Below are 60948 nucleotides of genomic sequence, written 5' to 3' on the forward strand. Positions count from 1 at the left end.
ACTCATTCATGCATGTATCTGGTGAACATATATTATGCACCGACTCCATGCTGGCAACACACCCCAGGTTTCAGAAGAAGAGGAGAAGAACTCATGGAGTTCAGTCTGGTCAGGGAAACATCCCGCAATAAGTAAAAACATAAACACATCATATATCAGGTGATGAGGAGCACAAAGGGTAGACAGACGTGTATGAATGCCATTCTGTTGATTTTTGTGGATTTCATAGCTATTTCTTCTATTATGAATTGGGTGTTTGTTCTCCTTTGTCCATTTTATAATGGAATATTTTGTCTTTTCTGTATTGATTCTTAGGGCCCTTACTGATTTATGATGGATTTCAATCTTCCAACAGTTGACTGTGTTGCAGTGGTTTTATTTCAGCCTGTTGCTTGGCTTTTATCTTTGCCCAGCATGTTTCACAAAGTTCTTCTCATGAGGAACCACAAGGATATTTATTTCAGACTTTCATCCCAGGAAAACTGGGGGTTCTTCTCAAGGACTGTTTTTGTTGTTGTCACTCCCACCCCCCTTAAATCCATTTAACCGTGTTCCCTTGATCTTGCTCTGGATATGAGGAGTCTCAGAACAAATATCTCCACATACCTCTAGCAACAGTGCAGAAGTTCACAGAAGACATTCACTAACCCAACCTCATCTTGAGCTCACCTGTTGTGTTTCCTGTTCATGATTTCATTTTCCCTTTCTTTCCTGGCCTCTTGTTTTATTACATCTGTTATAAACACGTCCCTAAAGTTTGCCTAAAATCATCTTTGCAACAAGGTGTGGGAGTAAAAAACTGTTCCCTGCTCACAACACCAATTACACAAATGGTGCAACTCAGGCCCAGAGAGGGACAGCACCTGAGCCAGGGCTGCAGGGGGTCAACAAAGTAGACTCTCTCAGCCTTTCCAAGCCTGGTTATTTCTTCCCTACCTCTTCTCTGTCTGAAGAGGCGCTCTGTTTCTCATGTGACAACTGCATGAATTAGAGTACTTTCAGTTGCCACGTGTTGGAAATCTTGTTAAATAATCCAGGGGTAACTGTTTATTCACAAAAGGGGCAAATCAGATGGGCTGCAGGCATGGTGTAATCTAAGCACACAGGCAATCTCAACCAGCAGGCTTCCCTGCACACTCAGTTTTACTCCTCTCCCTCTCTCTTTGCTGGTGATAACCATCCATTCCTGCTTCAAACAGTTTCATTCCATGTGGTATAAATATGACAGGAACATGGAAAAGGAAACCCTCTCCTACAGCCTCAACAGAGGAGAGGATTCTGTTTTCTTTTTTCTTTTCTTTTTTTTTGGTACTGGGGATTGAACTCGGGACCTTGCACTTGCGAGGCAGGCGGCAGCACCACTCAGCTAAATCCCCAGCCCAAGGAGAGGATTCTGATTGGCCCACCTGGAAAGCACTTTGCTGCAGGCAGAATGACAGGCAGAGTGACAGACATTTGATTAATACTGATCATGGGATTAGGGAAGACAAGAAGGGTGGGGTATGATGGGCAAACACTGTAGAGACCAATGCCTAGGGCCCCAGCGAAGAAGAGGACGCTCCCAGGGGAGGAATCGATGTCTGCCCCAAGCACAAATCAGCAAGGGGCTGACTTTGCTCCTTCTTTAATGGAAACGTTTTCTTTCCTCCTGCTCCAGGGCCTTCTGTGGCTTTGGGGACTAATCCACATGTTCAGTGCTGCCTCTCCATGCTGGCTTTCACCAGCTCCTACCCCTTCCCATCCCCAGCCCAGGATATCTTTCCCTTCTCCACTTCCCGCCCCATCCAGAGACATGTTTTATAGCAGTGATTTTGTTCTCCACTCTGCTGGAAGAGACAAAGCTATGCCACTGTTAGAAGGTACATCGGGCTTGATATGAAATACCATTTCAGAGAGGTAGTGAGTAGTTTTTAAGAGGTTAGAGTTCATGGTGGAGAAAGCAAACGCTATCTACCTTTATTCCAGCGAGACTAAAGAAGCAGTGAATATTGGTTAAACACCTACTGTGTGCCAGCACTGGCAAATATATGCATACAATTGATTTCAGGGGTCCAATCCCTGCCAGGTAAATATTAATTTACAGACAAGGTGTTCAGAGAGGGAAAGCGGCCCACCCAAGATCACACAGCCAGTGATTCAAAGAACTGGGCTTGGAATTGTCCAACTGTTCTGTCCTCTTTCTACCCATTTCCTAATAAACACCCCCCCATTATTATTATGATGATGACTCACACTATAGAAACATCTCCTAATTAAATGTGAAAATAGGAAAAGCCTTTGGAATGTACTCTGAGGAGGTTAGCCTTAGCAGAATTACTTCCATACCAAAAATTTGTTCCCTAGCTATGGTGCAGCTGGGATTCTTTTTTCTTGATGTTCCCAATGAGTGGAAAGTAAGAGGCACAGAAGATGACCAGCTCCCACCTTCCACTTCCTGCCCCAGCTGCCTCAAACTGTACAACATGGGCACAAGAATCAACCAATCAGTCAGTGAAGTAACCTATTGATGAATGAGTCAATTCACTTTCACCAGACGTGCCTGTTGGGGGCAGTTGGTGCCCACAGTGGACACAGTGGAATCCTAAGCTCCATCCCCCAGAACACAGTGACAATCTATGGGGAAAGTTGCTTTGCTTTGCAGCCAACAGTTCCAGAAGACATCTTCTGTCAAACTACAAGTTAAGCCTCTGGGCTCCTCTCCCTTTCTTATCAAGTACAGTTGTACTAATAAAAGCTGAGCTAGAATGTCCTGGCTTCCTCTTCTTTAAGCTGTATGGCCTGAAGGATGTACTGCCTCTGAGGCTGTTTCCCCACCGGTGGCTGGTGGGCCAGGCTGTGGCTGCGAGCCCTCCTCCTGGACTGGCTGAGAGTGAGTCTGTGAGCGCCACTCCTGAGTCTGGCACCTCACAGGCATTTTAATGAACAGCGCTTTTAACCCTTTTCATAGAGGACTGCTTTAGTCAGTTTTCCATCACTATAACAAAATACCTGATCTGGTGATGCCACCTTTATCGGGTGGCAAAGACGAACTGGGCTGAGGTATGCCAGGTTTGGTCACTGGCCTGCTGTAGAAGGTGATGCCCAAGTCTCAGCTTCCTAAATCTCCATCCTGGCACCTGTTGTGGTTGCAGGTATGAAAACCTTGCAACTAGCTGTTTAAAAAAGGAGAGACGTAGAAGCACCCATGTCCAGGCCTCTGTGGCCCCTCTTCTGGCAGATGAGAAATCCTTCCACCACTGGGAGTCACTGTAGGCCAACCCCAAATAAAATTCCATCACCCACAGTGACTGGGGAAGCCTGCCGGGGCCCAGTCCTCACCAGCCTCTTCCCATCCTTTCTCTGCTCCCTTGTGGTGCTCCCTCCACACTAACCTATCGAGCTTGTTCCCACCTCTGGGCCTTTGCGCAGCTGTTTCCTCTGCCTGGAATGCCTGTTTTCCAAGTTGTCACAGGGCTCAGTCCCAAAAGGTCAAAAAAGTCAGAAAGGACTTTCCAGATGATCATTTTGCCTTAGTTACTCCTGGCTTCACTTCCTCCTTCATTTTTCTTTGCAGCCCTTATGCCTCAGGTACAATGTGTATTTGGCTGTTGTCTGCTTTCCAAAACCAAATTGTGAGCTCCATGGGGCAGGACCTTGTCTAGCTCAAAGTCATATTTCAGTTCCTGGAATGAGGATTGGTAGGAGGATGGAAAGATGGGCAGTCATGAATGAAAGGATGAGAAGATGGGTGACTGTAGGTGGGTGATTACAGGGGATTATCGAGGGCAGATGGGAAATCAGATAGCTACAGATGCAGGGATGAGGTGATGGGTGGTTATAAATCAGAGGAGGGCTCAATGAGTAGAATGGAAAGAGGGCTGGGTTTTGAATCAGATAGACTCTGGCTTTTCTCTGTGTGACCTTAGCTGAGTTACTCCTATTCTCTGACCCACGGTTCATACCTCTGCAAAACATACAAAATGGATTCTTCTGTCGGGCTTCCGTGAAGACAAAATGACAGGATTGCCTTGGTTGTTCCTGGGCTGTTCACTAGTTGATTAGAATACAATCTTTCTATGTAATGATCTTGAGGACATGTTAGGCACAAAGTCCAATAATTCTCAACATTGTTGGTTCCCTTATAAGCAAATGAACGCTCTGCATCAAGGGTCTGGCAGTTATGATGCACCAGGCTGATGCTGAGCACTTCATGGAACAATGATCTCTAACTCCCTCATGGTTTCCTAAGATGAAGAAGCTGAGGCTAAAGGGAAGATCGTGACCTGCTCATGGACACACATTAGAAAACTGAGCAGGAACTCAAACCGCCTCACCTGATACTGATTTATTAACAATAAGCCTTGACCAGAAGTGCTATTTGCAGTATTTTAGGGGTGTGTCTAGGGCATTCCTGTGGCTCGGGGATCATTTTTGTATCCGCATCTTCCAAGAAGATGGGCAGAGGAGAGCTGAGGGCACACCCTGGGCATAAAATCCAGAAGCAATGGCAGAAAACAGCCTCCTCTGATTTTTTCCTCAGGTGGAAGACCAGCTGGCTGAGGTAAGGCTCAAGTAGAGGAGCTGGATGACAAAGACATTGGGAAGGAAGGCTGGGCAAGTCTCATGTGATAGAGGATCTGAGAGGCAGTGGAGCCGCACGTGGAGCTGGTCACTGGGAGAGAGTGGCACCATGTACCCAGTAAGGGGAGGTCTGGTTTGAACCCAAATGATTCACAGTCCCCAGGCACAGAACCTTCGCTGGTTCTCTATGATGGTTCAGAAAGACAACCCTGTGGTGCAGGGCAAGGTTTTGGAGTAAGAGTGACCTGAGGCTTTTTCTTAGCTCTGTCCTTGACATGGGCAAGCTCTTTCCCCTCTCTGAACTCTTGCTTCCTCTCCTGGGAAAGCAGAGAATAGTCATATCTGTGAAGATTAAATGGTCTATTTGTAAACTGACCAGCATGAAGATGCTTCCTGGAAACACCAGCTGCCATGTTGTAAGGAGAATCAGACTGTCCCTCAGAAAGGTCCCCATGGAGAGGTTCCTGCAAAGAAGCCCCTGTGGAGAGGGGCCACACGAGCTCACAGTCACAATGGCCTGCTGACCATGGAGTGGGCCACAATGGAGGCAGATTGTCCAGTCCTCCCAAACCTTTGTGTATGTGCAGTCCCAGCTGACACCCAGACTAAACCTCCCCAGGAACCTCAAGCTAGACCCACCAGGCTAAGCCACTCCCAAATTCCTGAAGGGTAGGTACAACCCAGAAGAGTATTAAGCAAAGGGAAGCATATTTCAAGCTAGATACTGCACTTGATCTTAGCCAAAAGGCTGAGAAGTGATAGCACATTTCAAGCTAGAGGGAAAAGCATGACCCTGGTGTGGAAGGATGGACACATGGTAGTGGGGTCATTGTGTTGACAGCCTTGAAAACCAGGCAGGGGTCTTGGATGTCATGCTGGAAGCCAGTGCTTCTCTAGCAGAGTTAGAGGTTTTATGGATGGGCTCTGGGGAGAGCTCCATGGCTTTCATAAAACTTTGTGGCCCAGAGATAATGAATCACTGCAGTGAGCCATTGAAGCCACTGATGTGTAATCAAGCAAGTTGCTTCTGTGAGTGACAGTAGGGCAGGCCCACTGGGGACTCAGGAGGCAGTGAAAAGCACACCTCAGAGGTGCCCCAGCCAAGGGTGGGGCTGGGTTCACCTACCACCTCCCATCAGTCACTGGCCAGGCTGCTGTTGGACTTGGACTCTCCAATACCCCCAACCTTAGGCGGAGTTTCAAGGGTTGGCATAAGCCTTACCGGGCATGGGAAAGTGAGTGCTGAGGGGACAAGGGCAGGTCAATGACAGTGTGCACTACATGTGCTACAGGCATAGTCTGTTAGGAACTATAATTGGGCAGCTGTGCATGTTCTGGGGTGGAGTGGGCAAGTGGGGTGGGGCCCAAGAGGCCCCTGGATGAGAGATCCATCCCATAGGACTTCACATGAAGCTGTCCAGCCAGGACCACAAGATGTGGCAACATGTCAGAACATGGTCGTGGTGTTGGCTGAGTCCTCAGCTTAGGACCAGGGCTCAGTAAAGATTTGTTAAATGAACGAATGCCTCTTCTGCAAACTGTTTACAACTTAGCTCAGATACCAGCTCCTCTATACCTCTCTCACCCCTGGGTGCCTACCACCATTCACAGACCTGGATTTTAGAACTCACCTGCTCCATTTCTCTGTCTCCTCACCAGACCATGAGGACTTTGACAGCAGCTACTGTGTCTTCCACTCTTACTTACTGCTCTCTGGCCCCGAGTGGGTGTTTGGTAGTGAATGAGTAAATCACTCAATCAATCAATTTCTAATGGCAGGAGCTGAAGTAAGGGATATGAGGCAGGAGAACTTGGGGGCCCAGTGTTCTTACTGCAGCTCATGTGAATTAATCTTTCTATAACTGCCACCTTCACATCACAGGTATGCATGACACATTTTGGAACAGATAAGCGCTAACACCTCATGGGCATCTGTACCTGGAACATTTCTAAATGCTTTATATTTGTTAATTTCTTTAATCATAAGTTTCTATCCCTGTGTTACAGATGATGAAACTGAGGCACACAGTGCTTCAGCAACTTGCCCAAGATCACATAAGTAGTAAGTGGCAAAACCAGAACTTGAATCCAGGAGGTCTCACTCCGGCTTCCACCAATCTCTTCTGCCTCTCAGCTGACAGAGAGTGGATACAAATAATAACAATGGCAGCAGCTACTATTACTTGCACCTGCTTTATAGCCACCTAGTCATCTTTGGACAGATGTTCTGAGTCCATATGATAGATGAAAAAGTGAGACTGTGTGATGGGCATATGAAAATAACCAGCCTTGGGTCTCAGCTCCTTCTTGAGTGGGAACATTCAGTGGCTTGATCTTGGCTCCTCTCCACCTTCTCAGCCCCAGCTTCACATTTCTGTCTCCTTCAACCCATCATCACCATTGCACAGACTGAGAACCAAGGCTAGACCCTATGCTGCTGTCCCCAGCCTGGCAGGGACCTACTGTCCTTTCCTTCTCTTTGTCTTTTCCTTCTCTCCCAGCCAATTACCAAGGGATCAACTTGATTGTGAACATATTTTGGAGATATTTTCACTGCTGTTTTAAACATGTTTTCCTTTGTTTGAAAGAGTGCTACAACTTCAACCACAGAGAGAAGAAAAACTCTATTCTGGGCTGACCAAGATTGTGAATATAAAACCAGAAATGACTGTATTAAATAATGAAAACTGAAAATCACCCAAACAATGAGATTTCTCAGAGTTCTAGAGTTGGGAGGACTTAGTTCTTTGAGGTCAATCCTCCTGGGTAAAGTCAGGAAGGTTGTAAACAGATGAATAGGGATCTTGCTTCCTGCAATGGGTTGTAAATCTTACTCTGATGCCAGATGTTCTTCAAAGAATGCTGAGTTTTCTTTTCCAATGTTTCCTGGGTAAATGGACTGAAGCATGGAAAGACAGCTGATTGCATTCATACCGTAGATCCAGCATGGTGCTAGAGTGAAGTTCTAAGTTAGAGGTTTCTATTGGAAAGTCAGGCTGGGGCCAGAGTTGAGGCTCAGTATGGAACCAGGATCATGAGTCACTATGGAACCAGAATTAAGATTCAGTCTACAACAAAGATCAAGTATCAGACTGCCACTAAGGTCAGGGCTCTGTCTGAGGCTGGAGTCAGGGCCTGGTGTGAAACAAGATTCATGGTTCTGTAGATGCAAAAATCCTCAACAAGGTACTGGCAAAAAGAATACAAAGGGTCATCAAGAAGATCATACACCCTGACCAAGTCAGATTTATCCCAGGGATGCAAGGATCGTTCAACATTCACAAATCAATAAATGTAATACACCGTATTAACAGAGTGAAGGACAAAAACCATTTGATCATCTCAATAGATGCAGAAAAAGCATTCGACAAAATCCAGCACCCATTCATGATAACAACCCTACAGAAAATTGGAATAGAAGGCCTCTATTTTAACCTGATTAAGGCTATCTATGAAAAACCAACAGCCAACATCATACTAAATGGTCAAAAACTGAAAACTTTCATGCTAAAATCAGGAACAAGTCAAGGATGCCCACAATCACCACTCCTGTTCAATATACTTCTGGATACTAGAACTCAATCGAACTCTTGAACAAAAGAACTTAACAGATGTTTACAGAGTCTTCCACCCCACAAAATCAGAATACACATTCTTCTCAGCTGCACATGGGTCATTCTCCAAAATACACCACATACTCGCACATAGAACATGTTTAAGTAAGTGCAAAGGAATTGAAGTTATCCCCTGTATATTATCAGACCATAGTGTGATGAAATTGGAGAACCATAGCAAAAGAAACTCAAAAAATTTCATAAACACGTGGAAATTGAACAACATTCTTCTGAATAACCAGTGGGTCACAGAGGAAATTAAAGAAGAAATCAGACAGTCCCTTCAATTAAATTGCAATGACCGTACAACATATCGGAATCTATGGGACACAATGAAAGCAGTCTTATGAGGGAAATTCATAGCAGTGAATACACATATTAGGAAAACAGAGTGAGGCCAATTAAACAACCTGATGCTGAACCTCAAGCTTCTAGAAAAAGAAGAGCAGGACAACCCCAAAGCTCATACAAGGGAGGAAATTATAAAGATCAGAAGAGAAATCAATGCAATGGAGACTAAGAGAATGATACAAAAAAATAATGAAGCCAAGAGTTGGTTCTTCAAAAGAATCAACAAAATTTACAAACCCTTAGCCAACCTTGTCAGAGAAAGGAAAGAAAAGGCCCAAATCCATGCAGTTAGGAATGAAAAGGGTGAAATTACAACAGACCCAGCAGAAATCCAGAGGATCATCAATACCTACTTCCAGAACCTATACGCCAATAAGATGGACAACACAGAAGAAATGGACAGATTCCTAGATACATATGAAGTACCAAAGTTGAACGAAGAAGACCTAAAAATTCTGAACAACCCAATATCAACCAATGAAATTGAAAAGGTAATTAAAAACTTATTAACTAAGAAAAGCCCGGGCCATGATGGCTTCACTGCTGAATTCTACAAGACGTTTAGAGAGGAAATGCTGCCACTACTGTTGAAACTCTTCAATGAAATTGAAAGGCAAGCAATACTCCCAAATTCATTCCTAGAAGCAAGAATCACCTTCATCCCCACAGCAGAGAAAGACCCAACCGAAAAGGAGAACTATAGGCCAATCTCACTAATGAACATAGATGCAAAAATCCTTAATAAGATACTGGCAAACAGAATGCAGAACATCATCAAGAAGATCATACACCCTGATCAAGTGGGATTCATCCCAGGGATGCAGGGATGGTTCAATATACACAAATCAATCAAAATCAATGTAATACACTATATCAATAGAGCCAAGGACAAAAACCATATGATTATCTCCATAGATGCAGAAAAAGCATTTGACAAAATCCAACATGCATTTATGATAGAAACCCTACAAAAAATTGGAATAGATGGTCTCTACCTCAAACTGATAAAAGTCATCTATGAAAAACCAACAGCCAATATCATACTAAATGGTCAAAAACTGAAATCCTTCACACTCAAATCAGGAACAAGACAAGGATGTCCACTATCACCACTCTTGTTCAATATAGTTCTGGAAACATTAGCCACAGCAATTAGACAAGAGAAAGAAATAAAAGGAATAAAGATAGGAAATGAAGAAGTCAAATTGTCATTATTTGCAGATGACATGATACTCTATATAGAAGACCCCAAGAACTCCACCAAAAGTCTTCTAGACTTAATAACCAAATTCAGTCAAGTAGCTAGTTACAAGGTCAACACACAAAAATCAATAGCTTTCCTCTACACCAATGACAGACTCACTGAGAGAGAAATAGGGCAAATAATTCCTTTCACAATAGTATCCAAAAAACTAAAATACCTAGGAATCATTCTAATGAAAGAAATCAAAGACCTCTTCTCTGAAAACTATGGCACTCTGAAAAGAGAGATTGAAGATGATATCAGAAAATGGACAGACATCCCCGGCTCCTGGGTAGGAAGGATTAATATAGTGAAAATGGCCATACTTCCAAAACTGCTATATAGATTTAATGCAATTCCAATTGAGATCCCAGCAGCATACTTCATAGACCTCGAGAAAACAATCCAAAACTTCATTTGGAACAAGAAGAGACCCAGAATAACAAAAGCAATTCTAGGTAACAGAGACATGGCAAGAGGTATCACAATCCCCAACCTGCAACTCTACTGCAAAGCTACTGTGATCAAAACAGCATGGTACTGGCAAGGAAACAGACTTGAGGACCAGTGGAACAGATTAGAAGATGCAGAAACAATGCCAGACACATTCAGCCATCTCATCTTCGATAAAGGAGCCAAACACCCTCACTGGAGGAAAGATAGCCTCTTGAATAAATGGTGCTGGAAAAATTGGGCTTCAACTTGCCAAAGATTAAAACTAGACCTGTATCTCTCACCATGCACTAAACTAAAATCAAAATGGATTAAAGATCTAAATATTAAAATAGAAACTCTGAACCAGTTGGAACAGAGGTTAGGTAGAACCCTTGAAGACATCAGCGTAGGAAAAGATTTTATGAACAAAACCTCAGTTGCCTGTGAACTAGCACAAACAATCAACAAGTGGGATCTCTTCTTATTAAAAGGCTTCTGCACAGCAAGAGAAACCACCAGCAGTGTGAAGAGACAACCCACAATGTGGGAAAAATTCTTCACCTGCTCTTCCTCAGACAAAGGTCTTCTATCTCGAATCTATAAAGAACTTAAAAAGATCAGACCTCCCAAACTTAAAGACCCAATCCAAAAATGGGCATCTGAAATGAACAGACATTTCTCAGACAAAGAAGTAGAAATAGCAAATAAATACATGAAAAAATGTTCAACATCACTGGTCATTCGAGAGATGCAAATGAAAACAACGCTGAGATTCCACTTCACTCCAGAAAGAATGGCGGCAATCATGAAATCAACCAATAACAAATGCTGGTGGGCTGTGGGGAAAGAGGAACCATGTTCCACTGCTGATTGGAGTGTAGACTGGTGCAAGAACTGTGGAAATCAGTATGGAGATACTCAAAGAACTAGGACTGGAAGTCCCATTTGACCCTGCTATTCCACTGCTGGGGATCTTCCCCAAAGAATTCAAAGAATCATACCACAGTGATATATGTGCACCCATGTCCATAGCAGCGCAGTTTGTAATAGCTAAAACTTGGAAACAGCCCAAATGCCCATCAACTGGAGACTGGATAAAGAAAATGTGTTTTTTTAATAAAATGGAGTACTACTCAGTCATAAAAAATGAGAAATTAGAGATATTTATAACGAAGTGGATGCACATGGAGGTGATACTCTTAAGTGAAATAAATAGGACACACATGTGTAAATACCAAATAGTTTCTCTGGTGTGAGAAACTGAAAGTGTAAATAAGGACTAAATGTATAATAGGTAATGTGAAGTAGGAAGAAAAGGGGCAAAGGGGAAGGCAGGGGGAGGGCTAGGGGAAAGGATAGAAGGGAATGGGATTAATATGAGAAAAAGGAAAAATAGGAACAAAATCTTTGTAAATAGGGAGGACTGGAGGGGTTGAAGGGAGGGCTGGGCAAGGGTGAAAAATAAGAACCAAGAGAGACTATGTAACGGTGCAAATTTCCAAAGATGAATGTCATTATATTGTATACCTAAAATGTACCAATGATTAGAATGAATAATGGATAATGCAAAATAGGAAGAAAAGGTCCAAAGGGGTAGGGGTAGTGGGAGGGGCAGGGGCAGGGGAAAGGAAAGAAGGGAAAGGAAAAATGCTGAGAAATGGAAAAAATGGAAATAAAGTCTTTGTAAATAGGGAAGGGTGGAGGGGGTGAAGGGAGGGCTAGGAATGGGAAAAAAATAAGAACCAAGATACATTATGTAAAGATATGATTCCCAATGAGAAATGTAAGTGTGTTGTATACCTACAATGTACCAATAAAAGAATTTAATCCAACCCCCCCCAAAATCATAACACAGTGATTTATGTGCACCCATGTTCATAGCAACACAGTTTGTAATAGCTAAAACTTGGAAACAGCCCAAATGCCCATCAACTGGAGACTGAATAAAGAAAATGTGGTTTTTTAATAAAATGGAGTACTACTCAGCCATAAAGAATGAGAAATTGGAGATATTTATAGCTAAGTGGATGCACATGGAGGCGATACTCTTAAGTGAAATAAATAGGACACATGTATAAATACCAAATAGTTTCTCTGCTGTGAGAAACTGAAAGTGTAAATAAGGACTAAATGTATAATAGGTCATGTGAAATAGGAAGAAAAGGGGCAAAGGGGAAGGAAGTGGGAGGGCTAGGGGAAAGAATAGAAGGGAATGGGATTAATATGAGAAAAAGGAAAAATAGGAACAAAATCTTTGTAAATAGGGAGGACTGGAGGGGTTGAAGGGAGGGCTGGGCAAGGGTGAAAAATAAGAACCAAGAGAGACTATGTAAAGGTGCAAATTTCCAAAGATGAATGTCATTATATTGTATACCTAAAATGTACCAATGATTAGAATGAATAATGGATAATGTAAAATAGGAAGAAAAGGTCCAAAGGGGTAGGGGTAGTGGGAGGGGCAGGGGAAAGGAAAGAAGGGAAAGGAAAAATGCTGAGAAATGGAAAAAATGGAAATAAAGTCTTTGTAAATAGGGAAGGATGGAGGGCATGAAGGGAGGGCTAGGAATGGCGAAAAAATAAGAACAAAGATGCATTATGTAAAGGTACAACTCCCAATGAGAAATGTAATTGTGTTGTATACCTACAATGTACAAATAAAATAATTGAATAAAAAAGTATAGTTCTGGAAACATTAGCTACAACAATTAGAATAGAGAAAGAAATAAAAGGAATAAAGATAGGAAAAGAAGTGAAACTGTCGTTATTTGCTGATGATATGATACTTTACATAGAAGACCCAAAAAACTCCACCAGAAGACTTCCAGACTTAATCGACATATTCAGTAGAGTAGTTGGATACAAAGCCAACACTCTAAAAACAATAGCCTTCTTGTACACAAATAACAGACTCACTGAGAGAGAAATTAGGGAAATAATTCCTTTTACAATAGCATCCAAAAAATGAAATATCTAGAAATCAACCTAACAAAGGAAGGAAAAGACCTCTACACTGAAAACTATAGCCCTCTGAAAAAGGAGATGGAGGAGTATATAAGAAAATGGAAAGACATCCCTTGTTCCTGGGTAGGAAGAACCGATATAATGAAAATGACCATACTTCCAGAACTACTATATAGATTTAATGCAATGCCAATTAAAATTCCAACAATATACTTCACAGAACTAGAGAAAACAAACCAAAAATTCATTTGGAACCAGAATAGACCTAAAATAGCAAAAGTAATTCTAGGCAACAGAGACATGGCTGGGGGTATCACAATCCCCAACTTGAAACAATACTATAAAGCTACTGTGATAAAAACAGCATTGTACCAGCAAAGAAACAGACCAGAGGATCAGTGGAATAGATTAAAAGATGCAGAAACAGCTTCAGACATACTCAGCCACCTCATCTTTGACAAAGGAGCCAACCACCCTCATTGGAGGAAAGACAGCCTCTTTAATAAATGGTGCTGGAAAAACTGGATTTCAACCTGCCAAAGATTAAAACTAGACCCATACCTATCACCATGAACTAAACTAAGATCAAAGTTGATCAAAGATCTAAATATTAAGACAGAAACACTAAACTTGCTGGAAGGTAAGTTAGGAAGAACTCTTGAAGACATTGGCATAGGAAAAGACTTTATGAACAAAACCTCAGTAGCATGGGAACTAGCAGAAAGAATCAACAACTGGGATTTCATCTTATTAAAAAGTTTCTGCACTGCAAGAGAAACCACCAACAGAGCTAAGAGACAACCTACAATGTGGGAAAAAATTTTTAGCTACTGTACCTCAGACAAAGGTCTACTATCTCGAATATATAAAGAATTGAAAAAAATCAGACCCCCCAAATTCAAAAACCCAATTCAAAAGTGGGCATCTGAAATGAACAGACATTTCTCACACAAGGAAGTAAAAGCAGCAAATAAATATTTGAAAAAATGTTCAACATCACTGGTCATTCAAGAGATGCAGATGAAACCAATACTGAGATTCCACCTCACCCCAGAAAGAATGGCTGCTATCAAGAAATCAACCAATAACAAATGCTGGCGGGAGTGTGGGGAGAAAGGAACCTTTCTCCATTGTTGGTGGGAGTGCAGACTGGTGCAACCACTGTGGAAATCAATATGGAGATACCTCAAAGAACTAGGGCTAGAGTTCCCATTTGACCCAGCTATTCCCCTGCTGGGTATCTTCCCAAAAGAATTAAAAGAATCATACCACAGCAATATATGTGCATCTATGTTTATAGAGGCACAGTTTGCAATGCTGAAGCTTGGAAACAGCCCAAATGCCCATCAACTGGAAACTGGATAAAGAAGATGTGGTTTTTAAATAAAATGGAGTACTACTCAGCCATAAAGAATGAGAAACTAGAGACACTTATAGCTAAATGGGTGCACATTGAGGCCATACTCTTAAGTGAAATAAATAGGACACACATGTGTAAATACCGAATAGTTTCTCTAGTGTGAGAAACTGAAAGTGTAAATAGGGATTAAAATGATTAAAAGGAATAATTGATAATTTGAAATAGGAAAAGGTCCAAAGGTGTAGGGGTGGTGGGAGGGGCAGGGGAAAGGAAAGAAGGGAAAGGAAAAATGCTGAGAAATGGAAAAAATGGAAATAAAGTCTTTGTAAATAGGGAAGGGTGGAGAGAGTGAAGGAAGCACAGGTAATGGGGAAAAAATAAAAACCAAGATACATCATGTACAGGTACAAGCACCTAATGATAAATGTAAACGTATTGTATACCTAAAATGGACCAATAAAAGAATTTTTAAAAAAAGTTTCAGGGTTCTGACTAAAACCAAAATCATGGCTTAACCAGGACTTCAGTCTGTGATCAATAACGAGATGAGAGTCCCATCAGGAACCTGGTTTATGATCTGATCTAGGGTCAGGTTCAAGTTTCAGTGTGTGATGTAGGATCAAGTCTCAGTCTGTGACCAGATCCAGACTCAGGGTATGACCAGGATCAGGATTCATCCCGGGTCTTCAAAATGCCAAAATGGAGACTTGGCTCCCCCACTTCCTAAGACCATGAGTCAGTTTGCCTAGTAGACCTCAGTTTCCTCTTCTGTAAACTGGGGTAATTACAAACCCTGTCCTAAATCTTTCCATAGTTGAATGTTAGGCAAAATAGGATAGCTGATGTCAGCAAACTTTGCAAACTGCAAAGTGTTGGGTAAACATTCATGTAAACATGCAGGGGAACACTCCAAAGAAGTTAATTGTGGGAAAGTCAAAATTTCACTGTGTCTCCTGCCAAATCTTCTATCCCAGTTTCTCTTCTTCCTGTAAAACTAATAGCTAACAGTTCTGCAGCATGTCCTAGTACCATGTTCTAAGAACGGCATGTATATTTAACTAATTTAATTTTCAAACAACTAAATGAGGAAGATATTAATGCAACTTCTGTTTTCATGATGAAACTGAGGCAGAGATAAGTAACTTGCTTGAAATCACACTGAATAATTGGGAAATCTCTGATTCATATTGAGGGAATTTAGTCTGAAGTCTATGCTGAGTGCAGGAACTGGGGAAAGGTTTGGGGGTCAGTCTTGGGAATTCTTCAAGGAGAGACAGACAGCAGTAAAGGTATAGGTCACTCCAGAGGCCTAGGGGTGACTCATGGCCCCCAGAAACCTTCCTTTGCCCAGTAGGCTGAGTCTCCCAGCAGACTCCACTCCCACATGAGAACATAAAAGTTTGGAGAAGAATTGGTGGGTTGCATTAGGCATCTCTTTATACTTATTTGTTTATGGAAAGAAGTTTCAGGCCAGATGCTGAAAACCTGTATTTTATGGGTAATTTTTCAATTTATTTCATGCTGGTATTAAAGCAACAGTAACCCAACACACCACGGAGGCTGTGCCTCCCTGGGCCAGGAGGGAGGGTACTGACTTGAAGCAGCTGCTTTGTGCTCCTGAGCATCCCACAGGAACAGGAGTATTTGCCTTCCTTTGGGAAAGGGCAGCCCAAGTGAGGAATGAAGGTGGGAGTTACAGAGTTCTAACTGAAGAAGAGAAAGAGATGAAGTCCAGAGGAGAATGGTGAGGATCCAATGCTTCTATTTTATAGATGGCGAGACTGAGCCACAGATAACAAAAGTCATTAGAAAGAACTTATCTGGGTTGAATGTGGTTCTAAGTTTTCCCCGTACTACCTTATTGGTTGTCATGAGAATTCATAAGAAACTGTTTTGGTTTGAGGTTGCCAAAAGGAGACCCTGAGGTCAAGATTTGAGTTCAAATTTATTTGAGAATTGACACCAAGAAACAGGGTATAAGGCATGAAAGAGGAAGGGAAGATGGCCACTAAGGTTGAGTTGTCCAGACAGTTAGCACCAGAGACACCTGGAGCCTAGTTCTAGGAATTCTGGGAGGTAGCACAGAACACACTTCAAGCCATCCTGCCCCTCAGATGAAGGAGTTGGGGTATTGGTCCATCATTTCTCACCTCTATCAAGTCCATTAGCAAATTATTTTTCCCAATTATTGTACTTTTCAGTTCTAAAATTTCTATTTGATTCTTTTTAATAACTTCTGTTTCTTTGCTAAAATTCTCTATGTTTTAATTTGCTTCAAGAGAATTCATAATTTCTTGCCAAAGCACTTTTGTGATGGCTGCTTTAAAAATCATTTTCAGATAGTTTCAATACCTTAATCATCTGGATATTAACATCACTTGACTGTAGTTTGTCATTAAAATTGTGGTTACCCTGATTCTTGTTAGGGCAGGCAGCTCTCTGTTTTGGCTTTGATGTTAGGAAAATTTGGGTCATATTACATCTGCTTATTTTAGCAGCAATCTTATTGTTCAGATGTAGTATATAAGTTCTCATCTACTTTTGTGGACTGTAGTTGTCAGAGCCTGTGCAATTCTATTCTCATATGCCTTGTTTTTTTGGTGCTGCTGGGATTATACTATCCTAATACCAAAATCAGAAAAAGACTGACCAAAAAAGGGGAAATATAAGCCAGTGTCTTTCAGGAATATATTTCCAAAAGTGGTTAGCAAAATTTTAGCAAGTAGAACTAAGAAATATATAAAAAGTATGACCAATTGGGGTTTATTCCATTAAGGAATATGATATTTGAAAATCAATCAATATAATCCATAATATCAATGGATAATAAAAATTAAATGTCTCTTAATATATAGTACAAAATAAGACAAAATTTAACATTCACTCATGATTTTAAAAATCTGTCAGAAAAATAGTAACAAAGATGAACTTCCTCAACTTAATAGAAAATCTACAAAAACCCTACAGGTAACATCATACTTAATGCTGAAGACTGAATGCTTTCCCATGAAGACTGAGAACAAGACGGATGTCTCTCTTTCTTTCAGCATAGCTCTAGCCAGTTCAAAAAGGCAGGGAAAAAAAAACCAATAAAAGCCACAAAGATCAGGAAGAAAGAAATAGAATTGTCCATATTTGCAAATAACATCATTGTCTATGCAGAATTTGGCCCGCAAAATTTGCAAAAATACTCCTAGAAGTAATAAGTGAGTTCAGAAAGATGACAGGATACAAGATAAACACATAACAATCACTGAGTTTCTATGCACTAGCAATTACAGTGAAATAAAAAATTACAATGTCATTTACAATTGCTGAGAGAAGAAAAAGAAAGGAGATGCTTTGGCCCAAATTTAAGAAAACTTGAAAGATTTGTATGCTGAAAAAAATGAAACACTGATTTTAAAAAATCAAAGAAGATGCACATAAATGAGGAGACATGCCATGTTTATGGATTGGAAGACTCAATGTAGTAAAAGATGTCAACTCTCTCCAGATTCCTATACATGCTTAATGCAATTCTGATCAAACTCCCAGCAATATTTTTTGTAGATATAAACAAAATAAACATAAAATTTATATGTAAAGTCAAAGGAATTAGAATAGCTAAAATAGTTTCAAAAAATAAAAATAAAACGAGAGGGCTTGGTCTAATCAATTTCAAGATATATAACTGTAATAATCAGGAAAGTATGGTATTGGCAAAAACGAAGCTACAAAGTCCACAGAAAAGATTAGATAATCCCAAAATAGATCCACACAAATATGCCCAATTAATTTCTGACAAAGAAGTAAAAGCAACTCAGTGGAGCTCACACCGGAGCAACTGAACACTCACAGGCCAAAAATGAATCTTAACTTAAAACTCACACCTTACACAAAAATGAATTCAAAATGGAACACTAACTTAAATGTGAAATTATATAACTTTTAGAAAAAATAATCAAAAGCCTTTGAGATTTGTGACTCGAACTTGAACACCAAAATCATGATCCATAAAAGGAAAATTTGATAAAGTAGACTTCATCAAAATTATACAACTCTGCTCTGCAAAAAACTCTGGTAAGAGGATGAAAAGACAAATTACAGACCAAGAGAAAGTACTGTATTTGAAAAATCACGTATTCAACAAAAGGCAACTAAGATATATAAACAACTCTCAAAATACAACAGTAAAATTTAAAAATCTAATTTAAAATGGGCAAAAGATGCACATATATCACCAAAGAGGACATACAAAAATGTATACACATGTAGATGTGGTAGCTGTATTCTTAGTAACCAATAATTGAAAATTACCTAAATACTCTTCAATGGGTGAATGGCTAAGCAGACTATGATGCATCTATACCATAGAAGACTACTCAGCAGTAAGAAGCAACTAACTACAAATGCATGCAAAACATGGAATGACTCTGAAGGAAATTATTCTGAGTTAAGAAAATCGATCTCAAAGGAATATATACTACACGATTCCACTCCATAATATTTGTATAACAACAAAATTATAGAGATGGAGAACAGATGAGCAGTTGCTAGGGGTTGGGGTTAGAAAGAGAGAGGGAGAGTGGAGCCATAAAGGGCACCATGTGTGTACCATGTGCAAGTCTTGTGGTGGTGGCACTTTTAAGTAGTTTCTATCAAGCTATGTGAGATAATATTGCACCATGGGAGACCATTCCATCCTTGCAAACCTAGAGAGTTAGTCATCCTAGTAAGGCCATTGTGCAGTTCTGAGAGGAGGAGTTTAGGCTTCACCTGATGGAAAATCCAGGTCCCCTGGCTGCTTAGGAAGAAGAACTTGTGTAGGAGCCAGAGCAGATACAGACAGAGGCTACTGCATCACTAGGACAAGAAGTGAGGGTGACCCAGTGTGGCTGATGGACAATATGTTCACCAGACTTTGGCTTCTTGTATAGTCTAGAATATAACTAGACTACAATTTCCAGTCACCCTTGCAGGTAGGTGTGGTTATATGACTGAATTCTGGCCAATAAGATATAGGTGGACAAGTGGCTACCTTTCTTAAGTCCTACCCCTTCTCTGCTGTAAGACCATTAATATATAATGGGTTTTTCCTATATATACATACCTAGGATAAAGTTTAATTTATAAATTAGGCATAATAACTGATAAACAATAACAGTTACAACAATACACTGTAATAAAAGTTATGTGAAAATGGTCTCTCTCTCTTTTTACTTAAAGGAAGCACTTTATGGCTTCTCTTTGGCATATCCAAATTTCCAGCATCACTACTCTTGCACTTTGGGGCCATGATTACATAAAACAATGGTAACTTAAACACAATTGCTGCAATACAGCCACAGTGGATGTAATAACCCAGTCAACTAAGTAACTAGAGGCCAGGTGGTATATACAGTGTGGATATGCTAGGAAAAGGGATGATTCATGTTCAGGGCAGGATGGAGTGGGTAGTGTGAGATTTCATCACAGTACTAAGAATGGTGCACAATTTAAAACTTATGAATTGCTTGTTTCTGGAATTTTCCATTTAATATTTTCAGGCTGTTGTCAACTGTGGCAGGCTGCAACCATGGAAAGTGAAATCATTGATGAGTCAGGGCTCCTGCCTCACACAGAAGAGGATTTTCTCATTAGGAGCATAGTCTACAGTGTGGTCCAGCCACTATACTTGTCTTTGTCTATCTGTGACAATGTCCAGTGGTTTTTCACTCAGTGGCCCTGGGCTACAGAGCTCCTGGCATGCCATCAGCATCAGTAGCTTCAGTGACTTCTTTAGGTACCTGTATTGGAGATGGGGCCTGGGAGGCAGGCTGAGATGCCCACACAGCCCCCCATAGTTACAGAGAACCCAAGACCCTCTGAGCACCCCAGAGAGGGAAAGTTCCCTGAGGTCTAGGCCATAGAACCCTAGAAATCAGATTTTAGAAGGAATAGAAGAAATCTCACAGAACACAAACTCCCATCTGTGCCACTGAACAAAAGGAGAAACTGAGCCCACAAGAGGAAGAGCTTAAGGAGTGCTCATTAATTAATTCATTCATTCTTTTGTTCATTCCACAGATATTTTGTAATCACTATATGTGTCAGATGCCCAGGGATAAAACAGAAGATCACTACCCCATGGAACTCGCAGGCCAATATGTTACAAGGCAAGCCAGAAGTGCTTGGCACTTTGGAGGCTGACAGGTCCAGGCGGTTAGAAGAACAAATCCTGTGGACAACTGAGGAAGAACTTTCCAGGCAGTGGGAACTACCAAATCCCTGGGGAAGACAAGGAACCGGAGTTTAGGAAACAAGAGGAGGCCCAGGTAGACAGAGCAGAGGGAGAGGGGAGTAGAGAAGGGGAGAATGCAGAAGGGATGCAGGTTGCACCCTGCTGAGCTGCCATGGCCTCAGCTTGACTTATGCTGACAGGGTTCCCCCTGGTCTGACTCACATGAAAGCTTCCCGCTCTGGATTTGGAGGCTCCAGGGCTAGGGGTGGTGAGGTAGGACTTGATGTTCTGGGGTCATCTCATTTCTCCAAGGACCTGCATTTCAAGTCCAGACAGGGAATGAATGGAGAATTCATTCACTCACATGCTCATTGATTCATTCATTAAGTCTATAAAACATTCTGAGCATGAGTTCTGTGTTCGGTACATGCTGGGCTCCAGAAACCCAGATATGAACAAGTCTCTGTCTTGAAAATGTTGAGAGTTTAGAGAGGACAGAGACATCCATAGTTACCACCCTGCATGATCAGAGGCCTGGCAAAAGATTGCCCATGCCCAGAGGAAATACTGGGCCTGGCCTGATAATCAGGAAAGGAGGAGGACATGTTAGGGCTCTGGAGAAGGGGAGTGGGTCTTAGGTCATTACCCCATGGAGAGGGCACACACGAAAGGCTCAAGAGGCCCGAGAAGTCTGTCAAATACTGCAAGGAGCTGGAGGTTCCTGGGGTGCACAGGGGAAGGATGAGGCAGGGGAATGCCTAGGATCAGGGATGTCAGAACAGGAGGGCTGGACAAAGCATGGAGAAGAGTACGCTGGGACACCTCGATTCCCACCTCAGTTCTGTCCTAGACTCGGTGGACTGCCTAGCCTAGGACCCACAGTTCTGAAGCCTTGGTGGCCCCATCTGTGAAAGGGGACTGGTTTAGGTGGGGTGGTTATGACATTCCAACAAGATCTCTGTTGTCTGCCCCTTGCTGTGTCTCCTTGCCCCCTGACACGACACCCCTCAAGTGTCCCTTACTGCACAGGGAGAGGACCGGGACAAGATACCAGCAGACATCGTCTTTCTCTTTTGGATCAAACCTCACATGGAGGAAAAAGTTTCCTGAGGACAATTGTTCAACAAAGGTAAGCTCCTCAGGGCCCCCAAGGCTCTACTCTTCCCATGAGACTGTGTCCTGAGTAGTGTGGGACTCAATAGACTGGTGACCAGCTGTGTGCCCTTAAGCAGGTTGCTTGGTCTCTGAACTCCTCTCTTCTCCTCCTGAAAAGTATGGTTAATCAGACTAGAAACTCCTTGAGTCGTTCTGAAGATTAAAGTGTAAAGTGCCCAGCATAATGCTAAGCACAGGCCTTCAAACCCATGGGTACCATCATGATTGTCATGGGTGGCAGAGCTGAGTTGGGTTGCCTTGGAGGAGTGATTTGACTCTGAAAGGGTTAAAATGGAACCAGATGCTCCTAGTTTTGGTGATAAGATCGGAGGAAACACAGTCCAGGTCCCCACTCCTGTCACAAGTGAATTTATGAGGTGCTGGACACTTTGAATCAAAGAGTAGGGGCTTCCCTCCAGGCTTCAGCAGGAAGCATCAGGCTCAGTGGCCAGCATGGACTCAGGACCTTCTGGAAAGAATGAGAAAACACAGAGATACAAGGAGGAGGGAGGTCCTGCAGGAGAGGAGAGGGATGGGGCAAAGGGAACCCCGGAGGGGAGGGAGAGCAGGGTGGAGACAGAGGCCCTGAGCTGGGAGAGGGGAGAAGGCTGCCAGGCGTCAGGTAATAAAGGCACCGGCCACAGAGAATGGATAGGGAAGGAGACAGCAAAGGCACACGCGAGGCAGACCGGACCAGAGTAGCTAGGAGCTGCACTTAGAAGTCCAGAGGAAGAAACGGAGGAAGCGGGGTTGGAGAAGAGACAGAAAACCACAGTACTGGGAGACTGTCTCCGAGCGCCCACCCGCCTGAACTTGGGTGCGCGCGCGCCTGTACTTGGAGCCTCAGCCCTCTGTGCACTTGGGCGGTGTGGGGGCGGGACCGTCACGAGCCAGCTGAGAAGGTCGGGCAGAGCTGGGACCCGGCCAGGCGACCCCTCTCTGCGCCAGCTCCGCTCGGGTTAACGCGCCGCCCCGCGCGTCGGCTCCTCCCCTAGGCCGTGCCCAGCGCCTCTGCTGCCCTCACTCGACCTGGCCGAGGGCCCGGGGCGGAAGACGGCTCCCGGTGGCCGCTTCGACCCCGCGCCTCGCGGATGAGCCTGGCGCACCCTGAGCAGCCCCTGCGCCGCCCTGGAGTACCCTCGCGGGCACCCTCCAGGACAGCGCTTCCCAGATGCGGGTGCCACTGTGTCTGCTGCTGCTTGTCGCCCACGCGGTGGACATGCTTGCCCTGCACCGAAGGAAGAAGCAAGGTATGAGGCTCGAAAGCAGGGTGGCCAGGTGGGCACCATGGGGCGTGACCGGGTTTGACTCTTGGGACATGGGCTTGGTGCTTTAAGTGTGGCTCATTGGCTTGTCCCGGTAAGCATAGATCCTACCTTACAGATGAGGAGACAGAGGCTCCAGGGCACCCAGTAAGAGAGCAATTGAGCAAGCACGGCCAAGGAGGCTCTCCAAGCAGGGAAGGAGCTAGCAGGACTTTCTCGGTGCCCCCAGGGCCCATAGTAGCAGCAATGTGGGGAGGGCGCCTCTGTTCAGACACAGAAGTTTCAAGAGCCAGCCTGGGGGCCCCAGGGATAAGGAGATGGAGTTGGTGGCTTAGAAGCCATCCCAACCATCGTTGCTGAGCCAGGAGGCAACATCAAGAGCCCTGATCTAGAAGCCCAGATATCCCACTCCCAGCCAGTCACGGCCCTGACTCATAGTGTTGTCTCCCAGAAGTTAAGGTGAATCCCTCTCTGGTGAGCTCAGCCAATCCTAAGACCTGAGTTCAAGTTCACTTATTCTTGGGCCAACTTGGAAGAAGTCTGACCCCTCCAAGAGCCCCATTTTTTCCAGAGACCAAGGGCCACTAGAAAGGTGGAGCAAAGTTCAGGCTCATTATGTACCAGGGACCTTGCGCACTCTCCTTCAGGGTCCTGTGCCACTGTTCCTTGCTATGGTGGTCAGTCAGAAGAGGCTCTGGCAGTGGATTTGAAGCTGCCCTGCAGGGTGAGATTTGGCAGAGCCTGTGCCACTGAGAAAGACAAGCAGACGTCTCAGTGAGCCCTTTGCCTTGGGCTGCCTGTCTGAGAATCAACTGCCAAAGGCCAGTCACTGTGCTAGGCACTGTCTCATCTTATCCCTACTACATTCTCATCAGGGACTTATTTTATAAAGCAGGGGACCTGAGGTCTAGACAGGTAGATAGTTAAGTTATCCAGCAGGTGGGTGGAAGATGCAGAGATTTCTATCTTTCCAGCTGTCATGTGGGTCTGAGCGAGGCTGCATGGGTGAGAGTGAGAGAGCACAGCCTGGCCTCTGGGGGCTTCTGGTCCCTTTGTGCACAACGCCCTAGGTGGACGTGATCACTCCTGAGAAAAAGAAGGAGGCAGAGGGGGCTGGGAAGGTGGGGTGGAGTAGGGCAGCAATATGGCTTGAGGGATTGCAGCTCTGTGGGGCTAGGCTGAGAGGTCTAGGTGGCTTCAGGTATCCTCGGGTCTTGGGAGCCTCTGTGGACACTCTTCTCTGAATGGCCTTTGTTCCTCTGAACATGGTGTTCAGTGTTCAGAGCACTGCCTCTCGAGCCAGCCTTCCTGAATTCAAATCCCCACTTCCTGAGTTATTAGCTAAGTGACCACGGGCCAGTCACTTTGCTGCCCCTGTCCCATCTGAAAGTCTTTAGAAAAATCTCTAAGGTATTTCTCAATTCTGAAACAGATTTTTTTAAAAAAAATTCTCTTGGGCTGGGGATTTAGCTCAGTGGTTTCGTCGCCTGCTGTGCAAGTGCAAGTACCTGAGTTTGATCCCCGGTACCAAAAAAAAAAAATTCTCTTAATTGACTCATCTTTAAAATGGGAATAATAATCTTAAATCTCCACCTCATCAGGAAGACACTGAGTAAGGCTAAATGAGTTAGTGTGTGTGTTAAATGAGTTCCTCAGTATTAATCCACCCCGTTTCTTGTCCATTGTGTCATTGGCTACTTATAAGAGCCAAGCAGAGGGAAAGGGAGACACACTTTCCAAATGAGGAAACAGGTTCAGAGAGAGGAACTAATTTGTCTAAGATTGCACAGCAGATGAATAGCAAAGCAGCCTAGAATCTGTCTTTCTGATATGATGCAGAGATATTTCCTGAGCTGTTCTTCCCTTCTCAGAGTTTCAGTTTTCCATTGATTCAAAATGTGCAGTGGAGAGAGCCTCGAATATCTGTCCCACTCTGCCCCAGTGGTGCTGTGTGATCTTGGGTGAGTGGATCTCTCCCCTGCCCCTCCCCAAGCCTCAGTTTCCCCATTGGTACTGGAGGTGTGTGGAGGGTAGACGACACTTTCCTATAGCATGTTCTGCAAGGAAGTCCATAGTCTTAGCAAAACAGATTTAGCATGTGTTGGATTTAGCAGTGCTTGCCTGTAGGACTTATCAGAGCACGTGAAGTGGAGTAGAATACAGTGCTCCTCAGACTTGTCATAGATCAGAGGCTGTTTCTAGAAAGGCATCTGCTTAGAAACTCCTGCACACAATTCCCAAGGGTTCTACCAGCTTTGACCTCATCTAACTTTGGCAGGAGAATGTGTCCTGAACACACTTGGGGTTGGCAGTGCCCCATTTGTTCATTCATTCCTTCACTTGCTCACTCAAGTGTTATCAGACAGCTTTCATGCCAGGCTCTGCTTGAGGATTTGGGGGTGCCAAGGGAGCAGACCTGGCCTGCCCTTGAGTTGCAGCAGTGTGGAGGGATGACCCCCAGCACCCTGTCTGTGACTAAGCCTTTGGCTAAGTCTGCAGGGTCAGGAGGAAGCCACCTGGGCTGAGCCAGTGGCCTGGGGCTTGGCTGCCATAGACCTGCACTTCCTAGGGCTCCAGCATCACAGTAGTCTTTTTCCTGTTTTTTGGACGAAACTCATTTTTTTTGTTGTTTCTAAGACAAGAATGAAAGAAAAGGCTTGAGAAAGGTTCTTGGATCTCAAGTGTCTCTTACAAAACAACATTTTGATTAATTAAGTATAAATGAATAAGAACCAGATGGGACATTTCTCCTTAAATCTGCTGGAGTATCCAGGCAGTGGGACCTTGGGGAGAAGTACAGGCCTCTGGCTCAAGTCCTCCACCCCTGGATCTAGGCCTTCATCTGGGTGATGAGGCAAAGCTTCATTTAGGAGATAGGACTCTGCCCTGCTGGGGAGGAGCCCCAGCTTTAGATCCTCCTGGACTCAGTGAGGCAAGGGCAGAAAGAGGCTCCTGGACTTTCTGGCCCAGATTCAAATCTGGAGTCCTCTCCTGGCCCAAGTATGGGATTTCAGGGAGGTGGCTGCCTCTCTGACCCATGGTTTCCTTGTCTGTGAGATGGAAGCCATTGTGCTACATCTTTGGGCAGCTGGGAAGATTTGCCTCAGTCCCATAGAGAAGCTGCCAAGAAGGGCTGCATAAGGATCCGGCTGCTTCCTTCTTGGGCCAGGCAAGGCTGTGCTGGGGCTGGGCAGTGGGGTTTCACCTCTGTCTCTTGCTTGCTCTGTGACCCCCAAGCCTCATCCCTTCTGAGCTTCTGTTTCTTTGTCATGAAACAGCAGCGACAGCTCACAGTCCAGCGCACAGGTAATAGTGCTATGTGAAGTGTGCAGCTGCATTAGAGGCCAGCTGCCAGCACCAACTGTGTCTGTGCATGGATAGGAGCTGATATCAGGCAGCAGATGCCTGAAGGCAGGGGAAGGGACAAGTGAAGACCTGGCTTTCTTGGCCCTGGCTTTGACCCTGGCTTGGCCCAGAACAGCTGTGTTCTTGAATGATGGCACCCAAGTAGAGCCAGGTCTTGCCCATTGAAGCAGTGCTGAAAGGGATCTCAGATTTCCACAAGGTGGAGTCGGACATGAGGGGGTGATCACTCTGCTCTTCTTGTAAAATAGGGGCTGGCTGAGAAGTAGAAAGGAGAATATTCAGCACAGAGTATGTGACCAATCAGTCCCCTGAGCCTCGCTTGCCTTCCCTGACTATGTTCTGAAGCCAAGCCAGGGATGAAGCAGGTGCTGCTATCACTTCAGAAAGCCTGCCTCCCTCTCCTGTGGGTGGAAGCCATTCCTCCCCTAGGTGTGCCCATCCTCCAGAGATTCTGGAGGCTATAGAGAGAGGGGGCCTGGCCATGGGTCAGGAACACTGCATATGGGATGTGAGTCTTCACTGTCATTGCCGTAGGTCATCCTCATTTTCCAGACAGGGAACCCACCCTCAGAAAGGGGCAGTGATCTTCCTAGGAACTCACAGTAGCTAAGATGGGATGGGATGCAGAGCTCTGGAGGCTCCATAGCCTGTGCCTAGAACTAGGAATGAATCCTGCTGGGGACTTGGGGGTCACAGCCTGGCTGCAAGGTGGAGGTTATGTGAAAAGAGCCCATTTGGGGGCAGGATCAGTATTTTGTCAGTCAAAAGTGGCAGTAAGGTGGGGCCCACAGTGGGGAGGGGGAATCTGGCCAGGTGGGAAGGGCTGAGGGACTGTGTGGCCAGAGGAAGCAGAGGTCCTGTTACAGACAGCTGGGATCCAGTCATGGTGGCCTTGGGTGCCATTTACTTACCGCCACCATAATGAAGAAATATTTCTTGAGCCTGCGCTGTGGGCTAGGCCCTGCGCCAGGAGTTGAAAAGGACCACAGGTACGGGTGCCATGTTGCCACTGCTAGAGGGCACAGTATCTCCTTGAGGCCCATCAGTGAGAAAGCCACAGGTAGGAACCACCACTCCTTGGCACAGCCTTGTGGAGCTTTATGAAGGGCACTTCTGGCCCAAGTGTCTCATGGGTAGGGTCTGTTCATCCATGCATTTATCTGGTGAGTACAATGAAGTTCACATTAATACAAGCTGAGATTTGCAATGTGCCAGCCAGTCAGGGAATTGTATTTAGTAAGTTGCAGCCAGCATTTTGGAATGGAATGGAATGGAATAGCACAGCACAGCACAGCACAGAACAAGAAATAGAAGGGTGGAACAGGAAGAAGTCTTTTGCACTGAGCTACATATCGAGCTCTTCTTTTGAGTCGAGGTCTCACTGAGTCAGTAGGTGGCCCAGGCTGGGCTCAAACTTGTCATTTGCCTGCCTGAGACTTCCAGTGTGCTAGGATTACAAGTGCGTGCCACCACACCCACGCAGCAAACTTCTTTTTTTTTGGTAAAAGGTCAGAGAGTAAATATTTCAGGCTTGGTGCACTACATAGGATCTGTGGCATGTCCTGCTCTTCTTAGAGGCCTGCAAAAATAGTCACAGGCTAGAAGACATCAAAGTGCATTGCAAATGTTAAGAATATTATTTTGAGACATTTGAGTTTGCATACATACATGACTGTGTACAAGGGTGAATGTGCATGCAAATATGTGTGAGGATGTGTATACAATAAATATGTGAATGTTTGTGAATGAACATGTGCATATGGGTGTGGATATGTTTGTGTGCTGTGTGTGCACTGTTACAAAAATGTATTTCTCACCATTGCTTTTGAGTGTGGCTGCCACTCTGTCAGCTGTGCCTATTTTCTGTGCTTAGCTCAGGTCCTCATTCATGTAAGATGCAGGTCCCCATAAAGGTGGGGGGTTCTCTATGTTCCAGATGAGGAGACTAAGGCCCAGTGAGTCACACAGTGCTAGGGAGGGAGCCAGGAGGTGAGATCAGGCGGTTTGGCACGTGCCACAGGAAGCTGCCTCAGGGAGCAGCCTGGACATGTTCTGCAGGCCTGTCCTCATCACCTTGACTCTGGTGGCCATTTCCTCCCCAAAATTCATGGATTTTAGCCCCTGAAAGGTGGAATGCTCCATCAGGGCCTAAATGTCCTCTTGTATCAGACACCTTGAGCAGCCCATGTGTGCCAGACATTTCATATCCATTTGACCTTGATCTTCACCCAAGCCCCATCTGGTGGCCATGTTTGCCCTCCCTGACTTACAGGAGAGGAAAGCTGATTCAGACGAAACTTGGTCAAATAGCAAGTATGCATGTGACCTGGGTTTTCCTGATTCTACAACCCACAGGAGCAAATCCCGCCTACTGTAGATTTTTCCAGAAAACCCATCCAACACTGCTGCTAGACAGGCTGTCATTTGTACAACACTACACAGTTCTTGAAGCAATTCTACTTGAACTTTTTCTCAGGAATTCTTGAGCAGGGTCATAGAAGAATAGAGTATTAGGGACCCAAAAGCCAATTAAAACCTTTGTGACCAGTTCTAGTATGGAACACTCCACTCAAGGTCACCCACCTGTGGGCAGGAGTGAAGGTGAAAACAGATCCAGGGTGAAGACAACTTTGAGAAGTTCAGGACAGCATCCTGGGCCAGGGTCTGGCAGGTCTGGATGGGGCTCTGAGAGTCTCAGTTTCCTCCATGTGGCTCTGCCTTGTCTTCCAAGTGTAAATGTCAGATGAGAGGATGGCATGAAGACAACCTTCTCATATTGAAGGCTGTCTGCAGAGGGGGCTGGAGACCAGAGGCCGCCTAGTGTTGCTGCATACTCCTCAGGACCCCTTGAGTTTACCTGAGTAACATGGGGGTGCCACAGGGGGCCCATGAGGGGACTGGGCTGAGGCCTACACCAGACATAAAGCCATCATGGCTCTGGGGCCAGTCTTTTCACAGGACTGTGGATGACTAGGAACCTGGGCCTCACCTGGTTTCCACATATGCATGTATGTTCCTTGAACACAGATTTTTCTTTAAAATATAGGTATCCCTCAGTATGCTGAGGGAGCTACCCAATTATTCAACCTACAAAAATAGCAATTTCATATACTTCAGCTAAAACTTGTCAGTTCTCCTCTGTAAAATGTGGGTAATAACAATCCCCTTGTCGGGGTACTGTGAGCACTGCATAAGGCTGGGAGGCTGTCTTACTTTCTTGTTGCTGAGGCACAACCCACAACTCTAAAGAAGGAGGGTTTATTCTGGCTCAGATTTTAGAGGTTTCAGTCCATAGCCAGCTGGGTCCAAGGCAGGGCAACATGGCAGAGGGACCTGGCAGAAGAGGCTTGCTTACAGCATGGCAGGCAGGAAGCAGAGAGAGAGAGAAAGGGAGAAGCAGGAAGAGCTAGATCCAGGCCACACCCACAGTGAGCCACCTCTTCAGGCCAGATCCCCCCTCCTGACCACATAGCTGTAAGTCCCCACAATCCAGTAACCTCCCTAAAGCCCCATCTGTGAGCACAGGAGGCTTTGAGGGGTATTTGAGATGTAAACCGTAACAGAGGCCTTTTGGATTGCCACAAATTGGGGGATTTCCCAGTGTGGTATTTTAGTGAATACCAAAATCCTAGGATGTCTTGTATAAAATGGTATCATATTTGCATACAACCTACACACATCCTCTATGTACTTTAAAGCATCTCTGGATGTCTTATAATACCTTGCACAAAATAAATGCTGTGTAAATGGTTGTTGTGCTGTATTGTTGAGGAAATAATAAGAAAAAAGGGTCTGTACATGTTCAGGACAGATGCATCTTTATTTTTTGAATATTTTCCATCCAGTTCTCAAATTTAGAACCCAAAGACATGAAGACCCCAATATACTTAACTTTCACTGACATCAGAGGTATTAAAAAAATTCTCTTTGTGACTTGGTTTTATGGTTTTATGGTCTATATTGCTCTTACCTGCAGTATTACCTTATTTAACAATATTAAGCACTGTTCTAAGGATGTTTATGTATTAATTATCTCTTAATAAACCTGTTATGTGACTACTGTTATTATTCCCATCTTATAGATGAGGAAACTGGGGCACAGGGAAGCTAAGTAACTTTCCCAAGGCCACACAGCCAAGGTTCAAATCCTGCCTGGTCCCAGAGCCCAAGCTTTAGCTACTGAGTTTAATTTCCTCTCAGCCTTATTTAGACCTCGTGGCAACCCCACATGGGACTGTTATTAGCCATATTTTGCAGAGAAGGAAACAATTAAGAGAGAAGCATTAGTTGAAGTATATGAAATTGCCATATTTGTAGGTCAAAAACAGCCAAATATTAGCCATTTCATATTTTAACCTTAACAGAATAAGTTTGATAAAACCAGGATTTAAATCCAGACATTTGATTCCAAAGCCTGAGAACACAACCACCATGTCATATCAGGTCTCCTCCTAGTTCATTTACATTATATCCCAGAGGTGGCTTTATCCTGTTCTCCTCCCTATTTTCCACAGAGGAGACCCACTGTGCTCAGTGAGGGGACTCAACTTGCCACACAGCCAGGCCAGGGAGACGGTGGGATGTGCCTCCAGATCTTCCTCAGCCCTGAGCAAGTCATCCTTGTCCAGGGCACACCTGTCCCCCCGACCCCTTGAGTCCTCTAGATGCCACAGGGGACAGTCTGGCTCCTGGCTGTCGATAGCTGAGTTGGCCTCCTGGGTGCTGCTCCCTCCAATAGTTGCTACCCTGCCATGGGATGGTTACGGTCACATGATGCATAGGCCCCTCTCTGTGGCCCTGCGTAGGGATGCTGTTGACCTACTTCAGCCTAGGGACTCTCCTTTCCCAGCTCAAAATAAAGGCATTTCCACACTTGCCTGGGACCCAGACCACATGCAGACACCACGCCCTTTCTGCAGAAGCCTTCACTTTCCCCAGAGCCCTGCAGCAGAGCCACATCCACAGGGGTGGAGACTCCATGAGGAGAAATGTCACAGCTACCGCTCAGAGATGGCTGTAGTGCTGGGGAGTGGGCACAGCTGTGTTTGTGGAGTCTAGATGAGCACTGGGTGGCCAGCAGCCCATGGTGAACACTGTGAGACCTTGGGAAGGTCCCTTCTGAGTCTCTTTTGGTTCCTGCAGGATGGACTGTGCAGCACAGACAGCACGATGTTCCTAGCACACAGGAAGCCTTCAAAGAGTGACTGTGATGGTGTCTGGTGCCAGGCAGGGAGGGTGGGATCAGGGCTGTGACAGGCTTGGGCTCAGCTCCCAGCTCTGCGACTGCTGTGCTTGGGTGACAGTATTTCCGTCCTGAATGTCAAGGTTGTGTGTCAGGATAAAAAGACCAGTAATAGCATCTGCACCATACAGATGTTCTGAAGGTCAAGAGGACTATGCATGTGAAACCACTCCAGGAGACACTAAGGTGCTCAATTAATGATGATAACTCTCCTTCACCATAGGAGATTAGCTTCTCTAGTTTACAAAATTCAAATCTGATATCTCACGTGGCCCTGACTCTCTGTGAATGTCCTCACTGACTTGACTTGTCAAAGAAGGTCATTTTGAGGAGCCCAGATTCCAAGGATAGTGTCCTATGTGGTGTGTGACTGTGGCATAGTGACCCAGCCTCTCTGAGCCTCTGTTCACTCCTTTATGAAAATGAATCTCAAAGGATGACAGTGAGAATGGATGGTGTGTGTGTGTGTGTGTGTGTGTGTGTGTGGTATTTGGTGTGGGTACATTGCAGATGTATAAATGATCTGTCAGCTGTTTGTGGGTAAAGCTCTGTGGGGCTGACGTCCTGCCTGCTCTGCACAGCAGGCTGCAAACACCCAGGTGGGTGGACATGTTTGGGATATGTCTGGTGTTGGGGATGCACTTTGCTGTCCTCCTCACCCCTACTTCAGGCTTTGAAGCGAATCAGGATCCTTAATCCACAGCATGATGTCAGCATCAGTCTGGCCAGATCTCTCTTATGCATTGATTTGATTTGACTTTTTGGTCTTTATTTTTTAAATAGTTACAAATAGCTGATTTTTCATATTTTACCCTTAAACATCTATTTCACTTCTTTTAAAATTTCAAATTCTTACTTTATTTAAACATATTAATGTTATTTTTTAAGTTTTTATTTTAATTAATTTAAATGCAGCTAAATGTAATTTACAAAAATGTTTTAATTTTATTTTTATGTTTATTTTCAGATTTTGATTAATTGTTCTTAAATATTTTATTTTAGAATTGTTAATTATTTTTATTTAGTTTGTAACTTATTTTTACATGCTATAAAATTTTAACTTTTTTTTAGTTTGCTCACTTTTTAATTGAATTTTCTAAATTTTCTTTGTCAATTTATAGGGTTTTCTCATACACATCAATCCAGTGCCTTTGGCATTGAAAGTATTTTTTTTCAGGCTGACAACACCCACTAGCTTTGCATGTCCTTCGGAGAGTAGAAATCACACATGACATTGTTGATGGGCTCAAGCCCATTGGTTTTACTGGGGAGAGAAGAGATCATTGTCCCTTTTGGTCTGGGTTTTGATCTTATCAAAGTCCTGAAAAAAGCTGCATGTGGTGGTGCACACACCTGTAATCCCAGCACTTTGGGAGGCTAAGGCCGGAGGATTGAAAGATCTAGTCCAATCTGGGCAACTTAGCTACTTAGTGAGACCCTAGATCAAAATTAAAAAAAGAAAATTTATAAGAGGACTGGAGTTGCAAAGGCCCTGGGTTCAATTCCCAGTCCACACACATAAAAAAGACCTTATAAGAAGAGACCTCAATTCTCCTTCCCTGGCAAAGGCCACCTTTACTGTGAGGGATTTGTCCCCTTTACTGTGAGAGATTTGTCCTTCTTGGAGGCTCAAATGCAGATAACACGTCTGTCCCCCTCCTTCCTGCTGTCAGTGCACTCTGCTGACCAACACTGTGCGTCAGAGCCTGTCCTGCGGCCCCAGACTCTGTTGGAGGTGGAGGCCCCAGGGCAGTGAGTTTTAGAACAGAGGGCAGCTGGGGGCTCCCTGCCCAAGACAGGTGACCCTGGCTTGAGTGAAGTCCTCCCAAGGGTCTCGGGCATCCCCAGCCAGGGCTCAGGCTCCCTGCTCCCCTCAGCAGAGGCTGCCTGGCTGAGTCACCGCAGCTGTGGATCATCTCATTCTCCTACACCCACAACCCCATAGCAAAACACACACTGAGGAAGTTTCTGTGCAAAGCAGAGCGTGTGGAAGGTCTGGGGACTGCTGCCCAGGGCATGGCACCTGTGCACAAATGTCCCAGTCCCCAACTTACATGATTGTGGAGGGTCCCAGTTGCCTCCTCTCGCCCTCCTGCTTCACATGGCTGCTGTGACCTCCTGTCCCATCTGCCTTTGCAGACCATTTGGGGTCCATCCCTAGGGATCCTTGGGCTCTGAGCCAGGTGTAGCTTTAAACGGCACCTGTGAACTTTTGACGGCCACCAGGCAGGAGTCAGCAGGGAGAGGCCACAGAGCACCAGAGAGGCTCAGGCCTAGCAGTAGGAGCTGAGATCCTGGTTTGCATCCCACATTGCTGTTTGCTGTGCCTGCTTGGGCTGTCACTTCTGACACTGTCACTTCCCTGAACCTCAGCTTTCTCATCCATGAAAGCAGAGTAAGTGTAGCCCCAGCCCTTTAGATCTGTGGTGGGTTTTAAACAACTTAATACAAGGACCTGGGTACCACAGGTCCTCATTTCCTGGGGCTGGGCAGTTTGTCTGGGGATCTGGCCTGGAAAGTGGGATTGACTCACAACCTATTCTCATCTTTGTTGTCATTCTTTTTCTTTTTTTTTGGTACCAGGGATTGAACTCGGGACCTTGTGTTTTCAAGGCAGGCGATGGAACCACTGAGCTAAATCCCCCACCCTTATTCTCATTTTTGGAAGTGACTTAGGGAGCCACCTGAACAGGGCCTCAGAGTCACACCAGTTTGGGGCAGCAGGTATGTGAGCTGCTTAAAAACCGCCACCATAGGGAACCAGTACCCCGTCTGGGAGGTGTATGAAGATCATAAGGCAGGAACAGGTCAGGGAGACAAGACTCAGACCCGTGACAGAAAGCAGTGGAAATGGCTGGGCCTGGGTGGAGGAGGCTGTGGGGAAATGTCCATGGGAGTCTAGGATGAGGTCCCTTTAAAGCTGAGGACAAGTAACAGTGCTTCCTGTCACCTGCTCCATCCTGATCAGTGTCGGGGGCATTTGCCCATTAATTCTCATAATACCCATGAGTAAACTCAACAGTCTACCTTCCCCTGCTCTCAAAGCCACCGGCCTGGCTTTAAATGATCATGGCCCTCTGTGAAGACTCCCAGACCCTACTCCTATTACTGTAGTCCATTCCCCTGTCCACTTCCCAGGGTGGCACGTGGGTAGCTCCTAGCAGCCTCTCAGGAGCTCCCAGGAATCATCTGTACTATCTGAACCTCTGCTGGGCCTCCTTGGCCTGGTGGTGGGACCCCTTCACCCTGCCGAGCTCGTCATCTGCCTCTCTGCCCAGTCACTGCTCTCTGGCCTCTCTGCCATCTTTCATGCCAAGCTCTTTCGAGCCTCTGATCAACCTTTGTCCTTGCTGGGCTCTCTGCCAATTGTGCATCTCAGACAGGCCCTTCTACATGTCCCAGGCCTCCCTCCTAACACTCTGCACACTCTGATAATTCCCTATCACTGTCTGTGATGGTTCCTTGCCTCTTTAGGATGGAAGCCTTCCGAGGGTGTGGGCTGTCTTGTTTGCTGACATCTCCCAGGTGCCTGACACAGAACAGTTCTCATGGACATTCTCAGGAATCTGGTTCCAGGACCCCCATGAATACCAAAATCTGCAGATGCTCAAGTCCCTTGTAGGAAATGGTAGATATTACCCACACCCTCTGCTACTTTAAAGCACCTCAAACTGCTTATAATATCCAATACAAATAAATGCTATGTACATGGTTATACTATATTGTTGACAGACTGGTGATAAGAAAACTGTCTGCACATGTTCCATCCAGACACATTCTTTCACATATTTTCAGTGTGAAAACTACAGATAGGAGGGCAGACAACAGTCAGCCCTCAATTAACATTTGTAAAAGGACAGCTTTCCAGTGCCTCATTTTCCATATGGGCAAACAGAGGTAAGGTAACTGTGCCAGGGAATGAAGTGTGGAGCTGGCATTTGAGAGAAAAGGTTTCTCTGATCCCAGACCTTGGTTTATCCTATAGGTAACAGGAGTATTTAATTCTGTTTTAATCTTCAGTTTGAAAATTGTTAGTGACATGGAGCAGGGTTTCATGTGTTGACTGGTTCATTTGTCTTTCTTCTTTGAATTACTTGTGGCATCTTCACTCATCCCCCCTTTTTATTGGTTTATAGGAGCTCTTTGTACATTAAGGTGGTTATCCATGGCCTGCTTTGTGTACAACAGGCTTAACAATCAGACAGAACTCTAACAGAAAGCCAGAAAGTTTTGTTCTTTTCCCCCCTCCACTTCTGTTTTATCTCTAAAGCCCAACCTTTGAGAATGTGGGGAAATCTCAGGTCTTTCTGGTAACTTTCAGGTGCCAAAAAGTTAAAAGGTTAAATAATAGATTTGACCCAAAGCTCTTTCCTTTCTGATCACTGACTTGGGTCCTAACTCCATGATCTGCCCCACTGAGGACATGTCACACTCTCCCTTCTTTTCTCCCTTGTGATTTTTATCATGTGTATTATTCATCAATTTGTCACTATAAAAAATACCTGACATAATAAACTTATAAGTGAAAGTTGTGTTTGGGTCATAGTTCTGTAGGTTATGGTCCACACTGGGTGGACACATTGCTTTGTGGCCCTGATTAGGGTGCCAGAGGGCAATGACAGGGAGCTCTTGGGCTGCCCCAAATCCCTCACCTCATGGTCAGGAACCAAAAGGAGGAGAAAAGGATCAGTATCTCAGTGTCCTTCAGGGCACAGCCCAGTGACCTAGGCCCCATTTCCTCAAGCTTCTACCTCCCAGGACCAAGCCTTTGACAGGGGAGCCCTTGGGGGACGCTTGTCCGAACTGTAGCATCCCTGAGTGTTGAGAAAGAAGAGATGAGGACAAAGCTGACATTCATTTTCCTGGTGCTGCTGTGACCTCCAAAACTCCCAGTGTTGGCAAACCCAAGCCCATCACTGGCCCACAGAAGGGGCTGGGGTCCAAGTGTTCCCATGTCTCCATCTGTGCCCTCTAGGTTTGAGGTGCCCTCAAATTCCTCTTTGAGTTGAGAATCTTTAGTATTCACTGGTCTGAGACAGGACATTGATCAATAGGTGACAGTGCCAGCCACCCAGGGAGGCTCACTGATTTGCTCCTCATCCTCAGCAGACATGGGGCTGAGAACAAGTGTCAATTGGAGAATGATGTGTCTCTTTCCTTGTCCTTCAGGTCCCTTCCACACACTGAGCACCTTGGAGAGGGAGTTGGAGATATGCCCTGCCCTACCCTAGACCCTGCAGGACCATCTGCCTTAACTGTGCTTCAGACTGAGTTCATATGGGCTGAGAGACAGAGTAAGGAGCTGAGCCCCTCCCAGTAAGTCCAGGATAGGCATCTGGCTCCAGTTTTAGACTCATGAGGTAGCTTTCTTTAGAACATGATTTGGTGGAAGGAGAGGACTCAGAGACTTTATTTCCATCCTTAGGTACATGACTTGGAGCAGTAAAATAAGTCCTGTTGATTTGTTCATTCAGCAAGCATTTGCAGGGCACAACCAATATGTAGTAGGTACATTATGGGTCCTGAAGAGTCATTGTTAAATTCCCAGGGAATTTGACCTCTCCATGTGTCTTTCTAAAATGTTCCTGCAGGGCTGTGATTTGTCTCTTAACTTTCATTAAGTCAAAAGCAAGTGAAAGGTTTTTTTCCCCTTATTTTACCTTTATATACCTGGAGTCCTAAAAAGATCCTGGCACATAGCGGGTACTCATGAGATATTGAGGGAGAGAGGGATGGATGGGTGAACATTGGGCACTTAAATAATGAGTTCAGCCATCTATTTGACAAATGGAGAAACTGATGCTCAGGAGGCAGGAAGGACTTGCCTGAGGATACACAAAACTGGATAATAGTCCACATCGAGAGTCCTTGCCCTGTTACTAGTATTTGAGGTCAGAGAGTCTGTGTGGACAGGCAGAGCCAGAATAGGGCCCTGGAGATGCTTCCCCTCTTCCGGGGATGGCAGGAGGCCCCTCTGCATTCCCAACTCTCTGTCACCCCTGAGAACCTGCATGCCCCCAAGTGTCTTAGTTACTTTTCTCATTTCTGAGACAAAATACCTGACACCCAAAGTTAAGGGAGGAAAGGTTTATTTAGCACAGTTTGTAGAGCTTTCAGTCTATAATTGGCTGGCTCCAAGGCAGATTGTGTGGCAAACAGGCATCACAGAAGAGAAACAGTTCATGGCAGACAGAAGGTAGCAAAACAAGCAAGGACAACCACAGCTCTTTCTATCCCTTATATCTTATTCATCACTCACATTCATCGCTTAATCCTAGTGCCCTTGATCTTGCACCATCAGGATCACTGCACTATGAATCAATTCTAGCACCACACACTCTAGTTCCACTCAGCTCTGAAAAAGCCCCACCTATGACTGCATGAGGCTTTGGGGGGACATCTAGGCTTGAGCTATAACACCAGTGGTGCTAGCTGGGAGGGTCTGATGTGGTCCTGAGCACTGCCCTGGCCAGTTGACATGTAGCCAGCCCCTTCCAAGTGCTCACAGGCCAGTTTTTCAGGCCTCCTCAGTGCTGAGAGCCCATCCTGCTCCAAAACTTCCTTTCATTTCATGAAGCAAGGAAGGTGCTTGGCTCGAACCTATTGAAGGATGTCGGTTCTCACAAGGACTTAATAATAATAACTACCAGTTACTGAGACTGCCTGGCTTTGTGCCCCAGCTTGCCACATGGAGCTACACGAACCTGGACAACTTATTTCCCTTCTCTATGCTTCAGGTTCCTCGTTGGCAAGATGAGTTAGTATCACCTACCTCCAGGGTTGCTGTGATAATGTGACCCATGTGGAAGGTCCACAGCTGCTTACAGTTGTCCCATTGCAGTGGACCTGCCACTGCCTGACTGTTCTAGAGCCTGTCACACACAACAGTGCTCTGAACCTTCACAACAATGTCTGAAGACATTATCAGGCCCATTTGGCAGAAAGGGAAACTGAGGCTCAGAGAGGTTAGGTTGGATCTGAATCCAGGCTGCCTCCTCCAGAGCCAGTACTCCTGACTGCTCCAAATCCTGCACCTTCTCTCCTCCTGCCTTCAGCTCTGGAGCACCTTGGAGGGTGCCCAGGCCCTATGGGGCAAAGAGGCCAAAGGAACTGAGCATGAGGGTCATCCTGGCCTCAGCCACAGCTGCTCAGCTCTTCACTGCTACATTAGTTGATCTCCTGGCCTATATCACTTTTCATCTTGGAAAAAATGGAGCTCAGTGACTGAGAAGAAGCTCTAAAGCCACATTATCAAAGTCAAGCCTTTCAGATGAGGAAACAGACATGAGGGTGACAGGTGTTCTACAGAGGTCATGCATGAGGCTAAGCAGTAACAGGATTTGGGTCCTAATTTCTGGTGCTGAGCTCTGCTCATAGCAGCAAAGTAGGACTTTAATAATGGAGCAGACAGACCTGGAAAGTTGGGACCTTTCTTGGGAGCTTAGTGTTAGGGATCATGGGCTTTTGGCTTCCTGTGGACAGTTCTCCTACCTACCCTGGGATCCTGGAGTTCATTGCCTCACCAGGGCTCTCAGGACCTCCTGGGTTTGGATCACTGGCATCGCCTTTCCTCCCTTTGGACACTGAGCATCGTCATTGGCTGGAGGTGCCCTGCTAGGCCTCCCCTGCTGCCAACTTTCTGTTCAGGCAAATCAGAAGGCTTTTTTTGTGTGTGCCTGTGATACTAGAGCTCGAATCAGAGAGCTGTGAGCTGCAGTGTCCTCAGTCCTTTATTGTTATTTAGAGACAAGATCTCACTAAGTTGCCCAGGCTGGCCCTGAAACTGTGATCCTCCTGTGTCAGTCTCTTGAGCAGCTGGGATTACATGTATGCACACTGCATCTGACCAAAGCAAAAGCTTTTACAACACCCAAAAGGGCCAGAAGAGGCCTCTGGGACCAGATAAAGCCCTGAGGAATCCTGTTTCTCAGGAGGAGAAAGGCAGATGTAGCTACCGCATCTTGCCCCTTGTATTGCCAGCACTTTGTGTATAGGTCTCATGGCACTTTGTGACAACAAGGTAGCCTCAGAGATGATCCCAGTGGGAGAGACTAACCCAGTCACCTACCCACACCACCCTGTTGTGGGAGAGACACAAGCAGAAAGAGCCAGATCCTGTCTGAGTCACTCCAAGCCCTAAAAAGTCATTTAACAAGTACTTATTGAACACCTACTGTGCACTAAGCATTGTCATTACAGAAGAAGAAACTGGTACACAGAGCATTTTACAACTTGTTCAAGGCCACACTCACAGCAAACCCATCCCTAGGACAGGAAAAGGGACTGACTTCTCAGCATTTTTTTTAACTAAAGTCAACCACATGCACCTGACATTTCATGACAATAGTTTTACCTCTAAAGCAATTGCAAGACAATTTCATATACAGCTTCACATACTTGACAGCATTATAACATTGGTACACACATGACAAGTTTCTGACATTTCTGAAGACATTGATTTGGTGGCAGTTTCATACTCAGGACAGACTGATGTTCATAGGTAACAGGGTGCTGAGCTCTGGGAAGAGGAGATGTGAGAAGCCAGCTAGAGGCTGACTGACCCGTCCCCCTGTGTCCTGGTCTCAAGGTCTCAGCTGGCTGCTCCTAACCCCAAGATCACCCAGATCTGGCCAAGTGATGAGGAATCCCAGAACAATCCTATTTCCCCCCAAGTGCAGTGTTTCTGAAGGTCACGGGGTAAGGGGCTGCTCTGGGCTGCTCGGCACCTCCGAGGCTCCACTCAGCACCTCCAGGGCTCCCTGCTGCCTAGCACAGATGCAGCTTCTAGTGAGCAGCTAGTGGAGGCAGAAGGCATCTGGAAGGCGCAGGGTGGACCTTAGAGAATGAGACAGCAGAGATGGGGCTTGGCGTGGGGAGGGAGGCTGGCTCTGCCTTGTGTCCATCTGCTACCACTGAGGGCCCTAAAAGACCAGGCAACGGTGGTCCTACGGGGGCTGAGGACTTCTCTATGCTTCAACACCAGGACACTCAAGTCCTTTAGAGATGGGTTTCATCTGTCACCACAAACCTTCCCCTGTTTTGAGGCATACATAGGCCCAACCAGCATTCCTGTCAGCAGGACTATCCTCAACTCAGGCCACTGTGGAAATGCCCATCCTACGAGTGGTGTGAGAAGTCAGGTTGCTCCTTCCAGATATAACCCATACCGTCCCTCCCCACCCACTATCATCAGCCCACAAGGGTGAGACCTGTGACAATGTAGACAGAGTTGGGGGGGCACTGGCCATGGGTTCTAGTCAAGCTTCACCACTCACACTTGGTCTTGAGCTTGGCTACCTCAGCCCTGAAGCAAAGGTAACAAAGGCATCCCTGTCCTTGCTTCTCACATGGGCTGTGAGGTCCTGCCAGCCTCCCCAGATCTTGCTAGAAAGACTCTTGGCTCCCTCAGAACTTTTCCATCAAGATCTACCTTTAAACCCAGGCCTGTGGTATGCTCATTAGAGTTTGGGAAATCCTGGTGACCTCCCCAGGAGTTCTGAAGACCTCATGCGTCTGCACAGGTGGAACACTTGGGATTCTCTTGGTCCCCTGCACACCCTGGCTTGGGGAAGTAGGGGAGGGCCTGCTGAGTTCAAGATGCCACTCGGCAGTCTGGCAGGGATCCTTTTTAGAACCTGGCAGGGTGAATATAGTGGTATAGCCAGGGTGCACACCCACATTTGTCCATCTCCTGGCCAGCACTGAACTTCAGATTAACAGCCTACCAGGATTACCCAAGGCTGGTTATAAAAAACAAGAAGGACCCAATACCTCTCTCGACAAGATGTTGGCCTTAGTGGTGCTTCATCTCTTCATTGAACACAGCTTTACTGATGTACTGAGTGTCTAACCAAGGATGGACACATGGATGGAAATGCAGAAGGGCCAGCCCATGCTGGGCAGTCTGAATGGCCCATGTGGCCAATTTCTTGCCTTGGTTAAGGTCAAGTGAACACAACTGGAGGCAGTAGCCTAGCATAGCACAGAGTGGGGAGAGTGCTCGGCCAGGCGCCAGGGGGCCCTGTGCCCTGTGTGGAGGATAAAGGGAAACCCTGGAGGCACTGGCAGCAGGGTGTATCGCCTTGAGTTTACTTCTTCAGGTTCTGCTGAACTCGGGCCTCCTAGGTCCCCACCCTAGTAATGAGAAGGGGCCAGTGGGCTGAACACCTCTGGTCATACAGTCTTGGAAGCCTCTAAGCCAGGAGCCACCCCCAGGACCACCCCTTGCTGGGGATAGTGCAATCTGCCCCCAAGGCAGGAATGTGCAGAGCTACTCTATGCCAGCCCCCAGCAGTGGTGACTGCCTCCCAGATGTGACAGTTTGGTAGGCAAGCGGTCCAGATGTTGTTTATTTCCTTTGGTCATCAGTGATATTTATCCCTACAGCCAGGAGGGGATTGCAGGATGCACTGCCCAGGGCTCTGTGGGGGCTCCTCAGGCGAAGTTCTGGCTCTCTTCCAGGGACAGAGCAGGTACTAGGCCAGGGCCTGGCTCAACTCAGGCTCACTGCTATGGCGAAGGGGATAGCGATCACTTTCTTTCCTCCCATCTCTCTCACTCCCAGGGAGTCCTCACACCAGCTGTGTGAAATTCTCAGTCCACCATGACCAGCAATGTTCCCATGCTAGCACACTTCCCTGGACACAGCCCCATTACAAAGAAACCTGACCCCCAAAACTGTGGATATCAAAATAAATAGCCCTACCCTGATTGTCAAAAGAATCCCAGAGTCACAGACATCAGTGGAGGCCAGGCAGGTGGTGAGAGTGACAGTGATGTCACTGAGACCCCTTAACTGTTATCTTCCCAGCTCCTCATAACCTGCTTGTGAGGCTGGCCAGTAGTATTCCTGTTTTACAGATGGGGAAATGGAGGCACAGAGACATCAACCGGTTCAGAGTCACATAGGGAAGGGTAAGGAGCAGAGCTTGGATGTGAAACTAAGCAGTCTGGCTTTTCACTGTGCTCCCCACCAGTGTTTCTCAAAGTGTGGGCCCAAGAGTAGTACCAGGACCTCCTGGGGACCCATTAGCAATGCAGATTCCCAGGCCCATCCAAATCCACCGAGTCAGCAACGCTGGGCCAGGCTCAACAGTCTGCTACACAAGCCCTCCAGGTGACTGTGGTGCACGCTCAACGTTGAGCACTGCTGCTCTCCTGGCACAGCAGCACACACCTCTAGTCCCAGCTGCTCAGAAGACTGAGACAGGAAGATCACTTGAGTACATGAGTTTGAGGCCAGCATGGGCAACATAGCTAGATTCCTTCTTTTCCCTCGTTATATTATTTCCTATTATGAGTGAAGTGGGTGAGGGCTCCAGCCCAAGCATGGTAATAGACAGCACCTGGCCTTTGCCCTCAGTTTCAGGGGCAGTACTAGGGAGTGGGAGGGTCTGAGGCAAACTGGAGAGCACACGCTCCAATTATGTAACTGCAGCCACTTACTGCCCTGTGAGGAGGCAGGCCCAGCACTGGCAGACATCCTGGCTTTTTCCAGAAAAGTCTGAATTTCAGCTTTTCCATGTGAAATCTCTTGTTTTATAATGCTGTCAGTCTGTCCAAATTAGTCTTTGAAAAAAAAGAATAAACCTAGGGCTGGAGTTCTTGACCTGGGTACTGAGGATGTTTCAGTGACAGGCTCACTGGGCTGCCAAGGAGATGGACTTGTCTGGGAGAACATGTGATTCTCAGGAGCCCAGATCACAGCCTGAGCCTGGTCTCAGGCCACTCTGAGTTAGGTTTTCTGACCCCAAGGAAAGTGCTGTAGAGTGAATGTGGGCCGGAAGTGTGATGATGCAGAGGTGACCTTAAATCCACTCTCAACTCCCCAATGGAAGCATTTCAAGTGGTCACTTGCAAACCTTGCATCATTGACTCCTGTTAGTGCAAGGTGTATGGGACTATTCTCAGGATGTGAGTGACCCTGAGGCTGGACATTTCCCTGAAGAGCACAAGTCACTCCTTGTCCCCAACAGAAAGAATAAACCTGCCCTTCACCCAAGACAAAAGCTGCCTGCTAGTGTCTCTGCCAGGGCCACTCACTCCGCCGCAGGGGAGCAGCCACATCCCTGTCCCAGCTCTCCACAGTCTTGTGGGTGTCAGGACAGTAAGGGGACAGGAAGGGAGCTTAGGTGTACGAGGAGCAAGTACTATGTGCCGGACACTTGCTGGTTTGTTTGCTCCCTTTCTTAACAAGGCCAGTGAGGGTGGGAGTTGCTGCCAGTTGTTCAGATGGGGAAACTGAGGCTCTCAGAGATGAAGAGACTGGTCCAAAGCCATTCAGTGAGCAATGGAGCTAGGATTTCCACCAGAGCACCTGGCCATAACCCATGTCCTTAGTATTTCTTAGACCCTTATGGGCAGAAATCTCATCCTCTTAAACATAATGACACTAGCTGCAATTTATCAGCTAAGCGTTTCCTGCATGATCTCCTTTAATCATGACATGTATTATTACCCTCATTTGATATCTAGAAATTTGAGGCTCAGAGAGGTAAAGTGCCTTGCCCATGCTCACACAGTGAGCCCCTGCCCCCAAACACATAAACAATGAGCTAGTACTGGACCTGACACACAGTAGGGCTCAGTAACTGTCTGATGAAAGGAGAGATGAATGACTGCATGGGTGGGTGTTCCAACCCTGGGTTGATGAATGTATTCAGAGTTGTCACAGCTTGCATCACTTTGTCAACTGTGAGGCCTGGCATGCTTATCATTCCCCATGAAATAGACATCCAAGTCTTAGCTCCCCCTGCCCCCAAGCACTGGGGAAAAGATGAGGAAACTAAACTGGAGGCGGCAGGAAAGGGATAGTTGACTCAGAAGTCATTCAGGCTTCTCCAGCTGCTGGATGCATGCAGGGCCATACACTTGGGGCCAACTGGCATGTCATCTGGGTAAGGATGGTCTTGATTATGGGAGACAGTTGCTAAGGGAACTTAAATGAGGTGCCATCCAATCTGATACCCCAAGAAACTCAGGAAGTTGTAATTTAGAGAGTAGATGCTTTTATGTAGAAACTTGCAACGGAGCTAGGAGAGGTCAGCAATGGGAGCCAAGATCTGCCTGAAATGTAAAAGGACTTGGGGGTTTTCAGTGTGTTTCCTGGAATCAAAAGGTTCCTTTTGGGTGCTGTGGCAGTCAGGGTGTGTAGTTGCTGCTCCAGATCCCTCTACTCTGCAGAAACAGAACTGCTTCCACATGATCTATTTCCTATCTACCAAGTAATACCCCGTTTGTGAGAGCTAACACAATGAGAGGCACAGAGGATGCTACCCAGGTCTCCAGTGACATTGCTCTGTGTTTACCTGCTGGCTGAAGACCTGACACCATCAGTCATTATGAAGCATCAGAAAGGCCAAGCTACCTAAACAAGATTATCACAATTTCTTGCCATTCCCATAGAATGCACAGTAGGCACTCCTGGATTGATGTGGCTGCAGTGATCTCTTTTTATGAGTTCTCCATCACTGCACCCTACCATGGCTTCAGCTGTGGATCCTGCAATTACTCTGTGAGGGGATGTTATGGCTTGTATCTAGATGTCCCCCAAAGCCTCAGGCAGTCATAGGTGGGGCTTTTTCAGAAGTGGCTGGACCTAGAGTGTGTGATTGATTCATGCTGCAATGGTAGGATTAAGGATGTGTGATTACTAAATCAGTCCACTGATTGGTTTGGCACCACCCTAATCCCAGTAGCCTAGATAGAGTATAAAAGGGGTGGAAAAAAGCTGCTAAGGTCCCTTGCTTGTTTGCTTTTGCTGTCTTCTGCCTGCCATGAAATATTTCTCCTCTGTGATCCCCCTCTGCCAAGCCATCCTACCTTGGAGCCAGCTGATTATGGACTGAAACCTCTACAAACTGTAAGTTAAATAAAACTTTCCTCTTTTAATTTGTGGGTGCTGGGTATGTGGTCTCAGTAACAAGAAAAGTAAGATGGAGAAGAAGAGCAGGCATTTCCTGGGTGTGACCAAGGAGATGCCCACTCATATCTCATTGGACAGTTTGTGGACATGTAGCTTCAAAGGAGCCTGGGAAATCAGTCTTTGCTTGTACACAATGTGAATTGCTAGAAATCAGTTTTAGGATCTGAGGCAGAATGCACTTGGGAGAGGACTAACTCAGTACAGGGTGTGGGTCTCCACTGCTCTCAGAATCCCTTCCCATAGCTCCAGAATGTGTCACTTCCCTTGTCTGCCACTTTAGCTCTGGAAGGGGAGCTGAGGGAAGTGAAGGGGGAGAATTCAGTCTTCTCCTGGACCAGGGCAACATAGAGGCTAAATGCTTTTTTCTTTTAATGTATTTTTATTGTGGACTATTTTAAACTTACAGCTAAGAATAAAAAATAGTGTAATGCACATCTGTGCACCTGCCAGCCAATTTGATCAAATCTTTTCATTTTCACATTTGCTTCAGCTTTTAAGAAGGTAGACATTACAGACATAAGGGAAGTCTCTAGTCTTATTTCCCCATCTCTTACCCCACATTTGACCCAGAAGTGCCACCAGCTTGGATTCGGTGTATGTTCATCCCTTTTATGTCTTCTCTGAGTACACATTTATGTAACATCAGTGTTACAAAGCTGTTCAGCAGGCTTTGAACTTGATATAAATGGTTCTGCTGCATGATTCATTGTGCAACTTACTTTTTCTTCTGGGCATTGCCTTTGAGTTGCGACCACAATGGTAACTATAACTCTACCTCCATCATTTATCATAGCTGGGTTGTATATGTGGTATATGGCTGTGGTATATGACTATACCACCATGCACTTATCTATTCTTTTGATAGTGAGTTAGCTTTTTGCAATTGTTTGTTGTTAAATCATGCTGCAATAAACCTCTTTGTGTACATCTCTCTGTGCACAGTGCCAGAGTTTCTGCAAGCGAATGGTCCCTGAGCAGCAAGATCAGGTCACCCAGGAATCTGTTAGAAATGTAGATCTCCAGGCTCCACCCAACCTGAATCAGAGGCTGGGGTGGAACTGGGTGGTCTGTGCAGGAACAAGGCCTCTGGGAGTGATAATGTGCTGGGGTTTTATTCAAGAGGCCAAGTTGCTATGTTTGAAAAAGGCATGTCTTCAGATTCAGTAGATGCTGCTAGGTTTACCTCCCAAGAGCACATGGCTATCAGAAGTAAAAGTTTCCTTTTATCCTTAGCAGCCCTTGGTACCATCAGAATTTAAATGTTTTGCCAAGTAAGTGGGAAGACCAGGCCCTGTTAAATTCTGCTGAGGTGGCTCTCTCTTGGGCCCTGGAAATCCCTCCGACATCTGCACAATTTCTCTTTCCTCAGGTCCCTGCCAGCTCTACACTTTTGGAAACACAAATCTTCACTCTGTTGCCCTGCTGCAGTTCTCTTCTCTGGGCAAGAGAATCAAGGGCACTGCTACCTTGCCCATTGCCTTGGGGATAGGGCCCAGAGTGCTTGTCATTTACCTTGTACTTGTGGGCAGCATACATCTCAGGTGGCTCGGTTGTAAGCAACAGAAACGAGGTTCTCAGCAGGATGGAGGGGGGCTGTTCACAGAATTCAGGGAGCTGAAGATCAAGTTTGGGAGGTGGCAGGATGCATTCCAGGAGAAGGAGAGGAAGAAGCCTGGCCTGGTCTGGGCAGAAGAGCCTGCTCTGCCTCCACTACAGCCCCACCTGTGTTGGAAAGCTTTCTGTCACTATGACAAAATGCCTGAGAACTTATAGGAGAGAGAGGAGAGAGGAGAGAGAGAGGGAGAGAATATAGGACCCTCAAAGTCACACCCACAAGACCACTCCCTTCAACTAGGTCCCAGCTTCTAAGGCTCCATCACTGCCCAGTGGTCCACCAGCTATGAACCATCAATGGATTCACCCAGTGGTCAGGGCCACATGATCCAATCACTTCCCCAGAGCCCCACCACTGAATGCTGCTACACTGGGGACTAGGCCTTTGACTCAGGAGCCTCTGGGGGACATTCCAGATCCTAACTATAACACCACCCCGGGCATCCCGGCACTTTGTGTTGGACTCACAGGAGTGAGAATCTGGCTAGGCTCTGGTGGGGACCCACCCGACTTGAAGGGTTGAGGGCTCAGGGGAGCAAGGTGTGTGACAAGTTCATTGAACAGCTGACCTTGATGGAGCACAAACATGGAGTGTTTAGTGTTTGCCCTGTTGCTTCTTCTAAGGAGATGCTCGGCCTTTCTTGTCCCTCTTTGAGACCTGATCACTTTCTGACACTTTGCCTCTCACTGCTGGGCAGCTGACAGCTATGGACCCCTGCAAGGCAGCTTCACAGGCCACCAAGCCTGGCTCCTCCTGAGGGCCCTGGCCCCTGACAACCCCTCAAGCCTGCTGGGAAGGACAGGCCAGCTCTCCTGCTGCTGTCTCCCCTCTCGGCTTTGCCCCCTCTCCTGATCACCTGTCTCTGCTCAGAGAGGTATGGGAAGGGGCCGAGCTGCAGGGCTGTGAATGCAGGTTTATATCCCTCTGGGGCAGGAGAGGCTAGCACCCCCTTAAAGCCCTGATGCTCTATTTGAAGACTTCCTGTGTGTCTCCTCCCTGGCTTTGGAGGGTTGGGAGCAGAGAAAAAGTCACAGCAGTGCTGCCGGCTGCCCCAGGCTGACAACCCCTAACTCCTTGGACTCCCTCTGAGTGATCCTGAGGAGATGGCCTCCCTACCACCCTACAGCCTCCCTGTGGCCTTGGTGAGGCTCTTTAGATCCAAGGACATTTTCTACCTCTTTCTCCCCAGCTTTGGTTCCTGGCTCCCAGTTCTGGAGCAATAAAAATTCCTCCCCTCAACTTACTATACCCAACGGTGTTGGGTGCATTTGATCGTGGTGACTGTGGGGAATGGAATATCTCTCAGAACCACGAAGAAGGGTGAGGGTCTCGGTCCCTCCCCACATGCACGTGCTCCTGACATACTCAAAATACAAAGGATGATCAAAATATATAGTGAATGTTTACATAAACAGTTTATTATAGTAAAAGGCTCTTTGCCATTAATCCCTCCCAAATTATCCCCCTCACTTTTTTTTTTTTTGAGACAGGGTCTCACTTTGTAGTTCAGGCTGGCCTTGAACTCATAGTGATCCTCTTGCCTCAGACTCCCGAGTAATGGGATTACAGGCGTGGGCCACCATGCCCAGCTATGCCCCTAACTTTTATCACATTTATCCCATTGTTCTTGCCACTTTCTGCAGCAACCCTGGAAGTCTTCTTTCCAAGTTGTGATAAAAAAAATTTGGTTAATGCTGCTGCAGAGTGCCATCCACCAGAAAGGCAGGCTTGTAAAAGTATTACAGCATATCTCATCCACCTTATTCACCAGATCTGGCTCTGTGGAGCTTCTGGCTCTTTCTGAAAATCAAATGATCATGAAAGGTAAGCATTTTGAGTGGGTTCAGGACACTGAGGCAAGCCATGACAGTGCAACGAAAGACACTCAAGAAAGAGGACTTCCTAAGATGCTTCAGAAAAGTGGCAAGAAGGATGGGATAAGCATATTTGAAATATTTTGACAAGATTAATGATAATGTGTCTTTTTGATAATAAATTTTAAAAATTTACCTATCAACTGTATTTTTTGATCAACTTCATACACACTGTTAGTAAATTCTAAGTATGAATAAGAGAAAACTCCAAATGACAGTAGTTTAAGTAAAACAGACATTGATTTATCACTCATCCTAATAGTCTACACATGCAGTCTAGAGCTGGTACAACAGTTCTGTCTTCAGGGACCCAGGCTCCTTTGATCTTATCTCTCCGCCATTCTCAGGGCATGGTTTCCACTTCATGGTCCAAAGTGACTGCTTGTGCTCCAACCATCACGTTCACATTCCACCCAAAGGAAAGACAAGGGATGACAAAGAGCATGACTCCACCCTTTAAGGCAGATTTTGGCTGCATGCCTGCATCTAGCTGCGAGGGAAGCTGGGGAATGTAGTCTTGTTTGGGAGCCATGTGCCCAGGTAACAGCGCAGTGAGAAAGTCTGGGCAGCTCCCATGTGTGCTGACTGTCTCCCCTCCCCTCCTTCCTGGTCTGGCTGGCAGTGGGCCCTGGCCTGGGGGGCAACTGCACAGGCTGCGTCATCTGCTCAGAGGAGAACGGCTGCTCCACCTGCCAGCAGAGGCTCTTCCTGCTCATCCGCCGTGAGGGCATCCGCCAGTACGGCAAGTGCGTGCACGACTGTCCACTCGGCTTCTTCGGCATCCGCGGCCAGGAGGTCAACAGGTGCAAAAGTACGTGGTTCCCTCCTTGTCCCATTCTCTCCCCCCAGCACAGCCAGGGGAGCCAGGAAGACACCTGAGCCCAGACTTGACACCTGCTCAGCTCCAGACTGGCAGTCAGTCCCCTCTCTGCCTTCATCAGCACTGACAGGGCAAAGGGAACCATCACTTCTGGCTTGGTTTGTGGCCTTGCCTGTTACTCACCTGCTCTGGGCCTAGCTCAGAAAAGTGTTCTACCTCCTATTTGTGCTGTGACCTGGGACAGACCATCAATGTCTCTGAGCCTTGGTGGAAAAACAGCCAGGAAGGCCTCATTCCCAGCCCAGATTTGCTGTGTGATTTTAAGCAACTCATTTGCCCTTCCTGAGTACGGCTAAAATGAGAAAAGGTGATTTCCCACAAGCAGCCCATTTTTACCTTGGCCAAGTCTGGAGTTCAGAGGAGACTCTGCAGCTGGACCCCATGCTGCAGAGCGTGTGGCTGCCTAGGGGCCACCTCAGCCAGACCCAGGTCGCTTCCTGGGCAGGGAGCCTCACCGGCCAGTGTCCTGGCTCTGTTGCAGAATGCGGGGCTACATGTGACAGCTGCTTCAGCCAGGACTTCTGCATCCGCTGCAAGAGACGATTCTTTCTGCACAAGGGGAAGTGTCTGCCCACCTGCCCACCAGGCACCTTGACCCACCAGAGCACCCGGGAGTGCCAGGGTGAGTGGGGACTCCTCCCCTGCCTGGAGGAGGGACTTGGTGACAGGTGTTAGGAGACAAGGACACATCACAGTAGGTTGTCATGTGGGGATGGGATGCCCAGGCCCACTGAGTCTTGTGCACTGGGGACCTACACAGAGTCATCCTCCAGTGTGCTGGAGCTGACCCAGCCACCGTGAAGGCGATAACTGTTGGTACCAACATTAGCACCGTCTGATTACCAAGGAGACAGAAGAAGAGCAATGACTTTGGAATAAAACATCTAGGATCAAGCTAAGTGTGTTGGTGCATGTCTGTCATGCCAGCACTCAGGGAGGCTGATGCAGGGAGATTGCAAGTTCAAGCCCAGCCTGGGCAACTTAGTGACTCACTGAGACCCTGTCTCAACATAAAAAACAAATAAATGCATAAAAAGTACTAGAGATGTAGCTCAGTGTGAAGGCCCTGGGCTCAATCCCCAGTATGGAAAAATCAATCTAGGATCAAATCCTGGCTCTAAAACTTATTCATTAGTGATTTCTGTGCCTTAGCTTCTCCAAATGTTAAAAAAATCATGAGAGAACATAGATCCTACCTCATGGGGAAGTGTTGTTACAGGATTAAAAGCATCTATGCAGTTTAAAATACTCTGTTCAGCAACTGGCAGTGTGTGTTAGCTGTCACTATCTGTCCACAGCTCCTTGCCAGGCCCTGTCTGTGAGTGCCCTGGCTGTGGTGGCCTTGTCAGTGCCCCAAGGTCTCCCTGGGCACATGGTCATGGTTATCCCACAGCTGAGGCTCCTGGCTCTGAAAGCCCCTTCCCCAGTGGTTCAAGCCAGTTCCTGCTCCACACCCAGCTCCAGAATCCCTGCCGTGGCCATGCCCAGACCCACGCAGCAGCTGGACCCTTCTCTCCCTCACCCTGTGTACAACCCAGTGTGGTCACTCATTCACTCGCGTGGTATCCACTAGACCATCTGCTCTGGCTATGGCCTCTTTCTTTTTGGAGAACTGGAGATTAAACCGAGGTCCTTTACACCCAACCCTTTGAACTCAGACCTTTTTGAATTTTTTGAATCAGAGCCTCAATAAGCCACAAATGGCCCAGGTTAGGATAGAGCTTGAGATCCTTCTGCCTCAGCCTCCCAGGTCCTGGGATTACAAGCCTCCACCATCATACCTGACTGGCCAAGTCCTAGCCTAGGTGCTGCAGACATGTTAGTGAGCAGAAGACAGAGCCTTTGTCCTCACAGTGACATTTCAGGGGGCAGATAGTAGACATGAGAATGAGTGCACAGTATGTCAGCTGGCAGAAAGAACTTGGGGCACAAAACTGAAGCAGCATGAAGCTTCCAAGCCCACCTCTACCCCATCTCCCCATCCAGGCCCATCACTGGGATTAAGGTCACAGCCTCCCGCCTGCCTCCCTGCCTCACCTCTCCCTCTCCAGCCCACTCTCCACCACACAGCCAGATTATTTCAAAATGACAGTCTGCTTGGGTGACTCTCCGCTAGAGGCCCTTTGTGGCTCCTGCCAGAGGAACAGGCCCTGGGCAATCTGCTCCCCTCTGCTGGCCTCCATACTCCATCTTCCTCTTCCTGTCTGAGCTCTGCTGCTGCTTGCCCAATCCAGGGGGGCATCCTGGGCCAAGTGGTCCTGGGGACTCCTTCTGCCCGTAGACCTCCTGCCCTTAGCCCACCCTCAGTTCAGGAGTCTCCCCCTCCAACAAGCCTTTCTGGTCCCCCACATTGTGTCCCCTGCCTCCTCTGGGTAACCCCAGCTGCCTGTGGTTCCATTACTTCACTGGCAGCCCCTGCCCCAGCCTGACATGTGGAGGCGGAGTCAGAAGGCAGGGCTGGCCCAACTGCTCTGCCTTTGCCGCTCTGCTCTCTGCGGGCTGCATGGCACCTTAAACTCTGTGTGTGTGTGTGAGCCCCTACTGTGCTCCCTTGGCAAATCCCATGTCTGCTTCAGGCCTCAGTGTGCTAATCTGTGAAAAGGGGCATTCACAGCCTCTGATTCCTGTGTCTACCTCTCAGGGACTCTTAGATGAATCAAATGTGATGTATATAAAATACATATTTACATATAAAAGTGAAAATTCGCCTGTACTAAGAACTGCAAGCCCTAGACTTCATGTTCCTTCCCAGCAGCAGTGGGTAGCTTCTGCCTTCTGTGGTTGATCAGAGATCAAGTTCAAGACTTTTGCCTTGCTCCCCAGGGACCTCCCAGAAGATCTTCAGCCTCATCTCCTGCCCCTCCCCTCCTGAACAGTCACCCCGATTTGGGCAGCCACAGGGCCTAGAACTGCTTTCCTCTCCTGCTGTGAAGTCCTCTCTATTGTCAGGTTGGCTCATGGGTTGCCTCTAGCAGAAAGCCTGCCCCTTAAAGCTGGGTAGTTAGTTACCAGCTGGCTTTTGGCCATGGCAGTCTCTTCCCGCTGTAGCATGATGCTCATCATGGGTTCTTGGGAATTGATTTTACACATGTTTCCTTCTGTCCCTAATGAGAGACTGAGCACCCCTTGCAAGTACAGATGGTATCTTGAAATGCCCAGGCCCTGCCCTTGCACTGAAGGCCATTCACTGCTAGCTAACTGGTCTGTCTGTCCATCTTGCTCCCTTGCCCCACAGAGGAATGTAAGCTGGGAGCCTGGGGCAGCTGGAGCCCCTGCACACATGACAGGAAGACCTGTGGTGCCACCTGGGGCCTGGAGACCCGCGTACGTGAGGCTGGGCTGGCCGGGCAGGAGGAGGAGGCCACCTGCCAGGTGCAGTCTGAGTCCAGGAAATGTCCCATCCAGAGGCCCTGTCCAGGAGGTGAGCAAAGGTGGCATGTGGGGCTGCAGGGGGCAGGGCCCCCAGAGGGCTCTTAGTGTCCTAGGGATGCTGCCCCCAGGAACAGTCTTGAGTCCCCCCCTATACTGCACCTTCACAAGGGGGAGCTCGCCTTGCCTATGGGGCAATCCCAAGCACCTGAGGAAGACAGACAACTCTTCCAGACTGACCTCCCCTTCTCATATCAGAACTCTGGAACGTGCTCCCTACCAAGCTGAAACAGATTCCATGGGAAACGTAATGCCTGGGCACATGTCCTTTAGAACAGTTCATCACAGGGCCCTGTCATAGAAGAGAGAAAGAGAAGAAAGTTCACAATGGAATGCTCTGCCACCACACACTAGTGAGAGGGGTCATGGGGACAGGTGCAGCCTGGGTCAGCACTTTGCATGCACATCTGGCCTCCTTGCTACATGGTGCTGCTTCCTTAATGGTGACCAAACATGAGTGAAGTCCATCTGCCCTCTTGATTGGGGCCACACTGCGGGCCTAGAATGGTCAGTGCGTGGAAGTGTTTGAATCACTCACCATCACCACAGGGCAGAGCTCGGCTTTCAGCTGCATGAGGCTGGGCCAGGACATAACAGAATGTGATGCACCAGGGACAGCTAGTGTTTGTGGGGGCTGTCACATGCAATGCTCCCAGTTCCTGTCAACTGAATGCCATGGGGCCTGTTTAATGCGGCAGCCAAGACCACTGCACAGATTTCCAAAATACCCCTGGGAAGCACTCAAAAACCACTGATTCAAAGGGGAGATAGGCCGCCAAGTCTAGTGGGTAAGATGTGGCAGGGAATAGTAGTAAGAATTGGCGGTGTTAACTATGCACATACTATGTGCTGGGCCATTAGACTGTTTTCTGCACAATGATGCTATGAAGTAGGTATTATTACACCCATTTAAAGGTGAGGAGATGGAGGCCCAAGAAGCTTGACTCACTTGCCCAAAGGTTGCACAGCCAGGGAGGGGTGAACCTGTCATGTGCAAAGAGTCTAAAGTCATGGTTAAGGCTGAGAGACCTGGAACCAGGTCACCTGGACACATAACTAGGACATGTGGAGGAGAGTTTGAGCTGATGGACACCCCCATTTCAGAAGGACATGTGGTCTCTGAGTTGGGAGAGCAGAGAGCAGCGATGGAGCCTCTGAAAGTCATGTCTGGCAGTTGGGTCAGAGAGGACAGTTGAGATGGGTGAAAGACCAAGGGAATCCAGACCCAGGGAGACAGACAGACAGACAGTCCTCTGCAGCCCTTCCTATAGTAGCCACCCTCCTCGTGGGTCTGAAAGCTGGCAGGGCTTCTTGGTTATTGAAGGATCCAGAGAGGAAGGCTCTCCCCTAGATGACAGCAGTGGCGGTGATAAGAACGCTCATAAAGGCAGCAGCTGCAGGTGCTCATCATGTGCTGATCAGGTGCCAGTGCTGTGCTGAGCACTTGCACATCCAGCTCCTTGAGTCCTCACAGCCTGGTATCACCTGGGCTCAGCTCAGATGCCTCCTCCACAGATGCAGAGAGATTGTCTGAGTTTCCTGCCCCCAGAGTCACTGTGCGTCAGTCACATCACAGCACTCACACTGTCCTTACTGATCCTGCTGTGTTTGCTGTGCAGTGTCTGCTTTCCTTATGAGACAGGATGTGGTCTCCAAGGAGAGCAAGGTCTTTGCTTGTACCCGGCTGTCTCTCTAGTGCTTGGCAAGTATAGTAGCAGGTGTCCCACTGACTTTCCCTGAGCAAGTAAATGGGTGGTGATGAGAGGTTAGGTGGATAGGTGGGTGTACAGGTGGGTGGATAGGTCAGTGGATGGGTGGGTGGTTAGGTGAATGGGTAGGTGGATGGACGGGAAATGATGGATGGCTGGTTAGATGGGCAGCTACTCGGCTGGCATAGGGGAGGGATAAGGACACAAAACCACTCACCACCCACACCGCAGCCTCAAACTGACTGTACAGGCTTAGGCAACACCACACCTGTCCCCAGATTCTGCCCTCTCCTGAGGCCTGCACAGTTAGCTCCAGAACTGAGAGTGGGAGCCTGACTTTAGTGTCTCCCTGGGACATGGAGTAGGTTTAGGGAGCCCCAAAGGTGGAAACTTGGTCTAAGGGGGAACCCTGAGTCTGCCCTGCATAGAAAGGAGTTGGACTAGAGCATAGCTTTGACTCCTAAGCACACATGAAATAATGCTCAGCTGCCAGACTCAGGTCCTCACCATTGCTCTGAGCCCTTGAAGATTGGCTCCATCAGCCCATTTTGCTATGCTCCAGTGAGCACACAGCCACCTGCAGACTGCCGGGGGCCAATCACTGTATAAAATGGCCTCAATATGGAGATGCTGTGTAGCCAGAAATGTCGGGCTTGTCTTGCTCCCAACCATACCTGGGTCTTCTCACCTGCCAATAATAACGATGACAACAGCTGGGAAAGCATATCAGGGACATGGTGTGGAGGGGGCCAGAACCTGCCCTGGGGAGGCCCAGAGGGGCCAGCGATGGGGCCACCAAGGCCAAGGAGGAAGCATGGCAGGCCAGGAGAGCTGCAACCAGAGGAGATGGAGCAGAGACCACCAGTGTCTTTTGCTCTTAAAGAGAGCCTACTGGGACTCTATCTACACCTCCCGCTCATCTGGCCACTGGTCACTGTTTGTCCCCTCAGTCCAAGTGTGTCACCTAGAAGGAAAAGCACTGGACAGAGTCCAGAAACTCCAGTCAGAATGTGTCACAGCAAGCTGGTCACCTGATCTGAGAAGAGGGACTGGTGAGAAATCTGTGTTAGAAATTTACCCCCCTTCACAGGGTGTCTAGATGCAGAGCTGGGTCTTGCTATTTACAGTCAGCCCTCATCTCCATAGGGGAACAGTGAGGTCCAAGCTCCCTGTATGCCTACCAAATACAGGCAGGGACTGCAGAGAGTTTCAAATCCCCTTTGGGTGTCTGGGCTGTGGTGGGTGGCAGCTAAATGCTAAATACTGTTGCCGTCCTGTTTCTGGAGTCAGAGCCTGCCATGGTGGGAGGGGAGGGGTAACAGCAGGGACTCAGAACAGGGCCTTGTCAAGGGTGGTGAATGCACATGGAGGGTCACCCTAAATTCTGACTGGGGGCTCCTGAAAACCTCAGGCCAGGCAGGTCCAACAGGATACTGGCTTGGCCTCCCTGCCCCTAAAGAACCACAGAGAAAGGCTCAGTGTGGGGCACCCACTCCTGCAGCCCATAGTCTAACCCAGGATGATGATGAGGCCAGAGTCTTGTGTTCTTCTGGGCCTCCCTGTGGGTATATGGGTGGGCACCCTTGTCCTTCAGGACACACATGGACCTTCAGCCCCAGAACCAAGCCCCTATACTCCCTTTGCAGAGAGAAATGCCCGCCAGAAGAAGGGCCGGAAGGACCGGCGCCAGCGCAAGGACAGAAAGCTGGAGCGCAGGCTGGATGGGAGGTCTCGCCAGCCTGGCCTACAGTGACCACACTCCATTCTGCTCCCTGCCCCTTGCTCACTGCAATTGGAGCCTCCCCTTCCTCAACTCCTTCCCTTCTTTTTTCTATCTGTGCTTCTCTCTTTTCCCCTCACCTTTTCTTCTGTATCAACCAACATTTTTATTTTTCCTCCTATATTTTATTTCCTCCATTTCCATTTTCCTCTCCTTTCTCCTTCTTTCCCACTTTCCTTCTACACGTTCTCTTCTTTCTCTTACTCTTTACCTTTCTTCCTTTCTTTATCTTTCCTCCTTTTCTTTACTTTGTCTCTCTCTCTCTCACCACCTCCCCCCAATCTGTCTCACATACATGCACACACATACACTTTAGAGAGATCTTGAGCCTGTGCCTCCTTTGTGGCTCTCTCTGTTCCCCAAAGAAAACAAACATCTTTTTATGCATCTTCCCTGATCTATTCTGACTCTACCCTGGCAGATAAGCTTTTACAAGGGGTGGCACAGGAATGGCAGGGTGAGTTCCCAGATCCCTGAACTGGCCTCTGGGATCTTTGTCCTGTGTCCAGTCCCCATGGACCATTTCTTCAGCCACCTGCTTCCCAAGAGCCACCTTGGAAGAGATTTGGGGACCTCTTAAGGCTCAGCCTGGACACCTTGCCCCTGTGGGCAATGGGCCAGCTATGGTAGGGCCCCAGGGCTGCCAGGTCCATCCTCCCCAGCCTCCCGTACCTGCTTCCTTCTCACAATTCCATACCTTATCTTCCCAGGTTGACCTAGGGAAGCTTCCAAACTTGGGGAACTGAATGCTATTTCAAGTGGGGCTGTTATCCCCAGGGAGTAAATGGCTCATCCCAGAAGAGGCTACTGAAGCTGCCAAGCCACTCTATTCTCCACCCTGACACATCCTGCCCATTTTACTTATGGTGAAACTGAGGCCTGGGAAGGAAGGGACTCATCAAGTTCACACAGGGCTTTTGCCTGGTGGCTGCCCTACTCAGAACATCCAAACTAAGAGGAAATGGTGAGGATCTCTCAGGGAGGGGATGAAGGACATGCAGAGGGGTCAGGAGTGAGAGGGGGCATCTACTCACCAGCACCTGCTATTCCACCTCAAAAGGGCCCTTCTTTCTCTGCTCTGGGATCCCAGAAAGGTGCATTTGGCTCCTGTTCCTTTAGAAGAAGGAATGGACAGAAGAGAGTCTGAACCTTGAGGGCCCAAGGGCCTGAGGGCTGGGTGGGGACAGAGGTGGCTCAGGACTTGGGTGAAGCCCAAGGTGATGGAAAATCACCTCCCCTACCCCAAGGCAGTGACCCTTGAACTCAGCCTGCATCTTTCAAGTTGGAGTTACCAGCACTGGTCCAGTAAGGCCCATCTTTTCCCTTTCCCACCAGTTCCCAAGAATAGCTCAAGCCTTCCTTGCTTGGCCAGGCCTCCAGCTTCTCTTTGGCAAAACTGTATGTCTCTGAAATGTTCTAAGGGTTTTTCAAGCCCCAAACTCTTTTTTTTTAAAATAAAGGGAAAAGAAACAAGAAACTCGCAAATGCTTCTTGGGCATTAAGAGGGTGTTACAAAACCATGATGCTAATAAGTTTGGAGTAGCAGAATCTAAACCATGTGGGGCAGTTTCCACTGGAATGCTCTGCAAAAAGCAGTTAAGGTATGTGCAGAATGAGCTGGGTTTTAACTAGGGGGCTGAAAAAGATGGCCCTCCCCTCTCAGGCCCCTCAAGAATGGGACTTACCCAGAAGCAGAAGAGGGCAGCGTTGTACCTCTCAGCACCCTCCGCCTCTTGAATCACAGAAATGGCATGGGAGGCCTATCTATGATTGTTGTGGCTTGTCTGAGGGGCCAGGTCCCATAGGAGGTACACAATACCATGTAGCTATCAGAAGGAACACCTGGGTGGCTGGCAGGTGGTCTCAGCCTTGGCACAGGTGTGAGTCCCAGCCTCCCACCTGCCAGCAGTGGAGTCCAGACCAGTGATTTCCCCTTTCTGGGCCTCAGTCTCCTCATTGGATGGATGAAGAAGAAGCAAGGCTGGATTAAATGCATTGCCCACATCTGGGACACCCAACAGTAAACTCTGGGAGATTTAAAAAAATAATTCATATTCAGGCCTCCACCCAGACCTACTAACTGTGAGCATATTGAGAAACAGGCAGTGAAAGCAAACTTGATCATTCCAGGACAAGCTGGGCTGGACTCAGGGTGTCTCCTGGATAACTTCAGCCCTGGAGTGCCAGGGTCCAGATTTGAGGGCTGCAACTGAAATAGTAAATTCAGTACAAACTAAGCTCCTTTGTCTCATAAATTTGAAGAATGAAATCAGGGACAAAAAGAGGAATTTAGGAGAGTATTGGAAATAAGAAGGGAAATTGCTCCTGTCTACAGGTGGGGGTTGTGGAAATGGAATTTCAAATTGTCTTCTTTGTCCTGTTCTTATATGAATAAACAAAGCACAGGCAAAGTCAGTTACTCAGCAACTAGAGACTTTTTAGAAAAATGGCTATTTTGCATTTTGTGTTCCTAGAAGTCCAGTTTGGATGTAGGGAGGGTCTGTCCAGCTGACTTAGCCCACTCTGCATAGGAAACTTCTTCCTTATAGGAAGGTCCTTCTTTGTTCTCTCATCCTGTTATCCTTCTTCTTGTGTTTGCCTTTGCATTACTAAGGTGAAAATGAATTGAAATAGCTCTGTACTTAGTGTGTTCTATTTTCTTTTTTTGGGAGGGGGGTACCAGGGATCGAACACAGGACCTTGCGCTTCTGAGGCAGGCTCCTGAACCACTGAACTAAATCCCTGGCCCTGTGCTATTTTCTTTTATCCAGCCAACTCTGTCTTAGGCTGCCCTCCTTTCCCACCCAGCATCTCCTGCCTTCCTGGAAAGGAGCTCTCAGATGTCAGGTGGTCATTTCCTAATCGCCTCCTCTGGGCCAAGTTTGGAGAATTCAGGAGAAGCTCTCAAATAGCTGGGGTCACACAACTAAAGAGGGAAGTTAGGGAGAGGCCCAGAGGCTCCTGGGTCCCTCTGGCCACTCTGGCCACTTTTAAAATGGAAGAGAACAGCAGCTGGGACCCTGGATCTCAAGGATCTCTGTCAGCTACCTCTTGCTCCTCCCTGCATTCCTTTCCAATTGGGCCCTTGCAGATTCCCAACCCTGTGTCACTGCGTTCTTGCCGGTATTTCCCACACTCTGCCACCAGAGGGAGCTAATCGACCAGGAACTCGGCAGTGGCCAGGCCAGCAGGGGGCCTGTCTCCGTCCTTCTGGAGGGCCTTGAGAGGCAGTTTCCTGTTTCTGACTGAACAGAGACTGTTGCCACGATAACTTCAGCAAAAAAAAAAAAAAGAATGTTGGGTGCCCAGGCCCTTTCTGCACAGAGTGGGAACCTGACTCAGAGGACTGAAGCACAGTGTCCCAGGAAAGTCGCCATGACGTCTTGTCAAGACATCCTGCCCCAGGTGATGAGGGTCACAATTCTGTATTTCAACTTACAGAAAGCATCATTCATCCTATGTGATCCTTCCGACTTGGAAATGTGCATTCTGTTAACAATAAAAAAGAATAGTGATGACGATGATGATGATGTCTTATATGTACTGGGCACCTACTGTGTGTCAGGCATTGCCAGGAGCCTAATGTACAGTGTCTCACTCCCTTTGACTTGGGTTCTCTATCTAGATCTTAGCAACCTATGCTGACTTCCTCCTATGAGTCCTCACGTTCACACCCTCTAGCTCCTGCCACCTAACAGTAAACTTGTGAACTACCTCACAGAAGAGGAAACTGAGTCTCAGGTTCAAGTTTTTAAAATCCACTAGTCTCTTGTATTCATCTCTTTAGTAAATATGCATAACTTGCCTACTGTGTTCCTGGGACTGCAGAGATGACAATGATAAAAATACCATCCTCATTCCTTGAGTGCTTACTGTAGAAAAGTCACTTCTGATGGTGTGAAAGGCCTTCCACAGAGGACAGGATCCAGGAGGAAGACAGCAAATCCACCCACAGCCCATGGGGCAGAAAGCTCCTCCTGCAG

General features: G+C 47.0%; 1 protein-coding gene across 1 annotated transcript; it reads left to right on the forward strand.

Annotated features, from left to right (window-relative positions):
• The first annotated feature begins 22884 nt into the window (after positions 1–22884).
• Positions 22885–60575, forward strand: Rspo4 (R-spondin 4). The gene is made up of 5 exons (XM_087188766.1): positions 22885–23131; positions 49790–49978; positions 50529–50669; positions 53283–53468; positions 56832–60575. Exons 1-5 carry the CDS (start codon positions 23053–23055, stop codon positions 56936–56938), a joined length of 702 nt encoding a protein of 233 aa, XP_087044892.1. The 5' UTR covers positions 22885–23052; the 3' UTR covers positions 56939–60575.
• The last annotated feature ends 373 nt before the right edge of the window (positions 60576–60948 follow it).

Source organism: Heterocephalus glaber, unplaced genomic scaffold, assembly GCF_053883595.1.
Source record: "Heterocephalus glaber isolate CG9 unplaced genomic scaffold, H.glaber_assembly_v1.0 deba00001532, whole genome shotgun sequence".
Taxonomy (NCBI): Eukaryota; Metazoa; Chordata; class Mammalia; order Rodentia; family Bathyergidae; genus Heterocephalus; species Heterocephalus glaber.

Bases quoted from the DNA above. Each gene is read 5' to 3' on its own strand.
- Rspo4 (XM_087188766.1), top strand. From the start codon at position 23,053: ATGCGGGTGCCACTGTGTCTGCTGCTGCTTGTCGCCCACGCGGTGGAC. The intron at 23,132-49,789 runs GTATGAGGCTCG...TCTGGCTGGCAG, and splicing joins GCACCGAAGGAAGAAGCAAG to TGGGCCCTGGCCTGGGGGGC. The intron at 53,469-56,831 runs GTGAGCAAAGGT...CTCCCTTTGCAG, and splicing joins CCAGAGGCCCTGTCCAGGAG to AGAGAAATGCCCGCCAGAAG.